At 59.3% G+C, this 68,766-nt stretch overlaps 3 long non-coding RNA genes across 4 annotated transcripts; 2 read left to right on the top strand and 1 right to left on the bottom strand.

The window, feature by feature from the left end:
- The first annotated feature begins 10,120 nt into the window (after positions 1 to 10,120).
- Positions 10,121 to 19,047, top strand: LOC113917919. The gene is made up of 3 exons (XR_003518392.1): positions 10,121 to 10,233; positions 11,772 to 11,955; positions 17,097 to 19,047. It is a non-coding gene; the product is annotated as an uncharacterized LOC113917919 (long non-coding RNA).
- Positions 19,048 to 29,776: 10,729 nt separating this feature from the next.
- On the bottom strand, positions 29,777 to 37,093 carry LOC113916185. The gene is made up of 3 exons (XR_003517866.2): positions 36,777 to 37,093; positions 30,240 to 34,263; positions 29,777 to 30,144 (listed from the first exon to the last, which is right to left on the bottom strand). It is a non-coding gene; the product is annotated as an uncharacterized LOC113916185 (long non-coding RNA).
- LOC113916184 lies at positions 33,746 to 38,681 on the top strand. 2 transcript variants are annotated; one of them, XR_003517865.1, is made up of 4 exons: positions 33,746 to 33,831; positions 36,825 to 36,934; positions 37,108 to 37,359; positions 37,698 to 38,681. It is a non-coding gene; the product is annotated as an uncharacterized LOC113916184 (long non-coding RNA). The 2 variants fall into 2 exon arrangements; XR_003517864.1 differs by having other exon boundaries at positions 37,138 to 37,359.
- Positions 38,682 to 68,766: the final 30,085 nt, after the last annotated feature.

The raw sequence follows: 68,766 nt of genomic DNA on the forward strand, positions 1-68,766 counted from the left end.
AAGCGTAGAATGAGCTGGACTTCACCTGGGACATTTCTTCTCATAACGCAGGTGGTCCTCAGCCCAAGACAGCCCGTGGGGAACAAAGCCCAGGGCTGGGACTCCGTCAGAGCCTTCTTGCGCTCTTGGCGGATGAGGGGGGGCGACGCGGACCCAGGCCCTTTGGTCACAGCTGTCGTCACAATAATGCTGCGTCGCAGGATACGCTGGGATTAGATTCGGGGACAGGCTGCCCCCGGGAGGTGCTGGGACCGGTGCTGCGAGGGGCAGAGGTCCGGCTCCTGGCTTGGCCCAGCTCCCGTAGGCCCTTCCCAGGTTGACCGATGCTGTATTGGCGGGAAGGTGCCTGCTTTGGGGGTGCTTCTCACCCAGTTCTGATTTGATTTCTTTATTTTATTTTGTTTTATTTATTTATTTTAAAAAAAGATTTTATTTATTTGAGAGAGAGAGAGAGAGAGAGCGCATGAGAGAGAACGCACCAGCAGGGGGGAGGGGCAGAGGGAGAGGGAGAAGCCGGCTTCTTGCTGAGCAGGGAGCCCGGAGCAGGGCTGGATCCCAGATGCTTCACTGACTGAGTCACCCGGGTGCCCCTGGTTTGATTTCTGAATAGTTGATGGGGTGAGTCATTTGTGTGGTGGGTTTGGGGATTTGACCACACCCAAACTTCTCATTCCACCAGAAATACCTGTGCCCCAGCAGCCTCCGCCTCCTGGAGCCTTGCCTGTGCAAACACAGATCAGCCCCTGGCCCTGATGAAGGCTGGGGAGGACAGCACCCCCCCGGCGGCTCCTGTGGGTCAGCGGAAGAGAATGGCCCTTGATGTCATCCCTTTCCCCCTGAGGCCAGCTGCCAGGGCCCTGCTCACACCTGCAGCCCCTGCAGACCGACTCCATGCAGTGGCTGGAGTGTCGTCTCTGTCCCGGGGTGCCTGCCAGCCCCACCAGGGCCACTGGGCCGGTTGGGTCCCTCCTCTGAGCCCAGCCAGAACTGCTCGGGGAGTTGGGAACTTCTCCTCAGCAGACGCACTGTAACCTGCCTGGGTCTTACTGCCCTTAGCTTGCCGGTCGTGGGGTTCTCCCAAGCCTACCATCCCCACAGTGGTGACAGGGTCTGCCCAACATCTGCGGCTCCCTCTCAAACCAGACATTGGAGGAACTGGGTATGCGGTGTGCGTGCCTGCGCGTGTGTGCGTGTGTATGTGCATAGGCAAACGTGTGTATGTATGTACTGTGCGCAGGCACGGGAATGTGCGCATGTGTGTTTCTTATTACCCCCCAATGCACATTATTGTATTTGACCCAATTTTGATCATTTTTTGCAGCAATATTTTGTTGAGACCATTGTTTTGGGCTGTCAATGACCATCTGCACATATATGATATTTCCTGGGCTGGTGTTCCCTGGCTGGTGAGTTTGGGAAACACTGGCATAGACCAAACTTCGAGGAGCTCAAAATATGATTTTGTCAGTCTACCCATCATTCCTCATGCCCACACTCCCCCAAACATGAGAACATTTTATATGGAGAATTCTGAAACTCTTCTTGAGGTTTCTCTCAGCACCGTTGGGGTGGTGGCCCCAGAAACCAGGCCAGAAGACCCTGGAGCGATGTGAGTGGCACGGGAGTGAACCCCAGAGCGGCCTGTCTGTCTGGGGCCCCTCTGCGCACCCTTGGCTCCTTCTTCTGTGTGTCGCGCTCAGAGGCACGGGCAGGTCCCATGTACGCTTTGCAAACGTCAGCTGACTCCTGGGGAGTGAGCCTGACCACGGTCAGCATCTCATGGGCAATCTGTCCTCAACAGTGTTGTAGAGATGTGTCAGTTACAAGGATGGATTCATGTCATGGGCAATTGCTCCTGAACAGACTGCAGTAACTGGATCTGTAGTTGGAAAAAGCGCATCTGTGCCCATCCCTTCACTTTCTTCTTCTGTAAATGGGGACTCTGATATTTCCTATCCTAGAGGGCATGTGAGGATCACATGGACTGACACGTGCAAAGCTTTGACACGGTAGAGCCAAGAAGGGTTCATAGGCTGAACTGTGCCCCCTCCAAATTCATATGCTGAAGCCCTGACCCCCAGTCCCTCAGAATGTGGCTCTATTGCCTTGACAGAGGTGATTAAGGTAAAATGAGGTCATTGGGGAGGGCCTTAATCCAATCTGGCCGGTGTCCTTATAAGGAGAGACTGGGACACAGACACGCACAGAGGGAGATCACGTGAAGACGCTGGGAGAAGACAGCATCCACACGCCCAGGTGAAGCCCCGGGAGGAGCCAGCCCTGCACGCACCTGGATCTCCAGCCTCCAGCCCTGGGAAGGAAGAGTTTCTCTTGTTTAAGACGACCGGCCTGTGGTGCTGCAACTGGACAGCCCCAGGAGACTGACTCAGCAGCTCAAGTGCGAGTTGCTACCAGTGGGCTTTCTCAAGGGGCTTTCTGCTGTTTTGAAGGATGACACTCCATTTCTTAAGGACATCTGAGACACATTTTTACCTGCTTAGAACGTCACCCGTGCGTAGTTAAAAATGTATTTTAGGAAGATAAATATTAGCACATTTTGCCGCTGTTGAGAAATACAGTAGCCTCTGTTAAAAATACTTGTGTGGCTCTGTTCCCTGGAGCCCTGGGCATCACTGGTCCATGCTGGTGCCCGGGGGGAGTGGGCTCAGCAGACCCCGGGTGAGTTCCGATGGTCAGAGATTCAGTGTCAGGTGATGCCACAGGGTCCTGCCTCCAGTTGCCCCCATGTGTCACTGCCTAGCTTGTTTTGGTGGCAGAATTAACCCAGTGCCTTTGTTAGTGGATTTTACTTGCTTTGTCTAAAAATTCCGAAGTGCTAGCATGGGTGACATACGTTTTGGGGCCTTAATAGCAAGGGCAGACAAAGGGGCTTGTTCTTTGCTGCCACTATGTGGGGCCCAGTGGCTGCTGTCTTTGCAAGCCTGTGATGTCCACATGGCCTGGTCACTTAGGTCCCCTGGCCCTGGAACCCCAGGAGAAACCGTGTGCCTTTTCCATCAGCTGTTGAGGAGAATCTGCAATAGGCATCACAGTACTTGGGAGCCCAGCTACCCTCATCCTCTGAGTGGGGCCCCCGCCTTCTACGCTGAGCCTCGACCCCCTCTGCAGAACCCCGCTCCCTGCGTGGGGCCCTGCCCACTCCAGAGAGCCCCGCCCCCTGCATGGGGTCTTGTCCCCTGTGCTGAGCCTCACCCCCTCTCCAGGCTCCGCCCTCTGTGCCGAGCCCCGCCCCCTCCGCTGGGCCCCGCCCCCTGTGCCGAAATCCGCCCCCTCTGGAGAGCCCTGCCCTCTGCAAGGAGCCACGCCCCCTCCACGGAGCCACGCCCCCTCTGCAGCCCGAGGAGGGGAGGCCGAGCCCAGGGCTTTGCCAGTCCCCTGTCACCTGTGCGGGCAGTGTGGCCACATGGCGGGGGGGGGGGGGGGGGGGGCAGACCTATAGCTAAGAGGGGGAAAAGAAAGCGCAGTGGGAGAAATGGCCTAGCCCACACGGCCGCTGGATCAGGAAGCCGGGGCTGCTCTCCCTTCAGCAAATAAAAAGCCAGAGGACACTGAAAAAGTGGCTAAGAACAACTCTCCTCGGATGGCGTTGCTGCTGGCAGGCTTTCAGGAGAATCAGGAAAGATAAGCAATGAACAATGAAGGGATGACGTAAAACCGGGTCATTTGTATAAATTCTGGCAAGGGGCCCGTTGGTGAGGCGTGCGTGCCCAGATGAGCGAGCGCTGTGGGTCCCGGCTAAGAGGGGGACGAGGACAGTTAGCATTAGTAAAAGTCCGAATCAGGGACCTCTGCGATCCGCTGGGTCACGGCGCTCAGCGGCTTCTCCGCCGCAGGTCCTGGCGTCTGCGATGCGCGTCAGCCGCCCGCAAGCGCCTGTTTCCCAAGAAGCGGCGCAACGCGCGTTCTCGGAATGTTGCTGCTCGCATTGTCTGGTCGTCTGTGTTCCTAGTGTGGCGGATGGGTGTGAACGGGCGGCATGGCAGGGGCGAGACCCTCAGAGCCTTGCCCGGCTCTTCCGGGGCCGCACCTGCGTCTCTCCCTCCCAGCCCTGTGGCCACCACCGGCACCTCTGCTGTTGTCTAGACCTCTTCCGTGAGGGATCTCCCTCTGCGGTCCTCGTGGCCCCAAGGCACCACGTCCTTGCGTGGCCTTTGGGCTGTGGTCACCTGTGGGTCCCTCTGGCCCCACCTGTGCTGCTGGACACAGTTCTCACAGAACAAAGCTGTGGGTGTTCCAGGATGGGTCAAATTGGGCAAAAGCTGTCGGCTTCCCACCCCTTTCTAGGCACGGAGGGGCCCCCTGGAGCAACAAAGACAGTTCTGTGCTGGGCCAGTGCGGAGGGGGTCTCAGGGGAGCAGGCGGTAGACTTCCTGGGCCTGGAAGAATTTCAGTGGAGGCGCACTCATTCATCTGTTCGTTCACTTGTCCCTTCCGTGAGCTTTGACTGAGGCTACCATGTGCCTAGCCCTGGGGCTGCACCCAGGACCTCCACCATCTCCGACCTCATGGGACTCAGGTGCCAGCGAGGGAGACCACCAGCCATATGAGGAGCGCAGACGAGTGCAGGGTGGGGATGGCAAGAGATGGAGGTGGGGTGGTGGCACTTGCCTGGGAGGGGACATCTCAGAGAGACAGAATGATGTGGTGCCCTGGGACTCCCTCTGAGCAGAGGACAGAGCAGGTGCCCAGTGGGGCATGGGGTGTGTCAGCGAGGCTGCAGGGGTGTGAGCAAGCAGGAGGCCAAGAGACGGATCCCAGTGGTGGGGGCACCTCCTATATATGGCCCAGAAGTTGCGTGGAGAGGATCCGGCCTCTGCTGCAGGGCACTCAGCTCCAGGGAGTGGACGTGGCTCCCATTTGCAAGCGTGAAATATGGGGGGGGGTCCTGGCATATATGTAGGAAGGACCTGCCCCGGGCAGGAAGCTCCGGTGGGGGTCCTGTGAGGTCTTCCACCCCCTTGCTCCAGCCCCAAGAACGTTCTGTGCCCGCTGGTGGCAAGAGGAAGAGAGTGCGTCCCTCCTGGCCTCTCCCTCCCACCTCCTGAGTGGATATTCTTACTCCCCTCCCTCCACCCGCCTGCCTGTTCTCAGTGACGCACACACAGGCACCAGCAGCCGTCATAACTCTCCACTCACATCCGTTGTCATTGTCGGCTATGGAGCTCCTGCCGAGGCCCTGGGCTCCGCCCGCTATTCCGCTTCTCCCCAGCTCCTTTCCCTCCCAGGGAGTGTGGGGCCGGGGGTGGGGGGGGGGTTGGGAGAGGCTCGCAAAGCCCAGCCCCCACCTCCCTCACTGTCCATTTGGGGGCAAGTCGGGCAGCCCCAGGGGGAGAGCTTTGGGGCACACGTCCTCCCCTCCCCTCCCTTCTCCTCCCCTTCCCTCCCCTGGGGTCCTGCAGGGTTCACCAAGGGGCGCAGCGGCTTTGCGGGTCCTTGCTGAGAATCCGAGCCTCCAGGCGCCTCCTCTGATCCTGACGTGCACAATTTTACTCCCAGTCCCAAGTGACAAGTGACAGTGTCAACATCTGTGATTTCCGCTGGGATCCCAGAGCTGGCAGGAAAGGAAAGCAGCTCCTCACAAGCATGGGGACGCACGACATGCCTCCCCAGTTTCTTTAAGTCCGGAGAGTGCTGTGGCCCAGCGTGGGGGGCACTCCAGGTAGGGGTGGGGGTGGCCGAGGGGGAGGGGGAGGCGGCACTCCTGCTGTGTCCATGAGCTGGCTGCCCCCTCCTGCTGCCCACTTGGACTACCCTACAGCACATCCAGACCCATGCCTGAGAGTCACTCCTGGCCCCATGAACGCCTCAGGCACCTGGTCAGGGTGAGGGAAGGGAAGTGCTGGAACGGGCCAGTGTCCAAGGAGGGAGGTTCGCCACCGCGGGAAGGGTCAGGGAAGGCCACACTGGGCAGTGACCCTTAAAAGGGTCTCTGTGGTGAATTCTTGTGGCAGACCGGCCGGAGGAGGGAGGATGTGGCCATTTAGGACAGAGCTGCTCCAGCCCCAGCCCCCCTGAGTCCCGAGTTCCCAGGGCAGCCTGGGGAGGGAGGTTCAGGTCTGCGCCCCCAGCCCCAGGAGGGTGGGGACTCAGTCAAGTGTCCACACGTGAGCTGATGGGTGCTTGAAGACCAGCGTCTGTCAGAAAGTTTGGGAGCGTCTATCAGGGAGGAAGAGCGGGGGTGCTAGTCCTTCCTGGGGCTCCTCCCAAAGCCATAAGTTATATCCATTCACGTGCTGGGCATGGATGATGGCTTAGAAGTCTCCTAGAGCTGCTGTAGCAGAGTACTGCCGATTGAGCAGCTTAAAACATGCAAAAAAAATTTTTTTTAAAGATTTTATTTATTTGAGAGAGAGAGAGAGAGGGAAAGAGCACAGGCAGGAGGAACAGCAGAGGGAGAGGGAGAAGCAGGCTCCCCACTGAGCAGGGACCCCCCCCCCCAATGTGGGACTCAATCCCAGGGCCCTGGGATCATGACCTGAGCCGAAGGCAGATGCCCAACCATCTGAGCCACCCAGGTGCCCTAAAACACCGAAACTGATTCTCCCACAGTTCTGGGGGCCAGAGGTTCTACATCAAGATGTCAGCAGGGCATGCTTCCTCTGAAAGTTCTGGGGGACAGTGTATGTGTTCGTCTCTCTCCCAGCTGCTGGTGTTGGTTTGTAGGTGGGTCCCTCTGACCTCGGCCTCCACCACCCATGGCTAATTCTCTCTGTGTCTCTGGGTGTCCTCTCCTCTCTTAGAGGGATACCAGTCAGTGGATTTAGGGTTCACTCTATGCCAGTCTGACCTCACCTTAACTAATCACATCTGCAGAGACCCTTTTTCCAAATAAGGTCACGGTCACAGGTACCAGAGGTTAAGACACGGACATATCTTTTTTTGGGGGGGGGCACACAATTCAACCTACAACGGATGGTAAAGTGTTTCCCTCCCTTTAGGAGCCACTGAAAGTGGGCTTTGGATGTGGCCATGGTTCAGTCCTCCCTGGTGGTCACCCAGATGTGGCCCGTGCTGGCTGTTTTTCACCAGCACCCCCAGGAGTCCCAGCACCACAGGGCTGCCCATCTCTGTGCCTTTCCGTGGGAAGGTCTCTCCAGACTCCACAGGGAGCTGCGGGATGAGAGGGCAGACCATAGCCCTGTTGTGTGCAGCTATGGCAAGGAGAGACCCTGAGGCTCATGCCTGGGCCCTGTCCCATCGAGGTGGGGGCGGTGGGGAGGGTCCAGCCAAGCCATCTAAATGCAGGGGCAGACACTGGGCACCAGACCGTCTCCTCCGGAGAATGCCAACTAAAACTTCTGAGGCCAGTGGCCTGGCCTGGCTGAACAGAATTCAGATTTTTCTTGCAGAAGAGGAGGAGGAGACTCTGGAAGGGGTGCATGGGGGCAGACCAAGCCCAGGGGCCACACATTCACTGCCGTCTCTCACCGACTGCAGGATGAGTACTGCCCGCGTGAGTGTGGACAGGGTCGGGCCCTGTCTTCTGTGGGGGCCTCGCCGGGCACAGTGTCGACTCACCAAGGGACCCCATCCTGGCCTCCAACAGGCGAGGCTGGCTATGTCTCCTGATTGCGTTTTTGTTAGCCTGGACAGTCAGGGGCAGCCTGATGGACACACGTGGGGAAGAAAAGCCGGCCTGCTGTCCGGGAGTGCCGTGTCACCCCCACGGTGGGGGTCAAGGGCCCTCCCTCCTTCCTTCCGCTTAGCCCACCGTGAAGCTCCTTGCAGGCAGGCTCAGGTGGGCACCCGAGGACAAGCTTGGATGCCCACCATGTGTCCGGTGGTAGTAGCTTGATCTTCCAGAAGGATCTCCAGGCAGGGTCCTGGGCCCCCACTCTTCCAACCCAGAGGCCAGCCCCAGCATCCGCCCGTGGAAACGCGCCCCTGGGAAGCTAAAGGCAGGTAGGAGATGCCCCCAGCTGCGGCACATGGAAAGTGCTTCCTCAAACAGCACAGGGACACCCACTTCCCACTGAGGTGTGAGCTTGCGGGATGAACCAGTGAGTGAGCACCCAGCACAGAGGAGGAGCCTGGAACACGCATATTATTATTATCAGTAAAAGCTCTGTGGCCGTTGGGCATGCAGGCCGGGGGTCACATCCAAGTTGACCTTAAGCCCTGGCTCCGTAGGAAACCATCTGCTTCATACTCTCCGGGGCTGGAGGGGGTGCACTGGCATCACCATGCGTCTGGGGGGACCCTAGCACCCTGGTGTTCTCCTAAGAGGGCGACTTCCCTGGGGCTCCCAGGCCAGAGCCGCGCCCTCCGGAACTAGGACTCCCGAGTACAGGGCAGGACAGAAACCGAACAGGCTGTACCCAGGAATGCAAATGACTGTGCCTGAGAAAAGGGAAGGACATCCAGGCTCTGGCTGCCAGGACCAGGCAGCCCCTGTGTATTGACATGGCTGGCAAGGAAAATTCCCCTGCCCCAAGTCAGCGGCTTCCTGTCTTAGTTTTGGAAGGGTATAAGGAGAGGGGACCCTGATTCGTAAGACCTGCGGTTGAACCAGGCCCGAGCTGCTCCATCCACCCCGAACCCTGTGGACCTCTCTTGCCCATGCAGCCCTGGCAAAAACTAGGGAGCCCCTGCCACGGTGACCCCGTTTCCACCCTCTGTCCTCAGAGTTGGACAAGCCAGATTGCAGAGGGGCAATCCTGGCCACCCCACCAGGGTCCACATGGACACGGGGGGCCTGTGGCTGCTGGGGGTAGGGCTGAGGGAGGGCAGTGGAGACAGTGGGAGAGAGGAGCTTCCAGAAGCACTGCTCACACTCTCCACGACCCCAGGACAGCGGAGCCTCCTCCAGAGGAAGCAGTGGGCTGCTGGCCCGGGAAGGACCGTTGCTCAAGGCAGGAAGGGGAGGCCTGTGCTGTTTCCGGGGCAGGAAGGGTCTTTAGTCCAACTGAGGGGGGAGCCCTGGGACCAGCCTGGGGTCACCTGAGCTCCTTCCGGCTCCTGGGCCTCGAGACCCAGAGGCCCCTGCCCTATGCGAGTCTCTCAGTGGCCACGGGCCACTGAGTAGCTGTGGGAGAGGCCCTGGCAGGAAGCTGCCCTTGGAAGGCGCAGCCGTGGCTGGAGCCTGCCACACCTGACACCCACCTCACGAGGGCCGATACTGGCGTGGGGCTGGGCCTCTCCCGCCGGGGCCGGTGACCGCCGATGGTGCCGACGATGTATAGCGGTAGCTGACATAGGCCCAGGGGCTGTGAGCATCCCTACACTGGACAATAAATATATCTTGACCCCAGGGAGGCAAGGCAGCCACGAAATACGCATACGCGTTCAGAATTTGCCTTCAAGTCTGGAGTAGTCATCTGGGCGCTAAGTCCTTTAACAGAGCTCTCCTCCCCGCCCCACCCTGCCCCGTGCACAGTCGTCTTGCATCCCTGCCTCGATGATGGTTGCCGGCACTGTGGGGCACGTTCAAGTCGGGAGATGAGATGAAACTGGCACAGATTTTGAAATGCCCACACATCTTTATTTCCACTGCCAATGTACTGTTTGCAATAGTTCGACTGGCCTTTTACGATGTGCTTTGGAACGAAGCTGCTGAAATAGAAAACCATCACGGTGTGATGTGCAGAAGTGCGGCAGGCCAGCTAAGTCACCTGCTGGCTGGGAGACAGCTCGACAGAGGACATCCCACGTTCGGGATTTCCCCACCTCACATGCTGAGTTCTCCCACACCATGTTGGGGCCGTAGAATGGCCTCCCAGCCTCTGCCCCCGGCCCTCATCACCCCATCCCCGAGCTGTCTCGGGGAGTCGACTCTGTTCATGACCTGAAGAATAACACTAAGCAGGAAACAGAAGCTCTGCTTTTTCTGGAGTATCTGAACTCCTCAGACAGCAGGGGGGACCACCCTAGGGAGGTCAGGCCGTGGCACCCTGGGGAGATAGGCCATGGCACTCACCCCTGAGGGTGGGAGGGGGCCCTGCTGACTCCGGACCGTCCATGCGCCACCCCCCGCCCCTGCTCCCCAGGAAGTGAGCAAGGCCTCTTCCTGCTGGCCCGGGGGCCCTTCTAGGGACTGTCCAGGGGCGACTCCCCCCCTCGGGAGGACACTCCCTGGGGTGGCCACGCCTCTTCCCCCAGAGGATCCTTCCCCCTGAGCAGAAAGCACCCCGTCTTCTCATGACAGAGTGGCCCTGGAGGTCCGGGAATGAAACTCATGAGTCGATGGAATGAGAGCCAAGGATGAAGCTTCTGGTAAGACAGTGCTGGTGGGAATGTCTGGAAAGAAGAGGTCAGCTCAGCAGCTTTCGGTGGAAAACCAGCTCACTGGGAATCGCCACGCAGAGCGGTGGGCGTGAAGCTGGAGGGCTCCCAGGAACCTTCCCTGGTTGGATCCCGACGGAGGGCGTGTGCAGTTTCTTGTCTCCTTTAAAAAATTGTTTTTTCTAACAATAACTTTTTTGTTTACTTTAATAAGTTAAAGAACATTTTGTTTTACTTATGCGTTTGATCCATTGTGGCAAAATACACATAACGTGACGTTTACCTTCGTAACTATTTCTGAGGGCATGGCCCAGAGACGTTGAGCACACTCGCACCGTCGTGCCACCATCCGCAGGGGCCACCTCTGGGGTTCTTCTCGTCTCGGAAAACTGAAACTCTCTTCCTGTTAAAAGGCGACACCTGGTTCCCCTCCCCCAGTTCCTGGCAGCCTCTGTTCTACTTTCTGTCTCTGAACTTGACCCCTCCAGGTCCCTCCTGTGAGCACAATCACACGGTGTCCGTCCCTTTGTGTCTGGCATATGTCACTGAGCACAATGTCCTCCGTGTCTGTGTCGTAGCAGAAGCCAAAATCTCCTTCCCTTTTAAGCCTGAAAAATATTCCACTGTATGTGTAGACCGTGTTTTGTTTATCCACATTCATCCACGGAGGGACATTTGGGTGGCTTCCACCCCTTGGCTATCGTGAATGATGCCGCCATGAACGTGGGTGTGCCACTCTGAGTCCTTGTTTTCAGTTCTTTCAGGGGGTTGCCCGGGAGTGGATTGCTCCATCATACGGTAATTCTATGCTTAATTTTTTGAGGAATTTCTATGCTTAATTTTTTGAAGGTTTTAAAGGGTTTCTTTCAAAGTTCCTTTAATATATATATGTATGTGTATACATATATATGTATATATATATGTGTGTATATATACATATATATATATATTTAGAGAAGGAGAGAGAGAGAGATGGGGGAGGGGCAGAGGGAGGGAGAGAGAGAGAGAATCTCAAGCAGACTCCCTGCTGAGCATAAAGCCCGATATGAGACTCGATCCCACGAACCTGAGATCATGACCTGAGCTGAAATCAAGAGTTGGACACCCAACTGACAGAGCCACCCAGGCGCCCCTCCCTTAATATTGTTATGATAATGTCTCACAAATAATAGGACAGAAAATTCTTGTTCTCGATCTTCTCATTCCCGGGCGGGGGGGAGTAAATTAGCATAATTTGAATATGATGTAAATGCCCATGAACCCAGCTGTCAGACCAGGCTCCAGGCACTGGCAGAGGCTCAGGGTTCATGTTGGCTTTGCTGAGGACAGCATGTGCTCATGAAATCCCAGTGAGCCTGTCCCAAGGGGGTGTCCTTTCAAGATGGGTGTATTCTTCTGCTGACCATTTAGAATTGACAGTGCATGATAATAATGGTTACCTTTACCATCATTTAAAAATTTTGCGTGCAGATGTGCTCCTGGCAAATTACCAACCAATATTGCACTGACCTTAGCTGTTGGACCCCTAGGATTGTAATGCTGGAACAATGACAAGCCTACAGATGGCTCCAGGCCCAGATGGCTTCACGGGTGACTCTACCACACCTGTGAGCAGCGGACACCACCAGAGGCTGCCTCAGTGGCTGTAAAGCATAGATAAGGAAGGACATTTCCAAATTCTTTTTATAAAGGAGCAACACCAAACCCAGTGAGGTAAGCCCAGAGAGATAACCACAGCTCTGTGTCATGAACGAATGTCAACACAAAAGTGTGTAAAACCCAATAGGCTGTGATCTGGGGATGTAAAGATGGTCTGAGATTAAGAAACCTCTGAAAATAGATCTCCATGTTCATAGAGCAGAAGAGAACACTCATGAGATTACCTCCACAGAGGCAGATATTTGTAGACTCAGCACCTACACATGTTAAAAAAAAAAAAGGCCAGACTCATAAAGATATGGATTATTCAAATGATGGAAAATGCCTATTCAACAGATCTCTTCTCCCTGCTCTTTGGTAAGGTTGCTTTCATGAGATTTAGGGCCCACCATCATCCCAGGACAATCTCATCTAGACATCTGCAAAGACCCTTTTGCTAAGTGAGGTCACATTTGTAGGTTCCGAGTGGTCCTATCTTTTGGGGGCCACCATTCAACCCACTGCAGTTGGGAACTGAGGTAAGAAATGTGTCCTCGCCTGCTTTTTGGGATTTCAGACTGTGTCTTAGAATTACCCATTATCAAAATAAGTAGTTAGCAATAGTGCCTGGTATTGGGGAGGTCTGTGCACAATCCTCCAGGAGGGCCATCACTGGCTGCTTCCTGATGGAGGAGGGGCATGCGGTCAGGACGGGGAAGTGACAGCAGAGGGGCTGGGAGCAACGAGCCCCTCGCTGGGGAGGGAGGCCATGTCTTTCCAAGTAGATATCTACTTGCATTAAATCTCTTATTTTTAATAATGCAAATATTCTTCACTAATTCAAAAACTTCCCCATTTTATGTTAACTCACTTACCTCTTATTTTAGCTGATCTCCAGCCACTATATACGCATGCATGTATACACACACGCACACGCACGCACCCACGCGTGCACGCACGCACACCGATGCTGCCAGGTAGGAAGCGACAGGTGGGAGGGCTGGGGGGAGCAGGCGGGGCCGGCACCCCCTTCGCCCCCCCAGGTGGCTCCAGGAGCAGCTGAGTCCTTTTCTGGCCCTGGACTCAACAACCCCCACCCCAGCTTGGCCTCACAAAGGGTTTCTTTTACCCATGAGACCGCGAGAATTTGCATGTTCCAAAAGCTTGGGTCAGTCAAATGCAAACTGTTGTATGCAAATGTTTTGGAAGCTATTTAGGTCACTTCTCCATTGTTGGGGGGTGGGTTTGCTGCAGCCTTCTGTTCTGACCCTGCTGCCTCCACCCTCCACCCAGCTGCCCCCTCCTGGTCTCTCCCGCTGCTTTTGTGCACAAGCCCCTCCCCACATCCCAGAATCTGCAGGCTCTGCATCTGAAAGAGCACAGGGAAGGCTTATACCAGTTTCTCAGCCGGGACGCCCGTGCAGCAGGGCCTTTCAACGGGCAGTCTGGATGCAGAGGGACGCTTCGCAAAGTCGGCAGACACTGTGGTTGCCACAGCTCTGGGGCGCTGCCGTTAGCATCTGGTGGGTAGAGGCAGGGAGGGTGCTCAGCATCCTCCAACGCACAGGACGACCCCCAACAAAGAATTCTCTGGCCCCAGATGTTCATAGTGTTGGACGGGCAGCCATGATCTAAACCAACCTGACGCATGGGCATCAGGGCCAGTGTCAAAGGTGCTGGGGAGGGGCTGCAAAGCCTGTGAAAAGACAAGCCCTTCCGGAGGAATCCCCGGGTTCCTCTGACTTTGTGAGGAGTGTGTCCCCCTTCTGGGTCTGACCCGCTGCCTGTGGGGGGGCGGTGGGGAAGGTGGCTGCCCCGTGGGAGCTCAGGTCCCCTCCCCCACTGTGGTCTGTCTCTCCCCCTTCTCTTTATCCTCCTCTGAAGCCAGAGGCCCATTTCTGAGCTGTCCTTCCACCTCCTGTGGGGAGGGGGTCTCCTCTTGCCTGGGAAGGACAGATGGTGAGTGGCGGGGGCTCTTACCTGGGGGGGGTGCTAACACAGAGGAGGTGACATGTCACTGTTCCCCTAGTTCTCCTGCCAGCTGGGGCCCTGCTCGGCAACGTGCAGGCGCCCTTTGCTGCCCAGGGATTTGCAGACCAACCAGCAGTGCGGCACCAACCAGCAGCGCCGAGCACTAATAGCAACAGGAACAGGGCGATCCGACAGCGGCAGGAGGCGTGTGGAAGCCCTGGGCTGATCCATGCGGGACCCTGGCTGCCAAGGGGGTCCCGGGTGCCGGTCTGGCTGGGGACGGGGAGGGGTCGCACAGGGAACCTGAGGTCTGGGTGTGTGGACCAAGGCCGTAGACGCTTCCCTCAGCCTCCCCCAGTGGTGCCCCGGCCAAGGGGGGGCCGGGTGGGTCAGTGGGCAATCAGAGGACCGGCACTTTCCAGAGAGCACAGGGGTGGGAGCCTGCAGCCCGCTGCCCCGGGCTGCCCCGGGCTTTCCTCAGTGCGGCGGCGGCTCTGCTCCGGGCCACGGCGGAGGCTGAGCGTGTCTCTGTCCTGGGCACGTCGCTCACACGGTAACAGCCTACAAAGGACCCCATCACGTTGTCCTCTGGTTGCAGTGTGACCTCATGGATGGAGGGCTGCTTCCTCCCCAACCTTTTCTTCCTCTGAGGGAAACTGGGTGGGTATTCTTGGTTCTTCTTCATTCCGCCTGGCCTGGGTCTCCCCAGTGTCACTTCTGAGACCCCATCGCTCGGGCCTCCTTGCAGGGTGATTCCCCGAGGGTGGACCTGCAGGAGGTGGGAGGCGGGGAGGGCTGCCGCGGTGCGGGTCCTCAGCTTCCCTGGGCTTGGGGGGCCCTGTGACCCTGGAGTGGTTTCGCTTCCTGCAGCTGCCGCCTCTGGGGGTTCCCCTTAGAGCTCCTCCGTTGGACGACTGGGTGGAATTCTGCTTGCCGGGGGTAGGGAAGGAAGGGGGCCCTGCAGAGTGGGGGGGTCACGCCCTGGGAGCTGGGGGTGGGCAGGGGGAGGGGCAGGAAGTGGAGGCTGGAGGCATGCAGGGTGGCCGAGTGCACAGGGTTCCGCGCCCGGGAGAGGCTTCTGGGGAGAGGGGAGCCTTGAGCTGAGTGGTTTTTGAAATATGTACAAATTCTCTTTGGTGTTTGTAAGCTCAGCTGAGATTCTGAGCTCAGATAGGAGTGACCTTGTCATTGGGAACGAGGCAGGCTGTGGGAGCCCAGGGCTGGAAAGGACCCACCCGAGGGCCGGACCGCACTCGGGGCTCCCCGTGCTCCCCGGGGCCAGAAGGCACCTCCTGCAGGCGGCAGGAGGAGGGTGGGGGGCAGGGAGCACAGGCCAGCAAGAGAGGGAGGGGCTCTGCAGTGGCCTTTTGAGACGCCCCCCCCCTTTGCGCCCCAGCAAGGGGGCAGCGCTGGCAAAGGGCACGAGGCTGCGGCAGAGAGGCAGAGAGGACGGGGCAACGTGGCCGGATTGCCAGGGGCGGGTGACAGTGAGGGATGCTGAGAACGCTCCCAGCTTTTCTTTGCAGGTGACTTGTTAGTTCTAGTTGGTGCCATTAGGCCATTCACCAAGCCCTGGAATATGGGGGACCGACAGTGAGTCTGGGGGGCTGGGGAGCTGCTGGGTGGCCTCGGCCAGGGGCCACCAACTGCACACTTGTCAAGCACCTGGCACGTGGTCATTTCGTCCATCTGCACCACCACGCGACAGAAGACCTGCTGTCTCCTCTTGGCGGGTGAGGAAGCAGGCCTCGAGCTCAAGGGGACGTCTCTGGGCTTGCGCTGCTTGCTGTGGGGCAGGAACCCAGGGCTGCCCTGGGAAAGGGCCGTGGGGACCCGAGGAGAGGGAGACGTGAGCTCGTGCACACAGCGGAGGGAGCGGCGCACTGGGCAGGAGGCCTTGGCAACACCAGTTTCCCCAGGGCGCCCACCGGCGGGGGGACGTGGGGCTCCGGACGCTGGGAGGGGGCCGGGGGCCAGTGGGGGTGTCAGAAGTCCCTCCCCAGCACAGGGGAGCTCGGGACTCCGAGATGAGCAGAGGTGGCAGGGGGAGGTGGGAGAGTGGCTGAAGTGGCCGGGAAAGGCTGCGAGGTCACGTTTCAGTCCAGGCAGGGAGTACGGGTCCATGGCTGACCCCAGGCGGCCGGGCTGACAGCAGGGTCCAGGCGAGTGGCCCCAGGCAACACCTGCGCCCACCAGGCCAATAGGCTTCAGAGCCGAGGGCAGGAGCCTGGGAGCCTCCTGCCGGCTGACACGTTGCAGGTCCTTTTTTTTTTTTTTTTTTTAATTTTGGTCAATTCAGAATTAGGTATTTTATTTATGAATATTACCCTTTAGAAGCTTAACACTAACTCAGGCCCTATGCTAATATAAGTACTTATATGATCACCTGCATATTTATAGAACTCTATCGAGTGGTTCTGTTCTTTTCTTTTTTATTTATTTTTTATTAGTTTCAGGGTAGAGGTCAGTGATTCATCCGTTGCGTATAACACCCAGTGCTCATTCCATCCCGTGCCCTCCTTCATGCCCGTCACCCGGTTACCGCCCCCATCAGCCCTCAGGGGCTTCCCGAGAGTTAACGTCTCTTCTCGTTTGCTTCCCTCTCAGTTTTCATCTTACTTGTTCCTGATGGCCTTCTGCAAGCCTGTTCGTGTTTGTGGGTGATTACCCACGGTGACAGGCCCAGGAGTGGTCCCCCCGAAGGTCTGGGCACGTCCCAGCCCTGGAACCTTTCAGTGGGAACTTATTGTGGGAAAAGGGTCTTTGCAGGTATAATTAGTGGGAGGATCTTGACGTGGGACCATCCTGGATTATCTGGATGGGCCTTCAATCTGATAAGCGTCCCTACGGGGGACACACAGGGAGAGACACAGAGGCAGAGGAGGGGCCATGCCCCACAGGCTGGAGGCACCGGCTGGAGGCACCGGGCACCGGACAAGGCAGGAGGCTTCCCCCCTGGAACCTCTGGAGGGAGTGCGGCCCCGTGGACGCGTGATCGCAGGCAGAGAGAGTGCACACTGCCGCTTGAAGCCACCATGTATATGGGAATTTGTCAGGGAACCTCAGGACACCCACCCGATCTGGGACAGTGACAACAAGGAAAATGCATATTAGCCCATGGAGTGAGAATTTTCAGGCAAAATAATTACTCAGTTTTTTGTTTTTTGTTTTTTGTTTTTTTTTATTAGAAAACCAAAGCAAAAGCCATATTCACGTTCAGGGTTTATATATATGTTCTGTCTCAGAGTACATTGCAAATCCGAGATAATCGCAGGGAGCGATCTGGCCCAGACAGACCAGCATCTGGCTCCTTAGCTACTCCATCATCAGCAAGCTCCCTTCTGCACCAGCTGCTCGGGCGTCCCAGCCAGCGGGACGGATGAAATGAAGGAAGATGCCTCAGTCAACTTGGGGGCCATAAAAACACATTTATTTTTCACACTTCTGGAAGTGGCAAGTCCGAGATCAGGGTGCCTCACGGGCGGGTTGTGGTGGGGCTTCTCTCCCTGCCTTGCAGACAGCTGCCTTCTGGCTGTGTCCTCACGTGGTACAGAGAGAACCAGTTTCTTCCTCTTGTAAGACACTAATCCCATCCTGGGATCCACACTCATGACCTCATCTAAACCCAGATTCTTCCCAAAGTTCCCACCCCCAAACACCGACCTCAGGGCTTTGACATGTGAATTTGAGGAGGGGGACAAATTTCAGTCCACAGCAGAAGGCATGGCCCTGCTGTTTAAGGATGCTTTTTGAAAGTTGCCTATAACACATCTGCTTCACTTTAGGCACATGGCCACACCTAACTGTAAGAGAGGTTGGGGAATATACCCAGCAACATTGAGATTTCTATTACAATGTGCTCAGATGAGAGTTGGGATTCAGGCTTTTTCCACATTGCTTTGTCCTGATCGTGATACCTCGTGGTCCAAAATGGCTGCTTGAGAGACAGTCATCACCTCCGCTTTCCAGCCAAGAAGACGTTCCTTACTTAGTCAGAGTGTAGTGTGGGGATGTAGCCTTTTATATGCATACAGTGTATCCAGCCAAAAGCTGGGGTCCTAATTACTAATGGAAAAGGATGGAAAGGGTGTTGGGGTAACTAGCAGTCTTCCACCTCCACCCTCTAGTTGCCTCAAGGATCTTAGAGCCTGGTGTACAATGGCACTCTCCTGTTCTGCCATAACCTGCTAAGTCTACACCACATGCTCCCCAAGTGCATGGGCTTAGCTTTCCTTCCTGTTTTTCCTCCCAGAATTTGCCAGCTAGCAAACAACAGGCAATCATTAGCCTAGCATTTGTGTGCTGTGCTGAGGTTGAGTCGTACCAGGTGTGGATTCTGGAAGCAGAGGCTGGTGGTTGCTCTCTGACCTCAAGTTCGCCTACCACCCATGCTAACGCCTGCCACCCCCACCCCCGGCCCTGTGTCTCCTCCAGTTTCAGAGTTTATGAGCCCGGCTCCCCTTAGCAGAGATTTTCCACTCTGTACCCCTCCGTAAAGTTTCAGAGCTCTTTCTAATAAACCCCAGATGGAGGGAACGTTTTGCCCGGCAGCAAGATCTTTCCCTGGCATTTTTGAGACATTTAACAGCCAAGGATTGTCCAGAGCTGGGAGAAGGCCATGAAGGACAGACACCAGGTCTCAGGAGGTGACAAACAGGGAGCAGGGAGGGACCATTGCCCTCAGCCATCTCTCTGCAGCCAGGGGTTTCCAGATGGCTCAGCCTGCCCCGTGGGCTCTCCCCTCCTTTATTTGCTCTGTGCTGGACAACGTGATTCAACCGTGCACTGCGGAACCTGTCCCGAGCACACAGGGTGATAAGATGAGGTCCTTGCTCTCCACGGCCTCCAGACAGGAGAGGTGCATCCACCGTGTGCACAGGGACGGGCATCATGAGCGGGCACATTACATTTGAGCTGTCAGTGCTGGGGCTGCAAGGCCCAGCCTTGAAAGGAGCCATTCACATCACTGGGGCCCTCAGGGTGTAGTGGCCAAACCCTGCGGGAAAGCCCCACCATTATAATAAGCTTTCTCATGACGGGCCTTGGGAGGAATTAGAAATATAATTTTTCAGGCGCTTACAAAATATCCAGTAATTAGAGCTTATGGACATAAAAGGGGCATGCCGTGAGATTTGTGGCCCCCTTTTCAAAGGAACCGATCTGTATATTAAAACAATAAAATATGTCCAAGGGGGTGCTAGCCCCACAGTGTTTTCAGTGGCTCCTCTCTCCCGTTCTAGAAAGCTCTACCACCAGAGGAAACCAAGGAGAATCTGCCCCTTGGCTCATCATCAGGATGTTCGAGCCTGAGTTTGGCCAGATGGAGAAGATGTAAAATTATTATGCATCTTCCCAAAGGCGGGGAAAGAGCCTCGCTGTTAGTGCTCACCCTGGCAACGTGCCCACTTGAATCAGCTCAGCATAACACAGGGGGGTGGGGTGGGGGAATGAGCTCGTCCTTTCCAGGTCCTGATGTAGAAATTTAAGTAGCAGGAGGGTTTGCTATTACATTTCCAGCTCGTAAAATGAGATGCAGGTTGATGCTTGCACGGGGCTGTGGGGAGGGGGCGGCCCCAGCCCAGCACATCCCTCTCCCTGTCCGCAGATGGGATGGCAGCCTCACCCCGCCTGCCCCCAGGGGATGGGCTGAATTGTGTCCCCCCCCCGCCCCCACTAGATGTTGACGTCCTAACCCCTGCTACCTGTGAATGGAAACTTAATTGGAAATAAGATCTTTGCAGATGGCTGGGTTAAGATGAGGCCATTAGGGTGGCCCTAATCCAATTCGATGTCCTTATAAAAAGGGGACATCTGGACACAGAGACACACACACAGAGGGACGATGATGTGAAGACAGGGAGAATACGGCCACCTCTGCAAGGAACCCCTGGGGCTCCCAGAAGCTGGGAGAGCCTGGAGCGGGGCCCCGGGGAGGACTTCCAGCCTCCAGCACCACCGTGAGACAGAAATGTCGGTATTCGGGCCGCCCGGCCTGTGGCACTTTGTCGCAGCGGACCCCGGACCCTCACCTACCCCAGCGGATGGAACACGGTGTTACTAGTTACCTTCTCTGCGCCCCGGCTCCCCGGCCCCAAGAGAGCCCACCCCAGGGTCCTGTTCATGCCCAAGCCTCCCGGGCCACCGCTGTGGGGTGAAGTCACTTCCTCAGCCCCACCCTGGGGCGGGGGCACAATTCAGAGCTCCTCAGGGCCCCTCCACCTGCCCCCCACTGCTACAGTGTTGTCTGCCAGCATCGCCAACCTTGGAGACCACCCTTGGTGAGGGTGCTCGGGTCCTCCGGATCTAACACTGCAGTCCCGGCCAAGCCCCCCTCTCTCCTGCTCTGCTCCCCGCTGCGCCCATCCTGCCTCCTTTCCGCATGTGCTTATCCTGGGGGGCAGGGATAGAGGCCAGGGCCCTGCTGGCTTGTTTTTTGGGAGGCCAGGGCTGCTTTGGCGAGTACCCCCAGGGCCCCCTGATCCCTCAGCCGCAGCAGTGGGTTATGGAGGCTGGGGCCCAGGGGCCTGTTCCCTGCCTTGCCCAACGGCACTGCCCTGAACTCTGCATTCAGACCGTGGTTCCCTGCAGACACACGACACAGTGGGCAGGTCATTCCCGGCACGTTTCGGGGAGAGGCGCGGGCCACGTGGTTAGCAGAGCCTGGTCTGATGGCCGGGTGGTACTCGAGAAGGGGACTCATGTGAGGAGGGGCATGAGCCAGCAGATTCCAGGAGAAACTTCTCGGGCAAGGTCACTAATGGGGCACCTGCTGGTGTGAGCAGGCAGTAAGGAGGCCAGTGGGGTGACAGGCAGACCTCCCGGCCCTTTGTCCTCCTAGACGCTGGACCTTGGGTGTCCAGACGGGGAGAGATCAGCACATCTTTACTGTGCCTGGCGAAGCAAGGGTAGGAGGATACCTTCCCGGAGCCCCTGTGACAGCCCGGGGTGGGGGGCCACAGGTGCTCGGAGCAGGGCTGTGGCAGAGGGGACAGTGGCCCTGTGCATTAGGAGGTGGGGCAGCGGGTCTCCCGACGGCCTGCAGGTGGGTATGAGGGAAAGCGCCGAGGCCCATGGCCCTCAGGTTTTAGGTGGTGTTTGCTGGAAGGATGTGCTGTGGGTTCAGCGGGTTCAGAGCCAGAGAACATTAAAACATATTGGGGTGACCGTGTCCACAAAAGGTCCAGGTGGGGGGTTGAGTGGGCTTTTGGAATGGAGTGGGCTGGATGGTGGAGGTCCTGGTTCACAGCGGGGAGAGGGTGACAGCTTGTCCCCCTGAAAGCAGGACCAGGTGTCTGCACACACAGCCTGAGCCCCAGGCCAGAAACCAGAGCGGAGGTGGTGCAGTGCCGAGAGCTGGAAGGTTCTTGGAGAACATCTGGCTCAGCGTCTCCCTTTTCTCTAGAAAGCAAGGCCCAGAGAAGGGTCCAGGGTTGTCCAGAGACACAAGGCCGGTGTATAGAAGGGCTGTGACCTTCTCAACCCACCCCACGGAGCCCACAGGGAACCAGCAGACTCTGGTCTGAGACAGGCCCTGCCTGTAATGCAGGGGTGTGTTAGTCTGGGCCATCCCAGAGTTTGTTGGGGGAAGCCCGCCTGAGAGCAGGAATGGGGCAGGAGCCAGGGAAAGCCGGAAGAGCCGTGGGTGGCAGTGTCTGGCTGGAGGTGAAGGGGAGGTGGGAGGGCAAGGGAAGGTCCGGCCGGGCCCCGGGAAAGCTTCTAGGCTTGCTTTGGCTGGCTTGGGAGTGCTGGGTCTCCCAGGGATGTCGCCTCCAAGCTCCATCCATGAGCCGCCCTCAGGAAGTGGGTTTTCGGCACAGGGTCTCAGCAAGGCCACCAGGACCTGTGGTCCCTTAGCTCCCTGGAGGTGGAGGCTTCCATCGCAGCCTCAGGCAGTGCCTTAAAAATCCACCATCACGGCCCTGCCCCCGGGTTTGTGGTTCAGTGGCCTCGGTAGCGCCGTGTGCGAATGTAGCTATGTCTACAGAGCAGACGCACACACCAAGTCGTTTCACGGCCTTGCCAGGTGCAAGAGCCATAGCCCTTGGGGGCACAACCAGGCCGCGGTGTTGTTGTCATTGTCACCTGGCTGGCACTCATGCCATGCCCTCGGCTGGCTTGCGTCACTACCTGGCCCCGAGATCGTCTGGGCCCCTGCTCTGGACTGTAGGCTGGCTCTCTGCTGGGTCTCTAGAATTTAGGACAGCACCTGGCACACAGTACACGCTCACTGAATGTATGATGGATGGATGGATGGATGGATGGAAGGAAGGAAGGATAGATGGATGGAAGGATGGATGATGGATGGATGGATGGATGATGGATGGATGATGGATGGATGATGGATGGATGATGGATGGATGGAAGGATGGATGGAAGGATGGGTGGACAAACCCTGAAGACAATGTGGGTCACCTACTTTCTCCTGGGATTGTGACCTCTCATCTGCTGTGACTCAGTCCCATCTGATCCCTGCCCACCAGGCCCTAAAAGTCCAGTCCTGTGCTGTGACCTACTAACAAGGACACGAGAGCTGGGTGTCCTGCCAAGAGTGTGCGCCCTGCCTCACCTCCCGCTTGGCTTACCTACCCTGGGCCACAGGCAGAAGCCTCTGTGTCGCTTTTTAATGGTCTGCTTTGCTTGCCTGGCTTTGCACTTGCAGCCAGCCAACGTGGCTGCTGAGCGGCTGCATGTCGGTCATTAAGGCAGCAGGTCGCCTGTGGAGCTGGACGGCTTCCTGCTGCCCTGGGGAGCCAGCCTGAGACAGACGCCTGCCCGGTTCTGAGAGGAGGTGCTGCCGGGGACACAGGAGCCACGCAGGCTGCATTTTCAGTGGCTTCCCTCAACGTCTCCTTAGCCACAAATTCAAACCAACTGTGCCACTGCCCAGATGGGCCCGGGTCCCCCAAGGTGGGGAGAAGGGCTGGATGGCTTCCCTGCTCATCTGTCTGAGGAGTGCCTGCTCCCTTTCCGCAGCCTTCCCGACAGTCACCCCCAGCGATGTCACGGGGAGGCCGGCCCCCTGCGTCCCCTGGCACGGCCCTGGGACAGTGACCCTGAAACACCGGCCCACCTGGGGTTGGTGGTGGGTCTGACTGCACATCAGAGCCAGGCAGAGTCACCTGGATTCCTGGGCCACATCCCAAGACCCTGCGGGGGCCTAGAGGAGCTGCACCTTCCAGGCTGTTTTCCGTAACTCCCGGGGACTGACCTGCAGCAGGGCTGGGAGTAGGGCGGCTTCAAGCAGGGGTGCGGGGGTCCGCGGTCTGGTGCAGAGGCCGGCCCCCAAGGATGGGGGAAGTGCTTGCCGCACTTCCTGCTGCTGGTGCTGTTCTGAGCTCCTTAGCTGTCTGAGCCACTTCATGGAGCAGGGAGCACTGCAATCCAGAGGCACAGGGACGTTAGGCAACTTGTCCAAGGTCGCACAGGAGCTGGATGGAGGCCCAGCACTGCCTGCCCGACAAGCACTGTGATAGGATAAGCAGTGACCGGTGCAGCTTTAGATGGGAAGGTAAGGGAGAACTGTTCGGAGGTGGTGACAGAGCAGAGAGGTCTGCAGCCTCTAAGCTCCTCTCCAGCGAGAGAGCCTGGTCCCGCACTGCTTAACAGGGGTCGGGTCCATGGAAGGCCCCCAGCTTGTCTGAGCGGGGAGAGCATGGAGACATCCTGCTCCCGAGGCGGCAGCCCCACGGGGAGTCGAGGGGGGATCTGGGAGGCTGCCCTGGACAAGCCCTGGGACACGTGCTCAGCCTGGGGCTCTCCTGAACATCCTTTTCCCAAAGATAAGTGGGCCATATCCATTGTTGGCCATCCATGGGCCTGGCTCTTGCTGGGCCATGCTGCTCCACCCCCGCATTCAGGAGCTGGAGCCCATGGAGCGGACGCGCAGTCCCAGGCCGCCCCCCCAACAAAAGATCTGCCTTCCTCTGAAGCCCTCCGCACGGAGAGAGCAGGTGGTCCTGCTAAGCTGCCTGCACAGACAGAACAGAACAAAAACTCTGGCTTCCTGCTTCTCCTGCCCGGAGTGACCAGCGTCCACTGTGCGTGTACGTGAGCCATTCAAGCCACTGAGTTTCCAGCGACGAGTTTGTGTGCGTGCACTGAGGTGGCCACGACCGAGGGCCACCAATGGGGGGCTTAAAACAATCAAAGTCTATTCTCAGACCACCTGGAGGCAGGAAGTCTGCGAGCAAAGCGGCCCTCCCGCCTGAGGCTGTGGGGCAGGGTCCTCTCTGCCTCCTCCTGTGCCTGGTGGCCATCAGCGTCCCCCACGGGGGGTCACACCCAGGCCCCTCCCTAAGGGCTGCTAAACCTCCCTCTGCCTTCCTGGGAGGCAGGTGTGAAGGGGCATCGCCCGGGAGCCCCACCAGTCATGCCATGGGAGCATGGGGTGCCGGAACTCTGGCTTCCTCTATCCACCAAGGAAGGGCGCAGGCACCCCCGATCTCCCCACTCTGCAGAGACGAGGCCAGCTAGAGACACCATGGCGCATCCCCAGGCCCCAGCATCCCCATCTGACTGCAGCCTCCCAGGCGCTCGGTAGGGCTTCGGGGTCACTCCCTCCGCGCAGGGACACGTCAGGCTTCAGTAGGGTCGAGCAGAGGGGGATTGAAATGTCCCCATGTCCACGGCTCGGCAAGGTTTCAGGTCATTTTCATGGTCCCTGTGCTTCCAGCTTGTGAACCGGGCCCCACTTCACCTCAGTGCCTCCCCTCCCTCTCGGCACAGCCGTGTGTGCACACGTGTTTCTGCATGCATGTGTGTGTGCAAGGTGTGGCCGCCCAAACCCAGCGATCTCCACGTGGACATGCCCTCTCCACCCGGGCAGTGTTGTGAGGCTCCCAAACCAGCCCCATACACCCTGGGGGGAGGGGCACACGCACAGATCCACAGGCGTGCACACACACACGGACACACACATCACGGACACACACACGGCCAGGTGGTTCGAGCAAACAGCTCTCCTTGACCAGGGTCCCACTCTCAGACAGTGGTCCTGCCGTCTACGCCGCGGGCTGCTCTGGGCATGTCACCGTGACATGTATGTGTGGGGCCCCACAAAGTGTCAGGAGGCCTCATCATCTGCTTGGGGTCCCCACACCCTGTGCTTGCACCTTGCAGTATGGAGTATCGCAGTGTGCACTGAGCCCCGGGAGCTGGGCCCCTCACAGCCCCTCTCAGGCCTGCCCAGCTGGGGCTTCTGTACCAAAGGGGCCTCGAGGGACCCAGCACCGCCGGTTTTGGACTCGCCCCTGCCTCCGCACGGGCTGGGAGAGGGTGAGTCCCCACACACCCTGACGTCAGCCTGGCCTTCCGGACAGGAAACCTGGAGCCGGCATCCGGAGAGTCCGTCCACAGGCCCGGCCACTTCTGTACCAGGAACACTGTGTCTCTGGACAAGGGCTGAGATTGCTCCCTCTGCCCCACGAAACACTCAGAGAAGCCCCCTCCCTCCCCTCCCCTCCCCCAGTGGGCAGCAAACATTCTGGTTCAGCCAGAGGGACCACCCCCAACAAGGGCAGAGCTGCGGTGACCTGAGGCGACCTGGCCTCTCCCTCTCCCCAGGGACCAAGGTCAGGTCAGCATCAGGCCATGCAGGGCAGGGAGCAACCCCACCCATCCCCCAATTTTGAGTCAGGCTACAAGTAGGCACTCAACTAAGATCCTGGTCCCTGAGGAACCTTCTGGAACCAACACCTGGGTGTGTGGCCTGTATCCATGCACTGCTCCATTGCTCATGAGAACTCACAGGATTTTGCCGCGCACAGACCTGTGTTCAGATCCCACCCTGTTCTCTTGGGAAGTCCCCGCTTTGAGAATCAGGGAGACCGTGGGTGTGAATGTCCTTTCCGGGGCAGTTTGTAAGGAGAGGCCCCGAGGGGAGGGGGCAGGCACTCAGCGGAGTGGGTTCAGGCCCTGGATCTTTTGGCTCCTGGTAGCCGCCTCCCTGTAACCACATGGGTGGGCACTCTGGGTCCCTCTGACCTTGATGCTCAGCAGAACCCCATCACCCTGGGGGCAGACCTCAGGGGAAGCGCTGGGGCGGGGCTCAGGCAGCTGCTTTGCTGACAAGGTCCCCAGGTTTTGTAGTGTGTCTGGGCCCTGGGTCCCAGGGGCGTGGCTACTCACCAGCTGATGAGCTCAATGTGGATCTTCGGTTTCCTTTTCTGCAAAGTGTCGATTATACCCACACTGAGCATAAAGCTCTATAGAATGCTCAGACTATGGCAGGTATCAAACCAATAATACCACCAGCCATACAATAAATATGGGAAACCACACAGAACAAAAGCAAAAATTACCTTCAGTTCTACCATCCGTCAGATGTAAGTTCTGAAAAATTCTAGTGTATTTTCTTCCAGCTTGCCTCATGTAATATGTAATTACAAATTGGGATCATACTACTGTCCTTTAGGAAATTTGGATTCTTCTCAAATTTTTCCTATCATAGATTTATAACAATTGTAGTTAATATGTTATAAAAGAACCTGTGCGTTTGCAATTTCCTAAGGCTAAATTTCCAATTGAAATCCACAGATGCCTTCGTATCCCTTTGCTGCTTTCAAATGCCGGTCTGTCCCCCCTCCCAGGCTCAGGGTGTGGCATTGCGGTCACCGGAGAGTGGGACGCTCAGCCAGGAAGGGTTGAGCTCGAGCTCGGGGAATTCTTTGGGAGTTGCCATCTGCCCCACACACCAGTTTGCTGGGTCACTGAGCCCCCTGCCTGCAGTGCTGTTCTTGCTGGGAGAGGCACGGGGGAAACGGAGGGAGGCACAGCGGAACGCACGAGCCTGGAGCCCCGGGCACGAGCCGGCAGGGAGGGCGCCGGAGCCGGGAGGGCAGAGTCTGGCAGTCCTGGGCGCAGCCTGGTCCTTGGCCCTGCAACCTGGGTGGGGATGAAAAGCATGTGTGTGTGGCCCAGACACCCCGAAGCCCCGGTCCTAGCCCCTCCCCGGCTGCCCTGTCTCTGTGTGAAGTCTCCAGCTCCTGGCCTCTGCCCTGGGTTCATCAGGCTTCTTCTGGCTCAGGAAGTTGTACCTGGAGCTGCGAGAGGGATGCACACAGCGGCGGGTGACTGTGTATAGATAAACAAGGAGAGCCCTGGGGACCAGAAGTGCTCCCTTCTGCGCTCACCAAAACGACCCAGGGCCACCAGCAGCCAGAGAGGCCGGGCCCGACCTGTGCCCAGAGCTTGACATCTTTCCGCTGTGAAAATGTCCAAACATACCCAAAGCAGGACAGCCTCTCTCCTCTCGGTATCCTGTGCACGCGCGCATGCATCGCCTCTCTCCTCTTGGTATCCGGTGCACACACACTCACGGCCTCTCTCCTCTTGGTATCTGGTACACGTGCACACGCACAGCCTCTCTCCTCTCTGTATTCGGTGCACACGCACACGCACACGCACGGCCTCTCCTGCAGCCTCTGGGCCATGGGCCACCACGCTGACCACAGTTGGGCTTCTCCGTGGCGGGCTCCAGGACCAGCCACTCCACGGTTGGTTTGTCGGAGCGAGGACACAAACTCCCCCTCGGCATTGGCGTGTTGGGCCTCTTCCAGTTCTTGTCGTCTGGAACTGCCCTCCCTTTGCTTCTCCCGTGCCAAGGCGAATTTAAGAAAGCAGGTCCAGAGTCCCTCATTCAGGATGTCTCTTGGTGTCAGCGATGACCTTTAACCCCTCCATCCCGTTTTCTCTGTGATTCCCTGCAGATGAGGATCTAGATCTGGAGGCTCACCGGCCCAGGCATGGCCGCCAGCCCCGAGCAGGGGTGTGGGTGGTGGGGCCCTGTCCCTCCCCTGTGACCCATGCGGGACTGTGGGCGCCTGGAGCCTCTGTCATGGTCCGCTCACCTGGGAGCTTGAGAGCCTGCCCACGATGGTGGCCTGAATCATCACGTCATGAGGGCTGGAAAGATGGTGGGCCTCCATGTCCCATCGTTCATTCTAGATTCATTCACTGGAACTTTTTTGTGAAGAAGAGCCTTCCACGTTACCACCTCGGGCTCTTCGGTTACCCCCCCAAAAAGAGAGTGTATAGGAAGATGAGGTCAATGCAAAATTCATTTCCTTTTGCTCTTCAGTTACCAGTTTCTGGAGTAAGGGACAGGAAGAAAATTTCCCCAAACGGAACAAGTTAGGTTAAAAAGAATTTTTTTTAATTTCTTGTTTAGGATCACGGGGAGCAGATGGATTGCATGTATTAAATGCAGCCGGTCAGGTGTGGCCGTGGCTCTTCCAATGCTCCTGCTGGGGAGACGCCTGTCCAGTGGCCGGTGGCGGGACCTCAAGTGGCCAGGACGTTTTCCTTGCTTCTGGCAGGAGATGGGTCTTGGGTCCACTGTGTCTCCATTTTACACACGAGCTTTTTAAAAGGGGGGCAGGGTGTTCGGAGACCTAAATCCAGGTACGTGGTGCCAGATTTTGTGGTCATTGCTTCCTGTCTGTCTGGTGTGGTGACAAGAGCTAGGAAATGTGCATTCTGTTTTTAAAGCACGAGATTACACTAACATTTCCAGTTCAAATTTAGGATCGTGGGGTTGTACGTAAGCGATCTGATTCTGATTTGTATGCCTTTCCTCTCACACAGACAACTGGTTCCCCACAACATTTGTGTAATTACTTATTGGCATTATTTCAGAAAATACACAATATTCCGAATAACAATGTCAGATTCCATACTAACAGTAAGACTTACTGGAATGATATTTATAATTTCTTTATTGTCTTTTGTCCTTAAAAAGCATCACATTAAAAACAATCTAAATACTGTGCTCCAAAGTCCTTTGAAATACATTTTTCCTTTGGTTGTGTTACAAACTTTATATAAATTTATAGAAACACGTGAGGTATTTTTGGTAAGGATACTTTCTTTTTCAATTTAAGTTTATTTTTTGAATATGAAAACATTTACATAGTTCTGAAGTCAAACCCTGTGAGATCACAGGGAACATCTGCACTGGTCTCTGGCCCCGGGGCCGGCACGGTGCTCCTGGCACCCTCCTCATTCCCCACATGACAAGGGCATTCGGAGCATCTTCTGTCCTAATGAGGTGATTCGGGGGGGCGGGGCTCCTGGGTGGGCCTGGTCCCCAGAAAGAGCAGCGGTGACTGGAAGCTCAGAACTTTCAGGCCACCCTGCCCCTCCCCCCAGTTCTCCAGGGAGGGGGAGGGGCTGGGAATGGAGTCAATGAGCCATCGCGGGCCTCCGGGAGGAACCCCCGTCAATCACAACAGGACGGGGTCTGGAGAGCTCCCAGGTGGGTGCACACGTCCACACGGAGAGGGTGACGCACCCCAACTCCACGGACAGAAGCTCCTGTGCTCAGGACCCTCCCGGGCCCGCCGCATATGCCTCTCCATCTGGCTGTTCATCTGTACCCTTTATCACGTCCTTTATTATATAACAAACCCATAAACGTGTTTCTTTGAGATCTGTGAGTCACTCTAGCAAATTCGTCGGACCCGAGGAGGGGTCGTGGGAACCCTGATTTGTAGCTGGTGGTCAGAAGTGGGGTCTGCTGGAAACTGCTGCTCACGTTAGCCTCTGAAGTCGGGGGTGTGTGTGGGGCACAGGGGTAGGGTGTTGTGGGACTGAGCCTCCACCTGCGGGATCTGACGCTGTCTCTGGGCAGATGGTGCCAGAATGGAGTTAAATTGTAGGACACCCAGCTGGGATTGTGGGCAATTGTTTGCAGTGGGGACCAGAGCCCCCACCTTTGGTGACAGTGTCAGAAGCAAAGTGTTTGGGGTGCGTGGTCAGGAAGACAGGAGAAGAAGGCTTTTCTACACAAACACTAGAGCAAAGTGGGTGCAGTGAGGTTTCACTGTCCTCCCTGACTCTGCCCACCCCGAGAATCACTGTTTTTATTAGCTTCTGACTTATCATTCCAGGGTTTTGATTTTTTGCAAATATGAATAAACACGCAATATTCATACTTTTACCCTTTATTAGACAAGAGCCAGCACACACCACATACTGCATCCCAGTTTATCCACTTCACAGTGTATCTGTAAACTGGAGGGAGAGGGAGGATGGGCCCTGGACGGGGGACCCTGGCCGGCTGGAAGCAGGGCCCGAGAGTTTTGCACGCTCAGTGGCAAGCATATGGGAGGCCCGGAGCGTCTAAGGAAGCTGGGCATTGGAGGGGCAGGGTGCGGGGGGAGACAGGCTGTGGTCCAAGCCCCATCCCAGCCGGCCTGGAAAACCTCACCCTTTAGATCAGGTTCCTCAACTGTCGTGCAGGATCGTGGGACGGTGGACTGGGTTGAATAGGGTTCCCCCAAAGTTCATGTGCACCTGAAACAGCACATCGTGACTTTATTTGGAAATAGGGTCTTTGTAGATGTAACCAAGTTAAGATGAGGTCAAAAGGGATTAGAGTGGACCCTCACCCCAACGGCTGGTGTCTTTGTGAGTGGAGGACCCGCAGACACGCACGGAGGAGGCCATGTGACAGAGCCTGGGGTGACGCGACACAAGCCATGGAACACGGAGGAGTCCGGGTAACCAGCCGCAGCCGGGACAGGCAGGCAGGACCCGCCCTGGAACCTTCTGGGGAGCACAGCCCCGCCAATGCGTGGGGCTCAGGCTCTGGCGTCCAGAGAGGGAGGTGCGTGGGTTAAGCTTCCAGAACGTGGCACATGACAGAGACGGGCTCATGTGTGAGGTCACTTTCTGCTCTGGACCCCGAGGCCTACTCCAGATGAAGTGGCACAGGGGTGGTGGAAACAGGTCCCCAGGGCCCCGCACCCGTGGATACCGCCCTGGGCACAATCGGCTCCCTCCATGCTTGTAATCACTCAAGCGAGAACAGCGACTGGAAACAGACATTAAAAGATTCTCAATTACACATGCATCTCCCGGAAAATTACATTTCCATAAACATTGCAGAAGCGGCTCAGAGCACGTGGCTGGTGGGGGCGGCCCGCACACCAGGCCCATGGGCCAGCCCTGGCCCCTCCCGAACTCAGGCACCTCTCCGCTGGTGTGGTGGGACATTCCCTCCGCGGGGGGGGCCCGTCACCCCAGACCCAGCAGTTCAAAGCGGGACTCGCCCTGTGTCCACCACCTCACCTTGCTCTCCACCCTCCCCCCGCCGATGCACTGTGTCCTCTCTCCATCTGTGCATCCCTCTGCGTCTGCCCTGGGGCCGCCTCTGACGCCCCGCCTTCTGCTCATCAAGGGACCAGCACACCATTGCCACCGGACGGCCGCTCGCCCCCGGGCCGGAGCCCTGGCTCTATCACGCACCCGCGCTCGCAGCCACTGCCTCTGACACCTCGGTCAGCCCCAGGCCGAGGGCAGGCGCTGTTGCCCAGCCGCGCGGGGCCATCTGTCCACAGAGGGTTGCAGAATTAGGACGGACCAATCCGGTGTCAGTCCCCTGCCCGGCCCAGCTGACCACTGTCTGTGGAGGGGCTGGAGAGAGGAAAGCCTCTTCTCTGTTCGCTGGATGCTGCCTCATGCTCTGTGGCTCCTGTGAGGGCCCGGCGGAGGTGGGCTGCCAAGGGGAGTCGTAGAACACCGCAGAATCCGCTGCCCTGCTCTGGGTTCCCGCAGGCGCCGACACCTGGTAGCTCCACCTCCTGTCAGCAGGCCGGGCCCCCCCAGCCGGCCCCTGGTCAGGAGGGCCCTGAGCGGCCCCTGCGCCGTTTGCCCACACGGGTACCATCTGCTCCCCTGTGGCTAGCTCCATCCCAGATGTCCCCAGAGACACGTGGCTGGGGGGGGCGGTGAGGGGGAGGGAGACAGGTGGGGGTGCGCGTCTAGATGAGCAGACCCCCCACTGGAGGGGCTCACAGACCTGCCCAGGTTTTCACCATGTTCGTGGGAATTCTTAGGAGGAGGAACTCATGGTTTGGAAATATTTTATGCTGTTCTTAGTTCCGGGAATTAATTCTTTGATAAGGGTCCATTCTAGTTGCTTGCAAAGATTCTTTAGGAAACAGCTCAGCTGGACCAGCCTAGATGGGCAGTTTCGGAAACAGCGCAGGGGTGAGGGGGGTCCACACGTGTATCTGCCCAAACCTGAGATCCCCCCCCGACTTTTCAGAGCCAGGAAGGCTTTATCTTACCAGTACCTTCTCATTGGTTTGCTCCCCGTAACCGTCTACAGAACGCCGTTTCAATACATTGAGAATTAACATTGCTCAGTGGCACTGAGGATTCCTTTCAGTTGCAAGTGATGGGACCCCAAGCCAAGCTCATTTCAGAAAAGAAGAGAGTTTGCTGGTTGACTTAACTAGCAAGTGTAGGATGCAGCTACCTTCAGGCACAGCCGCATCCAGGAGCTGGAAAGCCACACTGGGTACCACCTTAACTCAGACTCTAAACTTAATTTCACTGATGTTGGCTTTGCTCCCGGCAAAGATGATGGCCTGGGAGCTCGAGGCCTAGGGGGTCCCCAGAACTCCCAGCTTGGAGGATCAGGGTCGTTCTGCCTTCACCCTTCCAGAAAAATCCTGGGCAGGGTTTGGATTGTGCGGGCTTGGGTCACATGGCCGTTGCTGAGCTGATTCCTGTGGGTGGGGGAGCACCGTTCTCTCGCTCTCTCGTTGGCTGGCCTCGGGTCGCGGGACTCCAGCCAGCTTCCGTGACCACTCTGGGGACAGGGAGGCTGTCCCACCAATAACAGAAGCCATCGTGAGGGTAAGGGGGCGAGGAGGTTTCACTGAAGGAAAGCAAAGAGGGATTTTGTTACTAGATGAAGAGGACATTGTGTCTGGGAAGGTGAAAGCCACCAGCACCTGACAGCACGTGAATTGTTGATGCTGTCACCCCTAGAAGATTTGCATTTCGGGGCCTGACACCTCACCCATGAGCGCCTCCTACTTTCTCAGGCCCATAGCAAGTGCGCCATATGGGTGCATGTGCTCCACAGAGCTCACAGTGCTAGGCAGTAGGTGCTCCACGAATGTTTGGGGTGTAGAGGCATCCAGTGGGCTCTTGCAGCCTGGCAGATCATTGAATCCCCCTACCTTGTACCCCCTAGGCTGTAGCGCTCACCCTTGAGGAGGGTCCATGTCTGAGCGTGAAACAGATGGACGGAAGCAGAGGGGTGTGCACCAGGGTCTACCCTCAAAGCGCCGTCCCCGACCCTGATGCTGGGGTGCAGTGCCCTTCGGGGGTCTGGCCTGGAGACTCCCCGCCCGCCACCCCGTACACGAGTTACCTAAATGCTTCTCCCTTCCACTCGCATCAGCTGCAGGTCAGGACCCGCGTGCGTTTGATGCTAATGGAAAATCTGCCTTGGGACTCGTGGAGTGGCCTGAGCCATCGGGCGTGTGACAGTGAGGGGGCCCAGGCTGAGCTGCCTCTCCCCAGGGGGCGCTGGGAGGGGGCACACTGGGGCCCGCCACGCCCACGAGGTTGGCCTCTGGGCTCCAGGGCGAGGACAGACAGGGAAGGTTGTGGCAGAAGGGCCCGCCCAGCGGCCAGCTTAAAGGCGGTCAGGCCTCAGCTGGCCCTGGCTCGGCTGGGTGGGAACCGTTCCAGAATTCCAGGCATTTGCAAATGGAACAGCTGCGGGGACAGCCTGGGGCCTCAGCGCTCTGCCCCCACCCAAAGCCCCCTTCCCCTAACCCAGCCTGTCAGATCAGCGGCCTGTGAAGCCCACAGGCAGGAGGCGTGCAGGAGGTGCGGGGAGATTCACGGAGGGAAAAACCAGTGCCTTAGCCAGCGCCTCAAACAGAAACCCTTCCCAAACCCCGAAAGTGAGGGCTTTCTTCTTTGCAGATCTGCCTGTGTTTCTGGGTTTCCAGGGGCCTGGCTGGGGCTGGAAATAGAAATGCATTCCGTGCATTCATTCACTTAGCAAATATTTACTAAGCACCTCCCATGGGCCAGGCCTGGGCCAGGCCCGGCTCCCTCCTCCTCCTCATCGTATGTCAGTGAGCAAAACAGACCAACCCGGGCCTTCACGGAATTGGTGCCCGAGTGTGGGAAGACAGAACAAAAGCAAAAGGAGGACAAGGAATTACAGCGGTCAGTGGAGAGGTGCTAAGCGCTACGTGAAAAGCAGGGCAGGCAGAAGGTGGAGGGCCCGGAGCAGACCGTCACGCTTTTGCTTGTGCGGGCCCAGCGAAGCAGCGCGGGGCTGTGGGCGGAGGGCCCACGTGGCCCGCGAGTGCGGTCAGGCTCCCCTTAGCTGTGGCGTGGAGCACAGATGGTGGCGACGCGGCAGGGAAGCCGGTGGGAGTCCGCTGCGTGATGCAGGGGTCGAGTGGGCAGATCCGGGGTGTGTTCTGAGGAGGGAGCCGCTGGGGTTTCCCGGAAACGAGGAGAACTTGGATTAGGTCTGCACCACGTCCGCGGGGTATGCCGTGGTGGTGGAAGGCGGGGGCGCCCTGGCTCGGCCTGCCGGAAACTGGCGAAGCAGGTGCAGCGTGTCCAGGTCGAGGAAGCCGGTCTACGAGCCTGGAGGGGTGCAGGGAGGCATCAGGGGCCACCGGGACGGTTTGCTCTTGTGAAAAATACATTTAGTTCAGAGACCTGTGCCACAATGACGCAACGTTTACCGAGCAGCACCACCATGCCCCCTAGAGAACCCAGCCCCCAGCTGTGGGGAGGTGTGCGGCACCCGGCACCTTCTAGAGGCTGGGCCTGGCCCCTCAGAGCCCCTTCCAGAGCCCTGACTGCTGCGTGGGGACAGGGTCTAAACGTGATGTTGCGTTGTGGCCAACATCTTGTAATGCAGCAAGAACCCTTGCCCCCCCCCCACCCTCCAGTGGGGCTGCACCTTGCCTCAGGGGGCAAAGGGAAGATGCAGAGTGTGTGCGGTGTGAGTATGTGTGAGTGTGTGCGTGTGAGTATGTGTGTGTGCGTGTGAGCGTGCCATATGGGCGCATGTGCCTATGAGCATGTTACACACGTCTTCTGTATTTGCATGTGAGTATTGCAGGCGTCCGTGTGTCTGTGTGTATCTGTGTGTGTGTGCACGTTTGTACTGGTTTAAAAAGTGACCAAGTGAACTCATGCAGAAAGAACCCAAGGTCAGGAAGGGCTCTGCCGTGTGGACTTGGAATGTGTGAACCCGGGTCCTCAGAAGGAAGGGAGCAGAGTGCAGGCTGCAGCAGGATTGGGCATGGACACACAGAGGGAGCTGCCCCCCCCCCGCCGCCCTGGGCTCCCGGCCCCACGGCCCTGCAGTGGGCAGAGAAGCTACTCACTGACGGGGACCAGGGCGGAGAAGGGAGACCTGAAGGGGTTGGAGGGCCAGAAGAGGAAGTACATGTTGTCTGGGTGGGGGGGGGCATCGGGGGCAGGAGGGACCCTGTGGGGAGCCCACTTCCTCTGAACAGCCTGGTGGGATCCTGGACAATAAGTAACCCAAATAAGAGGGGGTGAGCTGTGGGCACTGGAGCATCCCCAGGAGTGTGACCTGTGCTCAGCGGTTGAGGGAGGCTCAAGGGGGCAGCGCCAGTCAGTGGGAACGGTGGCTCGGTGGCGGGTTCCCAGCAGGAAGGACCGTCCTGGCCAGCAGCGATCTCCTGTGGTCAGGCAGCCTCCCTCTGTGTAGGCAGCCAGCCTGACGGCGGCGGGGAGGACGGCCGATCGTTTGTGTAGAGTTTCAAAAGGAAAATCGGAGCTTAATTGGATGTTGACCTGACGGCAGGTAGCAACACACCAGCAGATAGCTCCAGACCTCTAGGGAAGGGCTTCCCTCATTTCCAGTGCTGGGAACTTCATTATCACTGCCATCAGCACCACCTCCACCTTCGCCTCTACCTCCATCTTCACCTCCTCTATCACCTCCGCCACCTCCACCTCCACCACCACCATCACCTCCTCCACCACCTCCATCATCATCACCTCCACCTCCACCACCACCATCACCTCCACCACCATCACCTCCACCATCACCTCCTCCACCTCCACCACCTCTATCACCTTCACCATCACCTCCACCACCACCATCACCTCCACCATCACCTCCTCCACCTCCACCACCTCCATCACCTTCACCATCACCTCCACCACCACCATCACCTCCACCACCATCACCTCCACCATCACCTCCTCCACCTCCACCACTTCCATCACCTTCACCATCACCTCCACCACCACCATCACCTCCACCACCATCACCTCCTCCACCACCATCACTGCCACCATCACCTCCTCCACCTTCACCACCTCCACCTCCACCACCTCCATCATCATCACCTCCACCTCCACCACCACCATCACCTCCACCACCATCACCTCCACCATCACCTCCTCCACCTCCACCACCTCTATCACCTTCACCATCACCTCCACCACCACCATCACCTCCACCATCACCTCCTCCACCTCCACCACCTCCATCACCTTCACCATCACCTCCACCACCACCATCACCTCCACCACCATCACCTCCACCATCACCTCCTCCACCTCCACCACTTCCATCACCTTCACCATCACCTCCACCACCACCATCACCTCCACCACCATCACCTCCTCCACCACCATCACTGCCACCATCACCTCCTCCACCTTCACCACCTCCACCTCCACCACCTCCATCATCATCACCTCCACCTCCACCACCACCATCACCTCCACCACCATCACTTCGTCCACCACCATCACCATCACCTCTACCTTCACCTCCACCATCACTTCCACCACCACCTCCACCATCACCTCCACCATCATCTTCACCACCACCTCTACCTTCACCTTCACCATCACCTCCACCACCACAACCACCTCTACCATCACCATCACCTCTACCTTCACCATAACCTCCACCTCCACCACCTCCATGATCATCACCTCCACCACCACCTACACCATCACCACCACCACCATAATGATCACTGTCTAATTGCTACTATTTGGGGGGTAATGATCAGATACTTGTTCACTCCATAAATTTTCTCATCCCAGACTTTACCATCCCTCTCTGCCCTGCCTACACTGTGCCCCGGGAGGCTGCCCACCTGCTAGGTGACTCTGCTCAGCTGACTCCCTCACCCTCTGGCTTCCAGCAGGGGCTTCCTTCTGATCGGAGGGCGCAGCAGGACGTCAGATGGAGGAGAGCAGAAGGGAGGGACACTCGTTCTTCTTCACCAGGCTGTAGGAGCACAGACCCCACCAGGTGACCCTGAGGCCCTGGCCCTGGCTCTGGTAACCACCGCCTTCCCACACTCCTTCGGCCTGGGGGTGGTCACAGGTCCCTTGATGCCTCAGCCGCTCTGGTGGTTCCCTCAATCCTGCCAACACCTCTGAAAATGCTCTTTTCATTAACAAATCTCGTTGCCCCCCCATAAGTGGGCCATCTGTTTCCTGTCCTATTCTGAGAGATGCCAGTCTCGTGACGTGCCAGGCACAGCACACACATCCTGGAGAGTCCCAGCAGCACCTGCACAAAACCCCCATTAAGGCAGTTGGCAGCACCTGTGCCTGGGGCATCTGGGCTGAGGTCAGGGACACAGCCTGCCCCAAGGAGCCCCGGAGGGTCTACAAGACAGCAAGGGCCCCAGCCTGACAGAGTCCAGCTCCAGGAGCTGGGGTGGTGAGCAGGTAGGAGGGAGCCTGTTGGACTCAGGCCTGGGTGCAATGGGGATTTGCCCATGACTGGAGGGGAGATCCAAAGGGCCCTGGAACCTGCCCTGGCTCCCCCCGGGGTGCTGGGAGGCTCTGCTGGGTGGGGGAGACAGGGAAAGACAGACCCCTCCTCGTGGGGAAATACCATGCCCTCTCCAAACAGCCCTGCGGGGGTGGGGGGAAGCACAAAGCTTCTCCTCTTTCTTCTGCGCTAAAGCCGCGCTCTCTGCTGACTTCCCTTCCTGCCTGGCTTCCCCCTTTGCTCCGCCTGCCCCCACCCTGCTTTCCCCTTTCCCTTTCCCCTTCCCCACCAGGGCTCTGCTGTCAGCCGGTCATGACCTTCCAAAGAGACCCAGCCCCTGGCACAGGGTTGCTAGGCCTGTCCTCAGCCTCTTCTGTCGCCAGGACTCCGGGTGGGAGCCCTGTGGGGCCTGTCCCGCCGGCCCATCCGGAGCATCCGCAGAAGCAGGACATGCCATTTCCACGTGTGGGGCTTTGTCATCTGTCTGGACCTGGCTCCTTCACAAAGTGTCCTCATTCCTGAGTCTCGAGGACAATGGACTTATCAGAGTGGGACCTCTGGCTCCCGGAGGGAGGCGCAGTCTCCGGACAGGCTGACAGTGGGCCCCACTGGACAGGTGATGCTGCAGAGCCCATGCAGCTGGGAGTGGGGCGCTGGCCCAGGGGTCAGGGCTCTGCTTCCCTTCCTCTGGGCTCCAGGCTTCTCCCCCAGCCCACCTGGCGCCTTTCGATTCCTTCTAGATCCGACCTCAATGTGACCACAGTGATAGTCACGTTACTCCCCACAGGGCCCCTGCCCTCAAGCCTGCCCTCCCCCTCCTCCCTCTCTCCCTCCGTCTGTCCCACCCCCCCTCCCCCGCTGGCCACCAGACCCATGTGGCATTGGGGGGCGGCTCCCTCTCCTTGAGCACACCCCTCACCGTGGAAGCCATGGGCTGGGCCCCACGGATCTGGGAGAGGTCTCAAGTACCCATGACAAAATCACATGTCTTCAGAATCTCGTGTTTTCATTTAAAACAAAATTCATTCACATATGGCACGCTCCTCCTTGCCAATCGGTGCTTTATAATGAATGCTCCGCCGAGGCTCTGCTGACCCCTCCCCAGAGCCTCCAGGCCCAAGCATCGTTCCGCATCTGCTGACGGCTCAGGGCACCCGTGTCGCGGCTACCAAGTGATAGCACATCGCCCAGCAGGCAGGCAGGGGAGCCAGACCCAGAGTCTGGTCTTGGCCAGCCTCGGGCAGGGTGGGGACCTGGCCGCCCGAACAAAGGCCTGTTTACCCGGCCAGGAGGACGCCAGCCGCAGGCCTGCCGGGCCCTGTGGGATCCACGCACGGAATCACCATGGGCAGCCTGTGCCCTAGCCACATCCTCCTGGGGCCACCCCGGGCCTGGCGCCGTGGACAAGGCAAGCGGGGGGTGGGGGGGGTGGGGGGAAGGGCAGGGAGGAACCTCTGTGTCCTTGGCAAGGCCAGATGCTCGTGCGTGCCTGTTGGTCAGCTGAGACAGTGCAGGCAGAGTGGGGGCCCCAAAGCCATCCACATCCTCATTCTGGAAACTGGGAATGTGTTACTTTCCACGGCAAAGGTCGCTGATTCCCTGACCCGAAGGTGGGCAGGTGTCCTAGATCCTCTGGGCGGGCCCCAGTCTGCCAGGGTCCCTTAACTGGAAGAGGCAGGAAGGAGCATTAAGGTCAGAGAGAAGCTGACTGTGAACGGGGGGAGGGCCACAAGCCGAGGGGTGCAGATGCCTCTAGAAGCTAGAGAACAGATTCTCCCCTGGAGCCTCCAGAAGCAGCCAGCCCCACCACACCTTGCTTTTAGCTCCATGAGACCCTGCAGGACCTTGGACCCAGGAGACTGTAAGAGGAGAAATCTGTGTGTGCAAGGCCACCGAGTGAGTGGTCCTTTGTCACCCCAGCGACAGGAACCACGCGGGAATCGGATTCTGCCCTCCACAGCGGCAAGTCACCATGAGGCTGGCTGAGCCTGGGATTCCCCATCTGAATCTTAAGGACAATAACCCCCCTCCAGGAGGGTCCGGGACCGTGCACGTGGGACACTTCATGCCGCGGCTGCACGCAGTAGGAGGGTGTGTCCATGGTCAGGCCACCACCTTCCTCCCCATGGCATGGGCCCCACACCCCGGCTCATCCACTCGTGTGGGGTAGGGCTTGTTGCTGGGGCAAGGGGGGACGGGGAGCCTGTGGGATGGGCAGGGGCGAGGTGGAGGGGATGGGCTGGGGATCCTGGAAAAGAGAGCGTGTCCCTCCAAGATGACCAAGGGCGTGGCGTATGGTTGCACCAGGGCCACCTGCAACTGTGGCTCAAATGGGTTGGATCCTCCTCCGGCCCAGAGCTGCACGTGGGGGGCGGTCCCATCAGATCCTCTGTAAGGAGCCCAGGAGTAGCCAGGGAAACCTGCAAAGATGAAGGTTTTCTTTTTTCTTTCTTTCTTTTTTTTAAGTTTGATTTCCTTATTTTTCAATTTTTTTATTAGTTTCAGAGGTAGAGGTCAGTGATTCATCAGTTGTATGTAACACCCAGGGCTCATTCCATCACATGCCCTCCTTAGTGCCCGTCACCCGGTTACCCCCTCCCCCTCCCCCGACCCTCCGGCAACCCTCAGTTTGTTTCCTGTGATTAAGAGCCTCTCACGGTTTGTCTCCCTCTCTGATTTCTTCTTGTTTTATTTTCCCTCCTTTCCCCTATGAGCCTCTGTGCTGTTTCTTAAATTCCACATATAAGTGAGATCATACGATAATTGTCTTTCTCTGACTGACTTATTTCACTCAGCATAATACCCTCCAGTTCCATCCACATCGTTGTAAATGACAAGATTTCATTCTTTTTGATGGCTGCGTGATATTCCATTGTCTCTATATCCCACGTTGCCTTTATCCATTCAAGAGCAGGATGTGGAAGGGTTTGGAAGCAGGGACGGGGGGAGGGTGGCACGTGCTGGGTGGGGGTCCTTGGGGGCGGCTGGAGTGGGCGGGTGGGCACAGGGGCAGAGGGAAGGAAACCAGAGAAGGCCTCTCTGGAGCAGGGGAGGGTGGAGGGACAGTGCCAGGCGGTGGTCAGGGCTGGCAGGCCGGGCTGGTGGTTGGTGTGTGGCTGGACCCTGAGCGGGGCCCTCCGCAGCCCCACCAGGCACCCCTGACCAGGAAGCGGGTGCTCCCCAGGTGGAGACAGCTGCTTCCGGGTACCTCCCCGTCTCTACCAGTGTCCGGGGGCCACCACCCAGAGCACCACACGCCGAGGCGTGAACAGCACTAACCTGGCCATCTGGAGCCAAGGTGTTGGCAGGGCTGGGTCTCCCCTGGAGGACCTCCGGGAGGGCCCATCCCGCGGCCCTCTCCCAGCTCCTGGTGCTGCTGGCCGTTCTCGGGGTTCCCAGTCTCTGCCTCTGTCCTCACATGGCTTCCTCTGTGTCTGTGTGTCCTCTTCTGTGTCTGCTCAGGACACTCTCCAGGGATTTAGGACCCACCCTGCTCCGGCCTGCACTCATCTCAACTCGAGGACAACCGCAGAGACCCGGTTTCCAAATAAGGTCCCTTTCAGAGCAGTGGGTTAAGGCGTGGGCCTATCTCTTTGGGGGATACAATTCAACCCACATCATCCACACCCCAAAATGGAGCACGACAGCTGAGGGCCAGGCCTGGGGTCCACACACAGGGGCACTGGGAGGGTCCAGGTCTGCGAGCCGATGCCCCTGCCGTGGACCCAGGTGTCCCTGAAAGCCTTCCCTGTCCTCCAAGCGTTGGGGCTGGAGCAGCTCCCAGCCCCAGGCTCTCTGACCCTAGCCAGGAGGGTGGGACCAGATCCACGAGTGGGCGCAAGCCGCCCCTCCCTGGGCCTGGGCAAGCCCACGCTGGAGGGAAGATCTGAGCCTTGCTGGCCGCCACGGAAGCCGACAAGTGAATCCCCCCCCCCCCGCCCCCGCAAGCTTCAGCCTCAGGGCAGCGAGCACGGGGCCTGCACGCTGGCGGACAGGAGAGCCTGGGGGGCAGGGCACGGGGACTCGTCCCACTGTCATGGGCCTGGGGTACCCCTCACCTGGAGTAAGGGTGGTGGGCGCCAGGACAAACGCCCAGAGTGGAACGGCAGGTGGAGTGCAGCGCCCGTGGTAGGGGCGGGCACCTGTGTGTCCTTACGGAGAAGCTCACAACCCCATGAGAGATTCGGGGCCACCCTCACGCCACGGGGTTGGGCCTGGTCTGGGGGCCTTCAAGGACAGTACCCCTCCCCCCCTTCTAAGCCCTCGCAAAGTGCAAAGGGCAGGTCAGCCATGGGGCAGAGGCCTGGTCACCGGGTGTCCCTGTGGGAGGGCCTCCCGCTCCGTGGCGCTGGACGGCGTATCCACGGGCTCAGTGAGGCGGGAGGAGGCTCCAGAGCGAAGGGCAGCATCTGAGGGAGCTGCCGAGGCCGCGGGGGCCCCTGTCCCGTGGAGTGGGCCTGCCCACCACTCCCACGAGTGACGGGTCTGTCCTAAACGGCCCCCACCTCCCTCCCCACCCAGCCCCACGGGTGCGGAGCTTCTCTGGCTCCTTCTGCCACAGGAAGGAGACCCTGGGAGCTGGGGCTTCATCCGGAGTTGTCCCGAGGACAGGGTCCCGAGTAGGGGCACCTGGGGATAGTCTGCAGAAGAGACCTGTGGCCGGGGGGCGGGGGGGGTCCCGCCGAAGCCGAGTCTGCCGCTTCTCAGCCCGAGGGAGCCTGCTGCCCGAGTGTGCCCCGGGCCCCCAGCCTGGGGGTTCTCCTGGGGCGAAGCCGTCCTAGAGCTCAGCCAGCAGCGGGCAGGTGACCCAGAACCACTCACCACGGAAACCGCCCGGGCCCCACGGCCCCGCGTGTCCCAGAGCTACAGGCAGAGAAGGACTTCTGTCCCATGGGGACCCCTGAGTCCAGGCAAGGTCAGAGTGTGTCGGGGGTCACAGCGGCCACCAGGCCCTTCCCTGCACGGCAATCTGCTGAGCCCTAGACCACTGCCCAGGGAGCCACATCACCGGCCCCACCACCAGTGATCAGAAACGTGGCCTTTGGGGGAAGAAGGGCTACCCCTCACCACGGTGGAGACTCGGGTCTCTGCTCTGGTTTCCCTCTGCCTCTCCTGGGGGAGCCTGGGGGCTCCTCTTGCTGAGATCTTCTCCCCAGACTCCCAGAGGCCTGTGGTGAGCGCGTGTCCGTCTGTCCCCAAGGACAGCCCTGTCTGTCCTGCTCATGCCTCATATTGCCTTAGGGGAGGGGGGGAGAGAAGGCCACATCGGGACCCCTCCTGGGCAGTGGGCGCCGCAGCCCGCCTTTCCACAGCCAGCCCGGGCACCCCCTGCCCAGCCAGGGCCCCCCACCGGTTCCAGGGTGGGAGCATCCACCCTGGGGCCTCCCCCTCCCTCCATGTTGTAGGGGCTGCGAACTTAGCACGTGTGCAACTATTTGTGGCCAGATGCCCTTCCCGCCTCCTGTCAGCCCTCCCAGGAGGCCTCGACCATGAGTCACCAGCTCTGCTCTGGGGTCAGGCAGAAGCAGCCTCGCCCATGCAGACTTTGGAGGCCGCACCCTTGTGAAGTGGGGCACCAGCCCGGCTTGCAGCCTGGAGCGGGTCGGGAGGGAAGGGGATAGGCTCTGCTCCTGGGCCCTGCCCCTGCTCCAGGCCGTGCAGACGGCAGCCCTCACGATGGCCGACTCGCTCATAGACTCCATCCACGGTCCCTGAAGGCCGTGGGCAGGCCATGCTGACAGAGGAGTGTCTGGCCAGGCCTTCGGGATGTGTGGCTCTGTCCCAAGTGGCTCAGCCAGCCGTCAGGTTCCACGCCCAGGATGGCCGGTCCCAGGCCCCTGTTGACCAGGAGGAGGCAGGACAAGCCGGCCCTTACCAAGGCCACACGTCGGGATGCGGAGCCACCCACCGTCACAGGACAAGCCAGAGGGCAGTACGGCAGGGGAGTCTGGAGGGAGAGGAAAGGCCTCTCGGGGTCTGAGGTGCTTGGCGGGGCCAGGGCAGACCCCCACAATCACACAGGAGCCCCTGGGAGTGGGGGGAGCAGCTGTCCACTTTTTTATCCTGGCCCTGCCCCAGCCGAGCTTGGCCTGGGCTGGCCGTCAGCCTCAGACTCAGTTTCCTAATCTGGTCCCAAGGCACCAGGTTGGACCCATTAAATGAGCTCTTATTCGTGAGAGGGGACTGTTCTTCAGGCTAACCTGGGATGGCGGGCTGAGCGGTGGCCCCGGAGACACGGCTCCCCGGACCCTTGAGTGTGACATTCTGTGGAATGAGGGCCTTTGCAGACAGGATTGAGGGAAGGGGCAAGATGACACCATGGTGGCAGGGGGTGGAGAGGGGGCATAAGTCCGATGATAGCAAAGAACAGATGCAGACGCTCGGGCCGAGGCCGTGCGAGGGCGGGGCGCAGATTGGACTGATGGGCTGTCTACAGGCCCGGGAGCCGGGGAGCCGGGCAAGGCGCAGAGGCTGGGAGTGAGGTGCGAGCAGACTCCACCCCCGGCCCCGCAGGAGCCTTCAGGAGGGCCCAGTCCTGCCCACACCTCGAATTTGGACTTCTGGCCTCCAGAGTCAGGAGGGAGAGCGGGAAGGGATTTCTGTGGTTTAACCCAGCCAGCTTGTGTTGATGTGTTCCGGCAGCCTGGGGCAACAGAGCTTGTCTACAAGTGGGTGGCGTGCGGGGCGGACCCCCAGGCACCGGGCCCCCAGGGCTGCGTAGCAGGAAGGGGCCCGCGCATGGCCCCAACCATTCCCAAAACTCAAACCCTGCCTGGAAGGAGTCCACCAACATGGAGGGAGGGCTTCCCAGCAACAGGCAGCCTGGGACCCCTCCCTCCATCTTCACGGACTGCAAGCCTCTGGCCAGTGGGCAGAGCCCAGGAAACCCTGGACCCCCACGTCAGCCTCTGCGGCGGGGCCCCGGGAAGCACGGATGATAGGGCCCCGAGATCGAATGTTCCTTTCAGGTGCGGGGCCCCCAAACTGCTACCCTGCTGGGCCTGGACAGTCGCCTGGCAAGTGTGGGACCCCAAGGCCCCTCCGGCTGGATTCTCGGATATTCCGAGGAGAGGAGCCAGTGACCAGCTCTCCTTGTAAACCAGGACACGGAGGCTTGAGCCGCAGAGTGGACGAGCGCAAGGGGCAGGTGTGTGTCCCGTTTGCTCAGTGCCCAGCCTGGCACTTGGCATCATGGACAGCATGTGGGGTTCGGCCTCCGACAGCCACAGCGTGGCTGGGGAGACAAGACCTCCCACCGAGGGCTGAGGTCACAGGGTGGCGTGAAGTGGTGCAAGTGGCCGCAGTGGGGCCGGGGCATTGGGGCTTCTGGATGAGCATGGGTCCTCCTGGCTTGCTGCGTGGAGGAGAAGGCATTCTGAGTGCATAAACTGCGGCACGCACAGGGAGCGGAGGGTGTGTGCAGACAAGAGCTGAGGAGTGGGATTTAAGCTGCTGAGGGGGATCCCTCTTGAGAGGCACTGGGGGCACCCTGTTGGCGGGACACCCCCTGGAAGGATGACAGGAGGCCACGCTAATTTGAGTTCAGAGAGGGCTCCACGGAGCGGGGGGGCCACCTTCTCAGAAAAGCCTTTGCAAGGATACAGTGTCGAATCTCTCGGGGGACTCACGCTTCCCTGCCCCAGAGCGGGAGGGGTCAGAGACAAAGGGAGGGCTGGGGAGGTCACACGTGGGAGGTGCGAGGGTCAGTGGGGTCATGCAGATCAATCGCACCCCGGCGGGACCCGGAGCCTCCACGGGACACCAAGGAGAAGGCATCAGGAAGTGAGTGTTTTTTTCCGTGAGCTTCTAGTCCCTGCGTTTTTGATTAGGGTCCTCCGAGGCTCCTTTTACCTCCGTGAAATTGCAGGTTGGCGGCAGTGGCCGGGCCCCTGCCAAGTCCCTCAGTTAGCTAGAGGCCTCTGGTGGCCACAGGATGGCAAGCTGCTACTCTTGGGAGCCCACTGGGGGAGAGAATCCAGCTTCCGTTCCCTCCTCCTGGGGCCCAACCCTGGGATGCTTGCCTCATGGAAACTGCTTCTAGAAACCCCGTTGCCTGAGCTGCCCAGCTCTCAGGGAGACAGGGATGCAAGCTCAGCAGGCAGCACCTGGGTGGACGTGCTGCCTCCTCTCCCCTGGGACCCCCTTTGCCCTGCAGGGCTGGTGACCAAGAGCTGTGATGTCACCGTGACCCTGGAGGCTGCCAGGCGCCCAGTGTGAAGGCCCCTCCTGGCCAGCTCAGCACTGACGCAAATCAAAAGCTTCCAGCCCTGTGAGAAGCGGCCGCCCGCCCCCGAGCCAGCAGCCCTGTGGTCCGCCACGGGGGGTGGGGGCGGTGACAGAGGGCTCCAGCAGGCCTGGCATTTGAGATAATCAGCTGCTCTTTAAAGGGCGGCCAGCGTGGCATGTGGGGTTCCCTGGAGGTCAAGAAGAGCCGGCCACTCTCGCAGCTCCTGGCAAGGTCGGCCGCCCCGTGGAGCCTCAGGTTCTGCCCACCAGACCGGCCCCTGCCCTGTGTCCCCAGCCAGACGGTGCCTGGGGGCCTTGGGCTCTGCGGCTCTGCTCAGGGCTATTTGCCCAGAGTGGCACGGAAGTCTAGGGGCCGTCAGGCCAGATGGACGCACCCCAGGGCAGATGGGGGCAGGGGACAGGGCAGCCCCCGCGTGGCATCCGGCAGCCTGGGGGTGGGTCCTGTTTCCTCTGGGTCTCCTCACGCCCCGGGCTGTTGCAGCCGCTTTCCTTGCTTCCCAGGAGCTGATTCAGTCTCCCTTTTAGATCCTCCCCAGGGTTTGCACACTCATGACACATATCGGGGGCTCCTCCAAGGAATGTGGGCACGGGGCTTGGAGATCGTGAGGACCAGGGGCCCTTCAGGGCACCTCTGCATGAGACCCCCGTCACGGGCCCCTGGACTACACTGGGAGAGGCCAGCCTTCCAGAGTGTTCTGTTCTTCCTTATAGACACACACACCACACGCACACACTCACATACCCACACAGGCATGTACACACACACGTGTGCCACACGCAGCATAGGTGCACACAAAGGCAGACAGGTGTGAACACATGTGCACACACGCGTGCACATGCATTTGCACACTCGGTGTACATATATGCACAAGTAGACACACATGCAACACAGTCACACAGGCTCATGCACATGGAGCAGACACGCACACACGTGCAGTGCACACACACTCACGCGTGGGCACACACACACACGGTGGGTTCAGCTGCTTTCCGTGCTCAGAGTGGCACAAGCTGTAATTGACAGGGCACCACTTCTTGTGCAACACGGGGACCGTCCCCTCTCTCCCTGACCCCACCGACACTGCAGTCGGGACCACAGCCCTCTGGCCTGGACCTGAAGGACACGGGAGGACAGATTACCCAGGGTCGAGGACAGGCACGTGGGAGGGCGACAGGCTGGCAGCAGTGCGGGGTCCAGGTGGCAGGACCAGGCAGAAGCTGAGGACAATGATGCCAGCCCCTACCTCAAGGGCACCTTTGCCCTCGACCGTCACTGGCCTGAGAAGAGCAGTCCCGACACCTTGGACCAGCCACCACCCACAGTCCTGGGGCGTGGCAGATGTGGGCCGCGTGGCATACGGAGCAAAGCCCTGTGGCACAACCCGAGCTCACCCTGGGGTCACACAGTGGGGTGTAGGACGCAGCAGCCCCTCCCCTCTGATGCCACTCTTGTGGGCGGCCCTCGGAGGGTGGGACCCCTCCCCGTGGAGGTGCCTGCTGGGACAGTGGCCTGTGTGGTCCTGCCTTGAGCCCCGAGCTGTCTGGCACCCGGCGCCATCTACGTGGGGCCAGCTGGGCGTGTCGAGAGGCCGGCTTTTTCCCTCTCGTCTAAGGCGGAGACACTGCAGCCGCACTGCGGGGTCCCTGAGGACCGCTGGACCCGTAGCCTGTGCACAACCTCCAGCCCTGTCCCCGAATCAGGGCCACAGGACGTGGGATCACTCATGAGATGAAGAGCTGGTGAATCTGACTCTGAAAACCGAAACCGTCTGTCTGTCTGCTTGTTCCTGTGGCTGTTTTCCTTCCTGACTTGCACCATCATCCTGCTGCGCTGTTCTGGAGGTTTCCTTCATGGGGACAGTGGAGATGCAGACCCAGAACTGATGGGGACCACTGGTGGAAACATCCAAAACAGTGCAGCAGGATTGCAGTGGGGATCAGAAAGGAAGACTACCGGTGCTCCACGCAGAAAGACATAGGGATGGGTTGGGTCCTGCAGGAGACCCCCAGGCTAGCCCCCCCAGGTTAGTCGGCGTGTGGCTCAAGGCCCCTGAGCTGGATCGCCCACATCAGGGTCGGGTTCGGCGGATCTGCATGCTTCCCTGGCAGCCCCGTGTCCTCGGGCCACCGGAGCAGAGCCCCCCAGGCAGCGGCAGCCCACCAGCCCCTGCGCCCAGGGCTTGGGAGGAGGGAGCTGTTCTCCGCAGGCTGAGCGCCCCTCCAACTGGCTCCCTCCCGCTGCCCTCTTTCTGCTCTCGGGGCTGAAGCTGGCCTTTGTTTTGTTTTGTTTTGTTTTAATAACCTAAACAATTGGTACAGGCCGCATCAGCCGAGGGGCAGTCGGCCGATGGTCACGCTCTCCACGTGGCTGGGCTGGTGGTTGTCGTGTGCACACAGGGAGGGAGGAGCCTAGCAGGGGCTCCCCCAGGCCCAGCATAGGCACCCCAGAAGTGGGAGGATACCCCCATCTCACTTCGGGTTTTCCAGACGGAAAGGGCTGCAGGAAAGGGGTTGAGCAGGCCCACCGCCCCCACCCGCCCTCCCTCTGGGCACAGCGACCCGGGCGCCCGGCCCTGCGCCCCCCCACCCCCCCACACGCAGGGTGTGTCTTCAGTTCCCTCAGGCTGAGCGAAGCCAAGCCGCCCGCGGTCTGTGTTCCCGCCCACTCCCTGCGGAGCGGCGGGGTGGCAGCGCCCAGACTTGGTATTCCCACACACTCCAACCTGCCCTTCAGTTTAGAAGACGCAAATATTTGCTCTTCCATTGAGAAAATATCAGAGGCTCTCCTTTAAGTGGAATGTACACACCGGCGCCCCTCCAAAGCACATGCTGCTCTTTCTAAATGGTGGAAGGAGGAAGCCCCGCCGGTGGCTCCGGGAGCACAGAGCAGCCCTCCCACGTCGCCCCCACCGGCCGGAATGTTCTAGAAGCCAGGGCAGCTGGGAAGGGAGGACAGCAGGAGCCCCAGCCTGAGGCTGAGGCCAGGCGGAGGTAGATGGGGCAGCTGTCTTCACAGGCCTCACGGCCCTCCCAGCACATAGGCCTCACCACCGGCTAACGTCTGCGGGGGCCCGGGCAGCCCGTGGGGACGCTCTGTCTCCAGGGGAGCGTTTCTGAGCTCCGAGCTCTCACGGGGCCTTGCTGGAGAAGCAGCTCTCGGGGAGCAGGGGAGAGACCGAGACAGGGACAGAGTGGGGGGCCTGCCTTGGCACAGACGGTTTGCATGTTACAGTCCGCATCTCACTGGACACCTGGCCTGGGCCGCCCGCTTACCCTCTCCAGGCTCCACTTACGAGTAGAAGAGGGGGCCCCAGGCCCCTTGCACGGCAGCTGTGTCTGGTTGTCTCGTTGTGGTGTGTGGAGCCCACCGCACGCACCTCTCCGTGGTGCCGCAGGGGGGCCTCATGTGGCCACAGCGGGCATGGTGACACTGCAGTCGTCGGCAGACGCTGCCCTTCTGGGCTGTGTCTGGGAGCCGGTTACCGGCTCACTGTCGGCTCTGGTCTCAGGAGCCCCTCTCGACCCTGAGCTGAATCAAGGCCTAGAAGGACGGTATGTGAAATGCCAGCACACAGTAAGCCATTTCTAGCTGCGCTGGACAACACATGAACCACTACACGGTCCGAGGGGCCCCAGGCATCCAACACGCAGTCCTCCGTGTAGCCACTTCCAGGACCCCCAGGAGCCCACCCGTGCAGGAGATTCTCGTGGAGATGTCACAGAGAGGTGGGCCGCCTGCTGGTGCGTGCAGGAGCGTGACCTTCTGGGTATGGCCTGCTGCTGCATCCTGGGGCCCCCAGCTCTCCCCAGGGCCTCCCCCTTTGCTAGCCCTACTTCCTCTTCAAACGTGGTGCCCACGGGACGCGCTGCCTGCCGAGGCCAGGCCGACTTCTGGTTGGAAGGGCTCAGGATTTGGGACTGAGCACATGAGAACCCCCTAGATCTCAGGTCCGGGGCCAGGGGAAGGTGTTGGGCTGCCCAGACAGGACCTCCTTCAGGCCATGGGTCACCCTGCTGAGCCCAGGCTCCCCATTTCTGGGAGTCAGTGATGGGAATTACCTGAGATAAAGTTGTCGGTAGAAGAGTGTGCTTGAAGCTCTGACAGTTCTCCTCGGGCCCTCTAGAGGGGATGTGAGCTTTCCTGGGCTGGGTGGGGGAAGGTTTGGGGCCGGGTGGGGGAAGGTGGTTGCTTGTTTCTTTTTCCACAGCAGGAACAGAAGATTAGGTAACAGACGGCCTGAGGGGCGGGGTGGAGGGGGCACATGGTCAAGCCCGTGGCAATCCCGTGGCCCCAGAGGAACCAAGTGGTGGCCATGGGGACAGCTGGGGCCCTTTCATAAGGAAACCCTTGGGTCTGATCACACGCCCGTGCATGTGCGCGGAGCCTGTCCTTCTGTTTTTCCTGCTAGAAAGCTCCCCTTCACCTGGACCCCCTCCGGGCCAGGCTCTTCCTTCTTGTTTGTGGCCCTGGCCCCCCGCTGCCTCCTCCAGGCCCATCCTTCACTGTCGGCCTTGTTCTACTTGGGTCTCCAGGCTCTAGGGACCCCAGCCAGCCCAGAGGACTTGTCTCCACGTGTCAGGAAGACAGGGCTGCTTCTTGACAGGCACTCCTCCGCATCCCACATCCCAGAAGGTTCCCCAGGGCAGAAAATGGCTGGTGAATGGAAGGCCAGCCTCCGCCATCCACAGAGATTTCCAGCTGGCAGCCCTCTCTCTCCTCCAATGGGCAGTCACCCATCCCCACCTTGGAGCTGAGTGGGGCCAGGAGACGGCAGAGTAGGAAACCCAGAGAACGTTCTAGGTGGGCCCGCCGGGGACGGGGAGTGAGCAGCCTCGGCCCCGGGAGGCCCTTGGGAGGCTATTTGTCCAATGGCACAGCCAGAGGACACGCCGTGTGTGGATCCGAACTCCCAAAGCAGACAGCTTCAGAGGTGGGCCACGTGTGGCCACCGCCTGCCTCCGAGGCAGCTCATTCTGTGCCCATTTGCTTCCTGGCCTGCTACGTGTGCACGGAGTCCCCCTGCCAGGAAGGGCCGAGCCCCTTGGCTCCATGCTGGATGCTCTGACGTCTGCACTCCATGGTTTGGGCCGAGGTAGAAGCCAAGTGGAATGTTCCTGAGATGGAATCTCCTCATCCCACAGTCCCGTGGTACCCAGGCCATGTTGAGTGGGAGAGCTGTCCCTCTCCGGGCCTTCCTACCCCTCCGGGAGCAGCAGCGGCATCATCTGCTGTTTGTTTTTGGGGGAAAGTGGAGTCCATGGAACTCTCTGGCACGCAGGAGCGGCGAGGTGAGGGCCTCAGGTAGTCTGAGCCTGGATGTTCTAGTGGGCGCCGAGCACCTGATCTCCCACCACCTCTACGGGGCCATACCCACACCAGCCATCTCCCACCAGAGAACTGGTGACCCCCAGCTCAGGCTTTATGGCTGGGACCACAAGCCTACCCCACACACACCTGCCAGGACCAACTGCAAAGTCAGGAAACCTTGCCCCCACTACAACTGAAACGTGACCCCAGATGCCCAGACTTAGCCCCACTGACTTGCCAGAGGAACAGACTTCCTGCCCCCACCGCATCCCACGCAGCCCCCATTCTGTCAGCCAGAACCCAGGGAAGCAGGGTGAGGTCCTCCTGCTGTCTCCCCAAAGAACGCAGGAAGAGGGTTCTCCTTTTGGACTCCTCAGTGCTTGGGCACCAGCCCCGACTCTGACCCACAAGGCTAGACACCTGCTGGGCTGGTGACCGATGTGGCCACAGGCAGAGAGGGGACATCAGGGCCGGAGGAGCCCAGGATCTGGCGGGAAGAGGCCTCCAGATCAGCGGGCCACGGGACGCTTTGTGGGTCAGGAGGGACGGGACATAATGTCTGCTTTTTTAAAGTCAAGTATGGATTTTCTTGCATATTGGCAAAAAGTGTAGAGCATCAAAGCCTTGGCTGAGGGATCTCATTGCTTGTGGCCAAGACGGGCAGGGGCTTAGCCCCCCCGCCGACTGGAGGAGAGCACGGAGCCCATTGCGGGCCTGGCTGGAATTCCACCAGGGTCGGTGGATGGCAGAGGCTTGGGGAGCACTGGTCTAGCCCGGGGCTCGGCAAACTCAGTCTGGAAAGGGCTGGAGAGTCAATATTTAGGCTCTGTGGCTGCCTGGCCTCTGTTGTGTCCTCTCTGTCACGAAAGCCACAGCAGATGCCACACGAACAAGTGGGCATGGGCCTGCCACAACAAAATTGTATTTATGGACACGGAATTTGAATTTTGTGTAGTCTCCGCATGTCCTCCCCTCCCCCGCCATTTAAAAAATGCTAAAACCATTCTTAGCCAGGGGTCGGACACAAACAAGCCAGACCTGGGCCGTGGCCTCGCTGCCTGTGGGCACAGTGCAGACTTCAGAGCATTAATGCTCCTGTTTACGATGCGGTGACAGAACCAGAGGCAGGGGACTCGCCAAGCGCAGGGCCCGCAGTGGCAGAAGCGAGTCTGGGGCCTGTCCCCATGCTCGGACGCACTCACTGCATCTGTTTTCTGGGGCTCTGGGGGGTGGTGGGCCCCGGTGGTGGCTGTTAGATCTATGTAACACCCTCTCTGACCTCACAGCACTCTGTTCTGTTAGGGGAGCAGCGAGTCTGACTCTGAGTGGTTCTGGGGGCTGCCCAGCTCAGAACCAGCCCCTGTGGACCCCAGAGGCCTGCACGCAACCCCAGGCTGGCCTCCCGGCCCCAGGGCTGGTGGTCCAGCAGGACAGTCGGGGCCCTCCCAGGACATGGGGAGGCAGGGGCTCTAGTTCCTCTGGGGTCCTGAAGCTGAACCACCATGCAGGCCTTGGGGTGCCGTGGCCAGGACCCCTCCTCCAGGCAGCGGAAGGAGTCCCATCTGCAGAAGAAGAAAACGAGCCCCCCGCCCCCAACCCAGACAGGAATGGGGACAGAGAGGGCAGAGGTGGGGACTTCTGTCCAGGGCTGCCAGCAAACTCCGTTGTACTTTAAGCTATTCTGAGTTGGGATTTGTTTTCTGCAACCCCCCACGCACCTGGAGGAGCAGATGACATGCAGGGTGCTCCCCGTGTGGACCCCACCTTAGAGTGCCTCCCGCGGAGCCCGGAGTGCATGCCTACTTTGCCTCCTGCGTGTGGCTCGGGCCTCGGGGACACCTTCCCACTCACCCCAGAGGCTCTCCTCTCAGCGCATCTATGACTCAAGGCTCCGATCTGCCCCCCCAACCCCTCCAGAGGGTGCGGGAGCCACACAGGGCAACGATGGGCCTGAGGAACTGGCAGCCGTGCTGGAATATTCCGAAGGCCCCAGAGGCCATCAGAGACTGTGACGTGTGATAAAAATCCCCAAATGTTCCAGGACAGGAAACCTGTTTAACCCTTAACGCCTCCCCTGCTGATGGCTACTGGAAACCCAGCCACCGCACAGCCGCTGACCTGCCGGTGTCCCGCATGCGGCCGCCCGCAGATGGTCTCTGGGCAAGCGGCAGGTGACAGACACATGAATAACAGATGGGTTTTCCAGATTAAAGGCTCCTTTCTCTAAGGCAGGCCCTGTTCCACCCCCGAGGGGCTCGGAAAGCCTGACGAGTAGGAGGTCTTGCCGGCACCGTGCGGACACTGCAGCCCCCGGGACGGTCGGTGACCGCAGCCTAACGGGGTGTGGGGGCTCCCCGGCAGCCGAGGCCGGCGCCCCTGCACAGCACCCAGTTATGGGGCTGGCAAAGGGGCTCCCGCGGGGCAGGGCCGGCTGAGTACCTGCAGGTCATGTTGTGCCTGCCAATGAAGGAGGGACGGGGGTGGGTGGCATCTCTCAGCCTCTCCGGGGAAACTGAGGTCAAGTGCCGGAGCGCCTCGGGCACTGCTGACCCCCTGCCGCGGCCTCCTGGCTTTCCCAGGGTGGTGTTCTTCCTGCGTCCCAGGAAGGCTGGACGCGCGATCATTCTGGAATGTGAGCCGTGTGGCTCGTGCTCACGCCCCCGGGGCCATGGGCGCACACAGAGGCCACGTCCCAGAAGACAGCCCCTGGAGGCCGATTCCAGGAGACGCAGGAGCCGCCCTCGGGAGCGGTGGGGCGCAGACTCGAAGCCCCGCGTGGCGGGCTCCTCCCGCCCGCATCCCTGCCTGACCTGTGGAGTATCCCGGAGAGCCCTCGGTCAGGCAGGAAGCCCCGAGCCCGGCAGTCACTGAGTCGGCGTGGGGGTGAGGACCGGCAGCCAGCTCTGCTCTGTCCCTGAAATGCTGCGAGCCAAGGGGGTCGTTTAGATGTCTGGTGTCTCCAACGCGACATTGAAATTGTGTGGCAAATGAGTTTTTACTACAGGTACGCACGTGGGCATAGATCCCGCACAGGCGCCGTGAATCAAACTGCTTAGCAAACATGTATTTTGCCACAATTTCTAAACAATGCCCTGTATGTAATGTGGTTTAAAATGCCTGAAAAAGTGTTGACAAAAGATGTGAGTCCTCTGGCACCTTTGGTGACCTCTTGAAGGTCACAGCCGAATTGAGGTATGGTCTGGAAACGGGAGGTACCTGGTCACTCGGGTATCACCCCAGAGTGATTCTCCTCAGCCCCGAACTCACCCCTGCCCCTCCACGCCTGCCCCCTTTCCCCTCCCCACTGCTCGCAGGGCTCGGGCCCAGAGGGGAGAACTGGTCCCTGGGATTCTGTGACCTGCCGTTCCTGTTTGTCCAGGATAGAGGGGATGTAGGCTTTGATGCTGAACCAGGACTGTTGGTCACCAAGCCGGGGGACAGTCACACCCTGGGACAGTCACAGGATGTGGCCGCACTGGTTGGGATCCTGATAAAGGGGCTTGGACGCTGAGGTCCTGGCTTCCCTGAATGTGCCCCATACCCTGGCCCCTCTCCCTCGCCGAAGCTGGCGGGCCAAGCGCTGGCCGCCTCCTCCTGCCCGAGGAGCAGGAGGGGGACTCTGGGGGCACCTGGCCCCTGTGAACGTGGAGCCTGCTGTCCTTGGGGCTGGCTCTGCAGGGCCCCCCACATCATGTACAGAAGAGCTGATAATTAGTCACCAGCATGATCCAGGCGGGGTTCTCCATTTTATGGCCAGCATCTCGCCCCACACTTCTTATACTTCCTTCCCTCCTAGGGCTGAGATGCCAGTACCGTGAATCACAGCTGCTTTAGCGACCGCAGGGCTTGCCGGACTGTGGGGCCTGGGCCGTGGAGGGGAGGCTCAGGGCCAGGGCTCAGAGGCCCACGGAAGCCCAGCGCGGGGGGTAGCCTCATACGTGGTCTAAGCCCTTTATCCCGACTTTAAAAAACATACTGAGTCACCCACACGGGATTTGAAAATTAAGACAATTATAAGAACGTGAAGGAAGAAAATACCCTTCGATCCACCACACAGAAAATACTAGCAACATTTTTGGAATGTTTCCTTCCCGCCCTACCTGTTTCTGTGCATTTTAAAAACAGAATTAAATGTGTGAGTGTGTGAGAGACAGTGTGAGAGGGTGTGTGAGTTTCTTCGGGTTTGGATTTGTGTTTTCTTGCCTTTTAGATTCTTCTGTTCAGCCCCCTTTCATCCCAGGGCCGATGGCCTTACCTCCATGCCCTGTTTTCTGTACCCTTGATGCCCTGACTTCTGTGCCCCTTCCCGGGCTGGGGGTGGACGGCGCTCCCAGCGCTAGCCAACTGCTAGAGACCGCCGGCTCACTGGAGCCTATCCCTCACACCCAAACTAAGCAACCCCAAGTGCCCCGGCCCCTTATCTAATTCCCACACACCAAGACAGTGTTGCCCCCGCCCGAAATCAACCCAGGGCAGAGACTGGGCCCCCAGGGACCACCTCTACAGCCCAGGGGCTGCCAGAATGATTCAAACTGGCCAGTCCTAAGCTGGTTCCCCTGCCCCGCCTTGCCCTTCCTGCAGAAAACCCAATAAAAACGGTAGCCCAGACCTTCCCCTTGCTCCTATTTCTGCCTCCTGACCCAAACCTGGTGCTTCCCAGTGGGGCCCTGGGGGGCACAGTGTGCCCCCTTCTCTTGGGCAAACGTAAGTAATAATGCGCCTGCTCCCAACAACGCTGGCTTCTCCTTGTCAGTCATACCTCCATAAATTACATCCTGGGTACAGTTTTAATACAGTGTGTGTGTGTGTGTGTGTGTGTGTGTGTGTGTGTGTGTGTGTGTGTGTGGAGTGCGCACGCGCACCATGCACACCTCTGCTACTTAACATTGTAACATGGGTATTTTCTGAGGCCATTAATTTTCTTCTTCAGTGTACTTTGTGATGAGTGCATACTATCCTCTTCTATGGCTATACCAAAATCTCTCCCTCTTTTGCTATATTTGGTTTGCTCCTGTTTACTTTTAATTACCCTGAGATGAACATTTTTGTGCATCAGTATTTCCCCAAGTTTTGGGATCTTTCCTTAGGTCAGATGACCAGAGATAGGAGCGCTGGATCAAAGGGACATTTGCAGGTGAGGCATTCATGTTGACAACGTCCGCCAAAGTTGCCGGCATGTTTGCTCAAACGTGGCCGCCCTGAGGATTATGGGTTATATGGGAGTTCACTGGCTCCACAGGGAAGATGCAGTGTGGAGGTGTTGTGATTGGCATTTAGCTCCTGGTAAGGGAGAAAGGTCCTCCTTGTGTTTTGGGGTCACGGATATTTGCTTTCTTGGGAAGTCCCTATTCCTGTTCTTGGCCTGTCTTGCACATCATGGTCACTGAAACTTTTTTGTTTTTACGCAGACGCTCTTTGCCTATGAAGGGGATTGTTCCAACTTGAAGTGCCTCCCCCTTAAAGCCTTCCTCTGTTGAACACTTAGCCCACTATCTCAGAAATAGGTCATCACAGATGTCTTAGTCACGATGAGGTCATGTTGGAGCAGGGGTCCCTAATCCAATACGACTGGTGTCCTTACTAAAAGGGAGACATTTGGACAAGACACGCATCCAAGGAGCATGCCATGTGAAGATGCAGGCAGAGACTGGGGTGAGGCATCTACCAGCCAAGGAGTGTCAAAGATGCCAGCCAATGCCCAGAAAGAGGCTGGGGTAGAGCCTGGGACAGATTCTCCCTCCCCACCTCAGAAAGAACCAACCCTGCCACAGCTTGATTTTGGACCTCTGGCTTCCAGAACTAAATGATAGGCATCTGCTATTTGTAGAGCTCTGTGTCCTTCGTTCCAGCAGCCCCGGCAAAGTCATCCCGGGAGGAAACCCATGTCTGCACCGCCTGCCCACACGCTCTCCAATTTTCCCATGTGGAGGAAGAAAGGCATCTCTGGTCATGTCTCCCCAGGGGCCCTGCACGTCTCCGGGGCTGGCCCTGCATGTGTTGCGTCACGGAGGGGCCGAGCTGCCCCATCTGCTTTCCCCCTGGAGAGGACCCCAAGACGACATGACGCCACTGGCCCTCAGTCCCGATGCTTTCTCCCCTGGCCCCCGCCATAGCTGCCGCCCTGCTGACCACAGGGAGAGCAGCCCAAGGGGACTTCCAGCTCTGGCACTGATCCCTGTTTTTTCTGGAAACGAATCTTGGGTAAAGGGCTGCATATGCCCAGTTCGAGCGAAGAGTCAAAGATGGCACTGCTTTTGCCCACCGGACAAAATCCTTTATCAGGATCCCAACCAGTGGGCCAATTCCCTGGACAGTGAACCAGGACTCCAGAACAAGGAGCGGCTGGCTCAGCGCAGCTGGTGCCGGAGGAGCCTGGTGAGGGTGGGGGCAGGGGACGGCAGGACACCGACACCGCGTGTTCAGGCCAGCACAGGCCCAGGCCGCCTCGGCAAACAGGAACGCGCAGGACCTGGGCCGACAGGGCCGTCCACACTCAGGCCAAGGTCAACAGTGTGGCAACAAGGATGTGGTTTCCATCCCCTGCGCATCATCGCCCCCTCCGCCTCCCTCCCCGTTCGTGCCCACCCACACGCCATGTTTCCTAGGGGCCAGTGGCCACCGACTCCCTTCCTCCCTACCAGCTGCTGTGGGCTCTGCCGTGAGAGAGTCTGCAAGGCTGGGAGAAGGGAGTGAACATCAACTCTTCCTGCTTGAGTTGGTGTCCGTGGCCACTAGGAGTGCGTCTCTGCCCTGTTTGGGGTGCACCCCCCCACCGCCGTCAGCACTTCCAGAACCTTCCAGAACCAATGGCATCTCAGGTCTAATAGCCCAGTAGGGCCCCGGGCTCCGTCGCGGAGAGTAGGGCCTGCTGCTGGGAGCACCTTGCCTGCCTTCCCTCCTCCAAGCCCACCTGCTCCTCTCTGCCGCTCCAGCACCCTGGTGGCCAATTCCTGGTACTGATGTCCCTCTGTTGGAACAGCTGGGCTGGCTGGTTTTCCTACAGGACCCTTAGCACAGCCCTGATCCACGGGGCAAGCAGAGCCAGAGCCTGGGCCACCTGGCCCCGCCCGAGCGTGGCCACCACATCTGCTTACAAACGCTGATGTAAGAGCGCGCACCTGCACCGCCCCTCCCAGGCCTCGCCCTGCAGACAGACCCACATGCCCACGTGCACAGTGGCATTGTTCTTAATGGCCAGCTCATGGGCTCGACCCAAATATCCACGCTTGTTATGAATCACTTTGCAATGGAGAGGGAGGGACATAGTATTGCCTAGAAAAACAGAAGTGATGCCACCGTCTCTGAAGGGAAGGGGTGAGACAATACATGTGCCGATGTTCCCGTTTGCTCATGAACACATGGGAGACGCACGCCTAACAGCCATACTTCTGGCTCTGCAGGGTAGAGGGGTGAGGAGAAGACTTCACTAAGGAGGTACCGTGTTTTGACTTTAGAAGTGTAATTTTTAATTTTTTTCAAAGTTAATTTCCATGCCCATCATGGAGCCCAACATGGGGTTTGAACTCATGGCCCCGAGATCAAGAGCTGAGCTGAGATGAAGAGTTGGACGCTTAACAGACTGAGCCACCCAGGCGCCCCTTGCTTTTAGAATTTTAAAGCACTGCATGAAGTATGCATAAAAAGGTGCTGTTTGTTTGAGGAATTAAATTGGAGTAAGATCCTGGCACTTGAGGTGGGTGGGGGTGGGCAGGCGGTGCCCGGGGAGTGTTAGGGCAAGTCCCAGCCTACAGCAGGCCCCTGTAAACCCAGGGAGCTGGGTCCCAAGCCCCCCAGACCCCAGGGCCCACGGCCTTGCTGCTCTTGGGGGTGCTGGCGAGGGAGGCTCTCGCCGCCCTGGAGGCCCCAGGAAGGTCGGCCGGGGGCTGGCAAGTGCACCTGCTTATTTGCTGTAATGAGCAGTTGCTGCCGGGAGTGGGTGAACCTAATGACAGGCCGGCAGGGGCCCACTTCAAAGCCACGCGCCGGCCGCGAGGGACCCTGGTGATCAGGGCCGTCTGCACTGTTCCTCCCTAGCGTGTTTGGACCGCCCCGCCCCCCAGCCCGCTGAGGAGTCTGGTGGGAGCCCATCTGAGCCATATGAAGATGCCCCCACGGGGACAGGCCGCAGGGTCGCCCGGAGCAGATGTGCCCACACCTATCGGTCACCATCGGGAGATGGCTGTGGGGGAGGGGGCACCGCCGGGCCCTGAGGAGATGTCGGTGCCCGAGCTGAAGGGTGGGCTGGCTCCCGTGCCTGCCCCGGGTCCCCGGGTAAGGTTCAGATCATGGACTGACCACCATGCCTTAAAGAAATGGGGCTGTAGATTTTTCATTTCAAAAGTATGTGCATCTTGCCTGGATTATCTGCTGGAAGCTTGTTTCTGCATTTCTTGGCCGAAATCTTTGGTTGAAGCCTTGCTGATGGGCCGGCATGAAAGCTGTTCCAGAGACCTCTCCCTATTGGTTCTGACCCGCTCTTCCCACAGCTCAGAGCCCCGTCCATTGCCCCCCGGCACCTTATGGCCAGCACGGCGGGGCAGGGGGCACTTCTTCCCAGGCCCACTGTGACACCCGCTCGGTGGCCTCTTCTGCGGGCACAGATGGACCCTACCGCTGCCTCTGGGGGCCCGTGGCCCAACCTCCTGCACTGACCCCCCAGCCCCTGGGCACACACTTCAGAGGGCCAGCTGGGGCGGGGGGATGCCACTTCTAGGAATTAACCGACGGCCTTCGAGCCCGGAGTGTGCTTCTGGCCTCAGCTCGGGCGTGCTTAACTCTGGGAGCAAACTTGTGGACTCTGCCCTGCAGACACAGCAAACAGACAGTGCCTCTCGAATACTGAGATTCATCCTCCGGAAGTTTCTTCAGTGGCATGTGTCTTCCCTGGCCCAGATCATAAAGTGGCAGGTGCAGGGCGCTTCACACAAACCGGAGTCTATCCCCAGATAAGTGAGTTGCAACACCAGCTAGTCACTTCTAAGCACGCAGACAAGTTACTCATTTAAGAAATAACTCACCTGGGGCGCCTGGGGGGCTCCATCAGTGAAGCGTCCGACGCTTAATTTCCGCTCAGGTCATGATCTCAGGGTCCTGGAATCCAGCCCCACATCAGGCTCCGCGCCGGACATGGAGCCTGCTTAGGACTCTCTCTCTCTCCCTCTGCCCCTCCCCCACTTGCTCGCGCCTGCTCACGCTCTCTCTCTCTCTCTCTTAAAAAAAAAGAAAGAAGAAAGAACCTACCTGCAGAGAAATGAGTGAGGTGGTGGCGGCAGGACGGCAGACCAGCAGGTGCAGGCTTGTGCCCCACAAAACCGTGGCGGGCCAGAACCAGCTCTGGGAGGCCCGCAGTACAACGAAGAAGCCGCCGACACCCGGGGGGACGGCCGCGTGGCTGAGCACAGCCAGCATTTGTCCCCACTGCCCCAGCCCCAGCCTGGCACACCCCCTTGGCACGACCTCCCCCGCGGGACAGAGGCACCACCGAAAACCCGTGCAGCCGCCCCTGCCACCCCCAGGGCTGGAGCCCCCACCCACATCCCACAGCCCTGCCCCACAGCTACCCCGCACGTTCCAGAGCCTCTGCCTCAGGCGCTGCCACCACCGTGTGCAGCCTGAGGGACCCGGCACACGGAGGGGGTCCCCTTGGCCGCCACTTCCCTCCACGGGGAAAAGGAGCACAGAGACCCCAGCAGCCTTCGCTGTCGACCACCTCGACAGCCCCTGCCGCCACCATGGGCGCCCGCCGCCTTAGCGGACAGCCAGCTCAGCTGACACGGCCCCGCAGAGACGGTGCCCGGCGTCTGCCACCCGCCGGAGCTGCGTCCCCCACGCCTCCCTCGGCCGTGCCCGCCCACGCCCCTGCGGGTACCCATGCTCCACCCGTTAGAACAGCCGCTCCCAGCAGGCGGAGGACAGCGAGTGTTGGTGAGGATGTGGAGCAAAGAGAGTCCCGTGCTGCCGGTGGGAATGCAAGTTCTGGAAAACAGCACGGAGGTTCCTCAAAGAGTGAAAAATAGAACAACCTTATGACCCAGCCATCCTGCTGCTGGGTATAGATCGAAAGGAAAGGAAATCAGGATTTCAAAGCTGAAATCTACACTTCCAGGTTGATTGCAGCTTTATTCACAACAGCCAAGACACAAAACCTAAATGCTCACCGAAGGAGGAATGGATAAAGAAGACGGGGTTGATGCATACGCTGGAGAATCACCCACCCTCACAAATCCTGCCATTTGAGACGGCGTGGAGGAACCTTGAGGGCGTGACGCTCACGGAGATAAGCCAGATGCAGGAAGGCCAATATGGCACGAGCTTCGTACATGTGGGATCTAGAACATGGGAACGCACAGAAGCAGCCAGTACGATGCTGGTTACCAGGGGCCGTGGGGAGGGAAACGGGCAGATGGTGGTCAAGGGAACAGAGTTTCAGTCATGTGGGGTGAGTGAGTTCTGGAGACTTAATGCACAGCATCCCGACCATAGTCAACAATACCATATACTTGAAATCTGCGAAGAAGGTCAATTTTAAGTGTTTTCACAAAGGGGATGAAAGAGAGAGAGAGAGAGAACCTATTTGAGCAGACAGGTATGTTCCTTAGCTTGACTGTGGTTCCTTATTTCACAGGACTACCCAATCAAATCGTACGCCTTAACTATATATCATTTTTATTTGTCAAATATTCCTGAATTTGAAAAATTAGCAAGGGCTTGGTCTTACATGCAAAGCTGGATCCCCCTTGAGTCCCTGCTGTCCTCGAGAAGACACCCCTAAAGAAGTGGAACGTCAAAACACGTGAGGACACGAGTCTACACCTTCACGTGGGGGTGGGGGGGCGGGGCGCGCCCAGAGTCGGTGCCAAGTGTGGGAGAGCAGAGGCGTGGGGCGCTCTCACACCTGGGCACGTTTTCTGCATCCAGGGCACCTTTCCACTGGAACCAGGGCCCAGGGTACCAGGGGAGACGCGCCGACGGCACCCGGAGGTCTGAGTTGTCTCCTTTCTTGCTCAGCACAACAACTGAGCACAGGTATTTCCCATCCCAGGCACGGAGATTTGTCACAAACAGATGCGCCTGTCTTCATGGCCTCTGGTGGCAGGCGTCCTGAGCTCGGCTTCACAGATGGAAAAGTGGTGAGGTTAATTAAACCATTTGTTGCTCCACGGGCTGTCGGCTTTGGGCTAGGAGCCACCCGGAGCCCAGCTCCTGTCAACCTTGGCTGAGCCGCAAACAGCCCAAGATCCGCAGCCCGTGGAGCGGTCTCCCAGCCAGCCCCAGGAAGAGGCCGGGATCGAAGCTGCACATCCGCGTGTTTCCCTTCTTTCAGTTTAGGATCACCGTGTTCCTCTGAGTTCCCAGGAATAAGAAATCGTGCCTCTCAACCAAATTTAAGGGCAGATTACGTATCTTGTTAGAGGGCCCCAGTTATTGGAGAAAATCTTACACAAGGACACATGGGGCATGCTGTGAACAAAGATCATTTAAAAATACTCAGAAGAATGAGTGAAGCCCGTCCCAGGCTCACACGCCTGCTTCCAGCTTGCCCTGTCCCCCAGGAGCACCCATGGTTTATGGCCCGTTCTGCCTGAGGCCACCGTGAGCAGGCAGCACACTGTTCTACCTCCTGTCTTTGAGGAGCAGGATGCTCGGTGGGTCCTGTCTCAGGCTGGCTTCCCCAGAAGCAAAGCCTGGGACAGAGGGTGGTGATGGTGATTTAGGGGAGGCTGAGCACAGAACATTATAAGGTGAATTAGAGCCTCCGAATTCACACGCCGAAGTCCCAAGTCCCAGGACCTCAGGATGCCACCGTATTTGGAGACAAGGTCTTTAAAGACGTGACTACAGTAACATGGAAACATTAGGGTGGCCCGACTCCAATCTGACCAGTGTCCTTATAGGAAGAGATGATTAGGACACCCAGAGGAGTGTCCTGGGCTGATGGGGCACAGAGAAATGGCTGTGTGAGGACATAGCAAGAAAGGCATCTGCGAACCCAGGAGGGAGGCCTTCTCAGAAACCAACACCGGCAGCACCTTGACCTTGGACTTCAGCCTCCAGATCGTGAGCAAAAGAGGCTCTGTTGTTTAAGCCCCCAGTCTGGGTTTTGTTATGGCAGCGTCGATGACTGATACGCGTGGGGAAGGGAGAGAGGGAGACAGGACGGGGAGATGGCTCGGATGTTGGCTGGAGAGCCCTGTCCCACGGGGGCTCTGGGTGTGAGTTGTCCCCTGGGGAAGACCTCTTTGCAGGGCTGCAGGAGTCCTGAGTCCTAGCAGCTCCCTGCTGGGGTGGGTGCCCAGGCCTGGAGAAGGTGGTTGCATGGGGCACCCACAGCACTCACAGCCTCACACGGAGATGCTCCAGCCGGTGTGATCAATCCCGGCTGCCTCGGGAACTAATGGATCCCCCCCCCCCTCCCCGAGCAGGATGGTATTACCACTAGGACATCAGCTCAGGGAGGGACAGACACCAGTGAGGGGAAGCCACGTGCCCGGGCACATCCGCACCTTGTGGGAAGCCGAGACGGCACCCCAGCTCCTGGCGGGGCTCTCTCACACCCCGTTGCCCCTGAGAGCATCTGCAGAATGGCTCGGGGCTCATTCTGTTTCTCCTTCAGCGTTGTGTCATTTGCAGAGACTGGCATTTGGAAAAGCTTCCTGGGGCTGGAGAGGCTCCCGTCATGGGGGACCGAGAGCAGGAACTGGAAGGCGGGGCAGAGGGCAGCCCCAGGGGATCTAGAACCACGGCCTCTGGGCAGAGATCCGGGGAAGCCGCTCCTGGGTATGGGGTGTAGGTTCCGCTGCCCTCGCTGAGAGCTGCCTGCATGCCCTGACTTTCCAGTGCCCCCAAAGTGAGATGCACACCCGCGGAGAGGTCCGCGGGCCCCAGGAGCGATTGGCGCAGGCCACCGGGACGCCTGCAGACAGTGCGGCCAGTGCAGGGATGGAGTCCCCTGCTCGGGTCCCCCTCTGAGTCCACCCGATGTCATGCAGGTTTATTTAGTGCTTTCTAGCGGCATGTGCTCAACTATAAAATGGGGGGCACATGCCGCCTGCCCCCCCAGTGGCCGTGACGATGGCATCGATCTCCACCAGGCCCGGTGGACTGTCCTCGGCCCATGTCCTTCCCGGGCAGAAGCCCCCACCCTCGGCGACATTCCCACTCCTTCCCGGGCTCCCCAGACCTGCCACTCGCCAGGGCTCCGAGTCACGGAGCGCCGGACACCGCAGTGGTCTCTAACTCGCTGTGCTTTGCCCCACGCTGACAGGGCTCTTGGTCGGGCCACAACCAGCAAGGGAAGTCCCTGCACTTCTGTTGACTGTCCTGCCTCTCCCGTGATGGCAAACCAGGCCCCGGGGGGGGGGGGGGGGCGGGGCGTGTGTGCAGAGGGCCCTAGGGCAGCCCTACACTCCTGCAGCAGGCGGGCGTCGGGAACAGGACTCAAGATGAGTCAAGGCCTCGCCTGGGGTGGCCGGGAATCCCTTTCCCCTGTTGCTCCCCTCTATGTCCTGCTCCCCATGGACGGCTGCCACGGGCCTCACACACGTCTCCCTGCGTGCCTCGCCCCCGCGGAGGGGGGCTTGGAACACAGCAGAACCTGAGCTGTAATAACACCAGCGCAGTTCCCAGCAGTGTGCATGGTTCCCGGCGGCGTGCAACGCACAGGGCAGGGAGATAGAGAGCGTTCGTGTCCCTCTAAGTCAGGCTAAAGGCGGGAGCGGTCGGACCGCCACCTCGCTGGAGATGGTGCGTGGGCTGCCCACGATGCTCTGAAGTCCCTTGCAGACGTGAAGGGTCGGCTTGTCTTCGAGGACTGGCCTCTTCGGAAAGACCTCGTGCACGTAGGCAGACACCGCACCAGCCTGGCTGCCCGGCTCGCCCTCCGTGTTTAGTGAGTCCCCTAACCGGCTCGGGTGCTTTCGGTCACAGCGGTTTGGGCGGTGGCCCTGCCTGGCGGGATGGGACAGTGGCGGGTCTGGCGCTGGCTGGGTGAGGTTCCAGAACGGACACTGTGAGGCCAGGCCCAGCCAGACGGTCGGTTCATGGCAGCCCGTGATCGTGACGGCTGGGGAGTGGCCCCCTGTGTGTTCTGGTGACAATACACATGTAAGTAAGTTTTAGCAAGAGTGGGGTGGGGATGGGGAAGGTCAGAAGAGATTTCCATGCCAGGAGGCAGCGTTGATTTGTTCGGCATTCTGTGAAAGTTCCCAGCCCCGACCGCCAGACCTCTCCCCCTGTGCTGGGAGAACGTTCTAGGCAGCTGGACGGAGCTCGGAGAGCAGAGGAGTCCCCGATTCCCGCCCCTGGGCATCGAGCTCCGGGGTCAGTCCCAAACCGTTCTCTGTCTTCCCTGGGGGAGACCAGCCCTGCCACGTGGGACCCGGTGGCCGAGGGACACACAGGATCCACGGCGGCAGCGGCAGCGAGCAGACGTCACCCGCCCCGGGGATCCGTGCCCTGCTTCGTTCAGGCTCAGTGTGGAACTCTGAACCACCGCTCAGACCCAGCTCAGACAGGTTGGCTCGTTTCTCAGGGAAACGTGTCCCCGGGGGTTTCTCTCCGTGCATGTTTGCTCACCACCCCTCTCCTTCCCTCCGTGTCCCGTTTCACGACGCGTCCCGTCTGCCGCCCACGTGGCGTCACCCCCCGTCGCCAGCTGCGCACGCCCCTCCCTCCCATCTGCCGCGACCTCATGACCGCCGCGTACTGACCCCGGGGAGCCACTGACCCCCGGGCGCCCCCCTCGGCGCCTCACCGCCAGCCAGCCCTCGCCCTGCCTCTCGGGGCGGCTGGAGCTCGAGAGCGTCCTTCATTCGATGCACTGGACACGTCCCTAAAATGCGGTCTCTGTTTGAGAAAATGAATCACACGGTAAACGCACTTGGGGAAGTGGTTATGGGTGCCTCTGGCAAATTAAGGGTGTTCTTTTCTGGAAAGAAGAAGCAGAAAAAAGGGGTCTTTGGAGAGTGAATAATTTCTTCCTAATTTCCTTGATTTTGCATGTTGGGCTTCTTGCAGGGAAGCCACCGCCTTGGGATGTGCTCATGACAGAGCAGGACCACGACGGGCCCGCAGTTTCTCATCCAAGCCGGGCCCCTTGAGGACAACGGGGGACCTCGGACACAGGTACACCGGGCAGCAGGGGGCAGTGGGACCCGACGTGGCTCCCGACCTCCGTGGTCGCCCTGAGCACAAGGCGTGGTGCTGACCTGCCCTGGGGGCCCGTCCTTGCCGCTGGCTTCTAGAATCACTTCCTGGGTCACAGGCCTCCGGGCCCGCAGTCCTGTTCTCAGGCTATGGTCTAGGATCTGCCGGGACCTCGTTTCTGATTTAGGAATCTACCAGCTCAGCAAAGCTGGGGCGCAGGGGTCTCCCTGCCGTGCCTCCGTCGGCAGGACCTGCAGGATCAGGAATGAACACGGCCTTACGATGACGGATCCAAGCCCACTTCCCCACCCCCTCCCACCCTCATCCCGCGCTGGTGGAACACTTTCCGTCGGATAGCAACCTAGCAAAATGGGTGTCCCCAGCAGCGGGCCTGGCCAGCGGTGGGGTGCCCTTGGGGGGCTCCCCGTGCTACATCAGGTCAGGGGCCACGGAGGGATCTGGGCTTTTCCAGTGGTTGCACCCGAGAGAGCCCCCGCCAAGGCTGCTGGCCTGTCCTAGGTCCCTGCACGGCAGGACTGGGTGGGGGGGAGCTAGTTACAAAGGAGTCCGCGAAGGCACGGCATGCAGGCAATCTCCCTCCGTTCCCACGTCTGTATGAGAGAGGCAAATGCTTGACTCAGGCCAGGTCCGCGTCCCGCAGCCTGAGGGCCGCTTCCCTGTGACCTGCCGGAAAGAGGAACCTGGAAGGCAAGCAGCCCACCCCGGGGGCATGTCGCAGGTGGACGGAGACACTCAGCGCGCTCAAACACTCGGTCTGTGTGTATCAGGGACGAGCCCAGCAGCATCCCGAGGGTTGTGGACACTCCCGGGGGCATGGCTGGGAGATCACGGGGCTTCATCCCCAGCTCGACTGCTGGTCCTGGGGACGGTCAGAGGGCCCAGCACACGTGTTCAGCGGGGAGTCCCACACTGAGAGATGACAGCCCCACTGAGAATGCGCCCCTTGGCGGGGGTGGGGGGCGGGGGTGCTGTCTTCCCCCATGCTCTTTGCCCGCCCCCACCTCTATTCCCAGCAGGGCTGGTTGTCCGGGGAGAGGCGCCCACAGGGCAGGTGGGTGGGTGGGACAGGGCTCCTGCTCTTAGCCTGGGGGAGGGCTGGGCTTCCGGGCTGTGGGCGGCTTGGCTGGTGGAGTGGACACGGTGAGAGAGCCCCCCCAACCCGAGGGGACACCCTGAGGGCTGCTGGCAGCTCCCGGGGCTCTGCTTCTTTTGCCATGACTGTGAGGAGGCGGCCCCCTGCAGGAGCTGTGCCTTTCTCCAGGGTCTTGAAGCCAACCCACCAGGACAGGCACGTGGGCAGGAAGTGGACCTCCTGTCGAAGAGCCCTGTGAGTCTCTGTTCCTACAAGCGTGACCCGTAAGGCTGACTGAGTGAGGGCCTCATGGAAGAGGAGGCTCAGGGGCACGCCGGCACTTGCTGTCTAGTTGCTGTGGATGGGGAGGCACGGCAAGCGTGGCCGTGGGCTCAAGCCGCTCACCCCTGGCGGGACGAGGGCGGTCCAGAGCAGGCCAGGTGCAGCCCTCCAGCTGGTGAGGCACCGGTTTCCCCCTGGGAGCCCCCCCATCTCCCCGTCAGTGGGGACCAGGTGGTGCCCGTCCTGCTGCTGGGCTCTGGGCTAGGTGCCCTGCCCTGGCCCCAGGCCAGCCGCCCCGGGAGAAAGGAGCACCGTCTGCCCTTCTGCCGGCCTTGGAGGATGAAGGTCCTCAGGGGAAAGAGCCGGTGTGCGGCTGCGGCCACTGCCTCCTGGGTCTTTTCTCCATCAGGGGAAATGCTTCCCTGAAGACCGGAGGGCCCCATGTAAGTCGCGATCATAGATTCAACTTTCGTTTTGCATTTTTACAGCCTTTGGGAACTGTGCAAACACCACAGCTCAGGGCTGTTCTCAGACATGGACCCCTGCCTCTGTGAGCCGGGAAGGCCCTCTGTCAGCGACACACGAGGACAGTGTGCGGACGGCCCTCCCGACAGCTGGACACAGCTTGGGGCCCTGAGCTGTGACCGGCCCTGCCTGCCCGAGGCCCCGCGAGCGGCCGAGGCTCTGCGCCCAGCGGCTGGCTGCAAGAACCAGCCGAGAGAGGCATGTGTCCTGGTCCGGAAGGCTCCCCGCCCACTTCTGGGCACAAGCAGAGAGCAGCTCAAGGGCAGCGGGCGCCGAGCCAGGCCGGCCGCGCCAACCCCCTGAAAAATCACCTGGGGGCTGCGCGGAAACTGGCAGAGTCCTCTCTGCCTGTGAATAATTCATGGGGATGGAGGACTTCCCAGGCCGGCTGCCAGGTCCTCCGCCAGCCTAGCCGCCAACCGAAGGCCAAGTAACAGCCAAGGTGGGTGGGGAGGAGGAGGCTGGGAGAAGGGGGCAAGGTGGCGCGGGTCTAGAGCAGGACGAGGGTCAGGTCGGCCCCAGTCTGACCGGTCCAGGCGGCCCCCGCGCCCCCCGTGGATGACATGGCCATTGGCCAAGACGTAACTGATGCAGAGTGGGGGACGCCAAGGCCATTCTGGACCCTGGGGGAGGAGAGCCCTTTGCTTGTGGCTAGCCGAGGCCGGCCCGGATCCAGCTCAGTGACTCCGGAATTGATGCTGTCCCTGTTTAGGGAAGTCTGGTTACGTTTCCTGGGAGTAAAGGTTGCCCTGGGGGCTGTGG

The sequence above is a fragment of the Zalophus californianus genome, chromosome 1 (assembly GCF_009762305.2).
Source record: "Zalophus californianus isolate mZalCal1 chromosome 1, mZalCal1.pri.v2, whole genome shotgun sequence".
NCBI classification, from domain to species: Eukaryota; Metazoa; Chordata; class Mammalia; order Carnivora; family Otariidae; genus Zalophus; species Zalophus californianus.